This window comes from Macaca mulatta, chromosome 16 (genome assembly GCF_049350105.2).
Source record: "Macaca mulatta isolate MMU2019108-1 chromosome 16, T2T-MMU8v2.0, whole genome shotgun sequence".
Classification (NCBI taxonomy): Eukaryota; Metazoa; Chordata; class Mammalia; order Primates; family Cercopithecidae; genus Macaca; species Macaca mulatta.
In genome coordinates, this window is record NC_133421.1 from 22,180,609 (window position 1) to 22,250,681 (window position 70,073).

The 70,073-nt window shown below is 54.6% G+C and overlaps 1 protein-coding gene and 1 long non-coding RNA gene across 2 annotated transcripts; both read left to right on the forward strand.

The window, feature by feature from the left end:
- Positions 1–588: 588 nt before the first annotated feature.
- On the forward strand, positions 589–31,610 carry MAP2K3 (mitogen-activated protein kinase kinase 3; the record flags this gene model as incomplete). Its single annotated transcript, NM_001265947.1, is given in 12 exon segments — positions 589–758; positions 14,870–14,936; positions 15,334–15,382; positions 17,011–17,124; positions 17,340–17,459; positions 18,642–18,758; positions 19,682–19,733; positions 20,934–21,061; positions 21,559–21,636; positions 29,203–29,342; positions 30,567–30,612; positions 31,222–31,610. Coding segments are annotated over 12 exon segments (1,044 nt in total). The 3' UTR covers positions 31,306–31,610.
- Positions 11,385–12,658, forward strand: LOC144335367 (uncharacterized). Its single transcript, XR_013406183.1, has 3 exons — positions 11,385–11,519; positions 12,115–12,209; positions 12,534–12,658. It is a non-coding gene; the product is annotated as an uncharacterized LOC144335367 (long non-coding RNA).
- Positions 31,611–70,073: the final 38,463 nt, after the last annotated feature.

Below are 70,073 nucleotides of genomic sequence, written 5' to 3' on the forward strand. Positions count from 1 at the left end.
GACACCAGGGAGCTTGCTGGGGTGAGGCAGCTGCAGGTTCAGAGAGCCAGGAGGCAGCCCAGCAGCGCACTTTTAACCCCCGCCCGCCTCGCCAGGCCCAGCCGTGCCACCTTTAGGGATCTCGGGTTTTTTCCAGACGACGCACCCGGGAGAACGCGCCCACTCATCGCACCCGCCGGGGCTGCGCGTCTGGGGGTGCTGGGCGGAGCCTGGCGCTTGCAAGGAGCAGCGGGCTCAGTGGGTCCCGGGAGTGGGTGGGGCTTGCGTGTTGACGGGCAGCGCGAGGGGCGCGGCTTTAGTCCAGGTGGGCGGAGCCTGACCGGACTTGGGTTTTTCGGGCGGCTGGCAGACTTGACAGAGAGCGGGAGGGGCCCGGATCCTGGGCCCACGGAGGGTGGGGCGTGTAATTGACAGGCAGGGACAGACCGGCGTCTGATAGGCAGGGGACGGGCCTTGGAAACGAAAGGGCCAATCGGACACGCAGGGGCGGGGCCTGAGTCAGCGCCGTTCGGCCGGGGTCCCCCCGGCGCTGCCCAGTCTGGCTCCGGCGCCGCCCGTCGCGGACTCGTCCTTGCAGTAGTCGCCGCCGCCGCCTCTGCTCCTCCGCCTGGCCCGGGCCGTCTGCCCGCAGCCATGAGCGTGCTCGGCCCCGGTGGAGCCCGCAGTCCTCTAGATTAGTCCCCACCGCCGTCCAGGACCCGCTTGCAGCATGGAGTCGCCCGCCTCAAGCCAGCCCGCCAGCATGCCCCAGTCCAAAGGTAGGCGATCCCGGCCGGAACCTCGGCCTGACCCCGCGCCCAATCTGGGGCCGGGCTGCAAACCCCGACCGAATTTCTTTGGTCCCACCCCATCCTGTTCTCGACCTGGCAGCGGCGTCCGGTCCCGGAACCCCTTCCTGTTCGGGGCCCCGGGACCGGCCGCAGCCTGGGTCCTCACCTGGACCCCCAGGTTAGGCCTTGGGACTGCATTCAGGCCCGAGATCACCCAGGCTGGACCCAGACTAGGACTTTGTTCTGCTCACCCCATCCAAGTCAGGAGCCTCACTCTGACCTCATTTGGGCCTTATGGCTGTAGCCTGGACAGGAACTCTCTCAGTCTTCTCCCTCAGAGGGACCCAGGTGAGATTCACACTGGCCTCCATCTGCGTCCTTGGGCAGCACCCACTCCCATTTCCAACTTGGGGTCCCAGGGCTGTATCCAGGCTGGGATTTAACTTAAGTCTCCATCTGGGCCCCAGAGTGCTTCTGTTGTTTCGGACCTCACTGTACCCGCTATGCGGGTGCTCTGGCTACACCCCAGCTCGGAACTCCCCGTCCTTCTCTCCTCCAGCTCTTCTTATCCTTATAGGCCCTATGTTGCCCCTTCCCTGGCTGGCCTGCACCCTGTCCTGCAGCCCTGTGCTCCCAGGAACCTCCCTTGTCCTCCCACCCCTCCCTAAGGTACAGCCCCCTCTCTACTGGCTTCTCTCTGTCTTGAGTTGCAAGCTTCTCCCTGCACTTGGGGTTCTCACCCCATCTTATTCCTCTCCTGGCTGCCTGGGATCTGGGCCAACCGCCAGGCCAGGGTGCTGGCTGTGCAAGGGATTTGCTCTTCTCCAAGTAGCTGGCCTTCCTGGAAATTTTTGTGAGGTGGCAGCAGCAGCAGGATTTGTCATGCGGAGGGGGAAGGATGAGACTCGGAGGGCAAAAGGGGAATTTTTTTTTCAGGAAGAGGAAAGGATGTTTTTGGTGCGTCGGAGTTTCAGTAGGCTGGGTTGTGTGAGAGATTTCCAAACCGGACGTAGCCGTAATGAATGGGCTGCCTCCTGCCTAGCTGAACCTGCAGCTGCTTCACCCCAGCAAGCTCCCTGGTGTCTCTGGGCCTCAGTTTCCTTTTCTGTAAATTGGAAGTAATCACACCTGCTTCTGTGGACGCGGGAGTGTGGCGTGGGGTGGTGAATACAAAAGAGCTCTGAGGTGTTCACTCAGCATAGCGCCTGGCGGAGAGCCGGCGCTCACCAGGGGACACTGGCTGCACACATCTCGCTATTGTTTCCATTCTTCTTGCTGGAAAGGCCTCCACTGCTGGAACTGCAGCCGCAGAGTGAGCAGGAGGAAGCATCTAGCAGCGGGCACCTAGTGGGCCCCTCATCGGGGATCAGCCGCTCTTCTGCTCTGGAGGGCGCAGGCCAGTGGGAGCCCTGTGGGGGCTTGGGGAGGGCACGGGCTCTTCCTGGCCCCTGCTGCTGGCTGCTGTGGTGGCTGGAGCCGGGTGGGCAGGATAATTATGCCTTACATAAGTGGGAGGCCGGATCCCTGACCATTGCCCAACCACTGTGAGTAACTCAGGAGGCACTTGAGGGGGGAGGTGTCTGGGGAGGGACTTGCACTGCCCAGACCTCGTGGAGCTTGGGAACCAGGAAATCAGACACTTCTCCACTCTGGAGAGCCTGGGGAAGGGTAGGAAGCCCTGTTTGTTTTGGAGGCTTTTTAGCTCTCCAGGCAGAGAATGCCTGATCAAAATAAAAGTTCCAGTTGCAGAGTTGTGAAGGGAGAGGGGTCATAGATGTGGTAAGAACGCTGTGAGAGGGCCAAGATGAACTTCTAGATAGGGACCCAGGTCGCAGATGAAATTGAGGGAGCTGGATGGAGGGTCAGGGACCTCCCTCAGGCCCAGCGACCCTGTAGTCTCTTTGGGATCTGGGGAAGGATGTGGTGACAGAGCCGCAATGCCCTTCACCAAAAACCCTATGAGCTTCTTCTTTTTTTCCATGTGCCATGCATTTTCTCATTTATTCCTCATAGCCTCATTTATAGATAAGGAAACTGAGGCGTTAAGTGCCTTGCCTGAGGCCACGCAGCTGTGACAGGCGGAGCTAGGGTTCCCCCTAGGACTGCATCCCCACAGTGGCCTTCCCCGTGCTCCCTTATGTGCCCCTCCCATGCTGGATGCCTGAGCTGAGCTGGTGGGGTGCCCCCACCCCTGGCCTTGCTCAGAGCATGTGCAGTGGGCCTGTCCTCATGGCCATGTCAGACCTAGAGGACAGACTGAGGCAGAGGTGCTGCTGCTCTTGTGCACAGTGCTTTACACTGGGCCTGTTGCATACTTGCTGCAAAATCCCACTCATTTGACAGATGCAGAACTGAGCTTGGATGGAGTAGCCGGACTGCTCCCACAGGTGGAGATCCTCACCCCGTGCCTGCCCCATCCTGGGCACTGGGCCTCCCAGCACTGAGCCCTTCTCCACCTTCTCAAAGGAATTTGAACAAAGCAGGGAGTGGCTGGCGCTTGACCTTACTGGAGCTTTACCTTTGAGCTTCCTGCCTTGCAGCAGGTACCCTGCCCTATCCTTCCTGCCATGGGCCTGGGGAGTTTTCCGTGAGCGTGTGAGGCCCTCAGGCCCACAGCTCTGTTGGTTTTCCCCTGGCCTTCTTGCCCACATGGCCATCTCTGGCTGGGATCAGAGGCCAAGTGGCCGGCGCTGGGGCCAGTGGGTGGGGGCATGTGTGCAAGCCACATTTGTCCTTGGAGGGTACCATGTGTGTCCTGTTGTCATTCAGAACGTGGGTTCTGCCCCTTCTGCCCTAAGAGTGCCACCTGTGGGGGCACTTCATGGCTAATCTTCACACAGCTTGGACTGTGGCTGTAGGACTCCTGACTGCCCAGTGGGGTCACTGAGGTTTCATGGAGCACTGTCGTATCCTAGCCCTGCCTATTGTGGCCATCCCCCATCCCCCGGCTGTCGGAAAGACTGGAGGTGGCACCTCGGGGACTTCCCCCACCCCTCTTGTGACGCACAGGAAACTCTCTGTCAGCCAACCCATGGCCCAGGGCCCAAAGGGAGCAAAGTTCTCAGTTGGCCTGTGTGAGGAGAAGGCCGGGGCAGCGGAGGCTTCCGGCGGTGAGTCAGCGGGCACTGAGTGCTGACTCACCTGCTGGGCATGCCAGCCGGCTGCCTACAGCTTAAAGGGGCGATGCCTGCTGGCCTGGTGGGTGGGGAGGGGGTTACGTGTCCTGCAGGTGGCACCTAGCCCTGAGCTGGAGCACTGGAGGTGGCCCCTTCCTGCGCCTCGGACTAGGCTGGGAACCCCTGGGCAGGCCCTCTGTGCCCCACCCAGGAACTTCCTCTGTTAGGCAAGGGGCTCTGCTTCCTCTTGCTCACAGAGCAGGAGCAGGTGGCGGTGACTGTTTACTACCCTTGGTCCAGGGGACACCTCAGGTTCAGCTGTGCATCTGGGACTCAGGGAGGGCGAGGAGCAGAGGTTGTGCAGGGTCGGCTGGGGTGGGACCCGACCTGAGCTCCTGGAAGATGGTGATGTGGAGAGGCTGAGACCTCAGTTTCCAGAGCCTGACTGCCTGGGTTCATACCCCAGCTCTGTCCCTTTTGCGATGTGACGTGGCACAAGTTGCATCCGGTCCACTCTCTGCACTCCGTAAAAGATTTCTGTCCCCTGGGCATGGCCCAGCTCTCAGAGGAGAAGCCTCCATTTCATCATCTGCAGACTGGGAACGGGGACCCTGCCTGTCTGGATGTAGACAGTTCCATTCCACACTTGCTAAGTGTCAGGCACGAGTCATAGTGAGACTGCCCTCTGCCCACAGAGAACCCAGCCGAGGCACGCTTCTGCCAGGCAGGAAGCCTGGGGGCCTGGGCTCTGCTGGGAGGGGCCTGGGTTCGAATCCTGGCTCCACTACTTCCTTACCTGGGTAAGTCTTGTGCCCTCTCTAGCCCTCAGTCTCCTCTTCTGTAAAGTGGGAGTAAACACCCTTCCTTGCAGGGTAGTGGTCGAGCTTGAAGATAGCATTTGGCAAGTGAATGGCATCTGTTATTATTTTATTATTGTTACTTTTGTGAGCGTAGTTCGTTGGTAGGTGGATAAACAGTAACAGGGCTTCGTGGCGATGGGCTCGTAGGTGCTGTGACGCGAGGCCTCTTGGCAGCAGGGTCCTTTCATGCAGGCCAGAGTTTACCAGGCTTTAGGGCCTTTTAACCCACTGGTCCCCAAGGTGGGGGCTGGGGATTGCCACTGGCCTCCTGGGCCTTCCTGGGGAGGGCAAGTGGGGAACAGAGAGCTGCCCTGCCCCAGGCTTTGGCATGCAGCATGAACAGGATGGATGCAGGGAAGGTGGGGTGGGGCCTGGAATCAGGACGCAGGCCCCTGGGCCAGCCTGGGAAGCAGGAGGGCCTGGGATTGTGGTTCTGGGGGCTCGGTCCTGAGTCAGGGGTGTTGGTGGCTTAGGAGGGGTCCCAGAGGAGGGCTGCCGGGCCGTAGCGTGGAGGACACCGCATCGTGGCAGGGCCCCACGACTGATGCCCACATGCCGCCCATGCCTGCCCTTGGCCGTGCCTCCTGGCGCTGCCCACCTCCGTCAGGCCTGTCTGCCCAGTGGCTTCTGCAGATGCCTCCCCAAAGCAGTGGCCCTGGAAACCTCAAACAGCCTCATGTCAAGGGCATGAAGGCCATATAGGGCCGGGGGAGGCCGAAGCAGCTTGCTGGGCCCCTTGCAGCTTCCAGATACCAAATCTGACTGCAGCAGCTCCAGAGAGGGCCCCAGGCGTTCTTCCCCTGACCCCAGTCCTGGGCGCATGTCCCTGTCACCTCCCTGCCCTGCATTCCAGGACCACCCTCCCTGGTTTCTCTGGGGAGGCCATGTCCAGCTGACCCTCTCCCAGCTGGTCCCCTGCCCAGGGTGGCCGGCACCACCTTCTGCCATGCGGCCCATGGCCGGGATTGCACCTGGCTCTGCTGACGCCTCCTGGTGGCTGTATGGAGTGCCCTGACTGTCCTCTCCTGCATCACTGTGCTGATGCCCCCAGGGGCTTCCAAGGCCTGTCCCAAGGTTTGCATGTGCCAGTGTGTGCGGTGATGCGATGACAGGCCGGGGGCCTGCCTCACTGGGGCAGGGCTGCGAAGGGCTGTGGATGCCAGCGGTGCATTCAGACCTAATCAGGAGGTGTGTGGGGGGTGGGGAGCACTGCTGCCTGGGAGGGTTGCTTTGGTGGTGTCAATTGGCAGCTGAGGCACACATGGGAGGCCTGCCCAGGACGGCTCTGGGTATGGGGATGGAGACAGCTCCCATCCTCTTGCCATTCTGCTCTCACCTGGCTTAGCCTTCTGGTCAACCCCACAGCCTCCTGCCGTTGGCATGGCACACTGCATCCCGGATGGCTGGGGCAGTCCCCAGGGTGGTGTGGGCAGACACTCGTTGGGCAAGTCTGCAGGGACTTCCAGGTGGCAGGGCTGGTTCTAGGCCAGCTCCGCCCTGACCCCTGTTGTGACCTTCCCCAGCCTTAGTGTCTGCTGAAGACACGAGTGAATCACACCTACCTCTCAGGGCTGCTGTCGAGGGTGAGTGAGACCCGGCAAGTCCCGGGAGCCCCTAGGTGCTAATCAGCGCTGAATTTGAAGCTGATGTCTGTGCTAGCATTTCCATCACCAAGATCCCCGTTTTTGATATCTCTCATCATCAACCCCATGCTTTGTAAGATTTTGTTAGAAATGATAAATCCCAGCCTTTGGGAGGCCAAGGCAGGAGGATCATTTGAGGGCAGGAGTTCACAACCAGCCTGGGCAACACAGGGAGAGCTCATCTCTACAAAAAACATAAAAAATTGGCTGGGCATGGTGGCACATGTCTGTAGTCCCAGCTACTCAGGAGGCAGAGGTGGGAGGATCGTTTGTGCCTGGGAGGTTAAGGCTGCAGTGAGCGCCACTGCACTCCAGCCTGGGTGACAGAGTGAGACCCGGTCTCTTTAAAAAAAAAAAGGCCGGGCGCAGTGGCTCAAGCCTGTAATCCCAGCACTTTGGGAGGCCGAGATGGGCGGATCACGAGGTCAGGAGATCAAGACCATCCTGGCTAACACAGTGAAACCCCATCTCTACTAAAAAATACAAAATATTAGCCGGGCGTGGTGGCGGGCGCCTGTAGTCCCAGCTACTCGGGAGGCTGAGGGAGGAGAATGGCGTGAACCCAGGAGTTGGAGCTTGCAGTGAGCTGAGATCTGGCCACTGCACTCCAGCCTGGGCAACAGAGCAAGACTCTGTCTCAAAAAAAAACACAACCAAAACTAAAAAAAAAAAAAATAGAAGTAGGCCGGGCGTGGTGGCTCACGCCTGTAATCCCAGCACTTTGGGAGGCCGAGGTGGGCAGATCACAAGGTCAGGAGATTGAGAACATCCTGGCTAACATGGTAAAACCCCGTCTCTACTAAAAACACACAAAAAACTAGCTGGACATGGTGGCCGGTGCCTGTAGTCCCATCTACTCGGGAGGCTGAGGCAGGAGAATGGCGTGAAACGGGAGATGGAACTTGCAGTAAGCTGAGATCACCCCACTACACTCCAGCCTGGGCGACAGAGGGAGACTCCGTCTGAAAAAAAAAAAAAAAAAAAAATAGAAGTAGTGATAACAATGAAGCGCAGATGGTGTTTGTTCAGAAGGTTTGTTTTCCGTTCTGCAGTAGCAGCAGCACTGGCCTGTCGACAGTGCAGGTGGCCGGGATGGCCTTGCTGACCTTGTGCTGGGACCACGTGGGGACCTTTGGAGCACAGCCCACAATCCTAGTGCAAGGAATGTCCCATTCTTCTGATGCCCTGGGAGGGCTGAGCATCTCTTGTGGGTCCCCCTCCCCTGTCATGGCCTCTTAAAGCCTGAGCATGGGGTCTACTCCACAGTGTGGGAGCCTGGGGCCAGAGTCCCACCCATCTGACCCATTTTGTGCCAGGGATTTTGTGTGCGTGGACTTGTTGTTGTTTTTTTTTTTGAGACGGAGTCTTGCTCTGTCGCCCAGGCTGGAGTGCAGTGGCGCGATCTCGGCTCACTGCAAGCTCCGCCTCCCGGGTTCACGCCATTCTCCCGTCTCAGCCTCCTGAGTACTTGGGACTACAGGCGCCCGCCACTACGCCCAGCTAATTTTTTTGTATTTTTAGTAGAGACGGGGTTTCACTATGTTAACCAGGACGGTCTCGATCTCCTGACCTTGTAATCTGCCTGTCTTGGCCTCCCAAAGTGCTGGGATTACAGGCGTAAGCCACCGTGCCCGTTCCATGGACTTGTTTAGTCTTCGTGGCTACCCAGCAACCTGGGTGTGTTATCATCACCCCATCTTAGGAGTGAGTAAACCGAGGCCTGGTGGGACAGTCACCTGCTCAAGGTCATGAAGGACTGTCCTGGGAGCATGGCTTTGTCTTTACAACTCCTGACCCTTGCTCATCCTTTCCCAGAGGTCATGGCCCCTTCACTGGTTCGTGGAACATCAAGGGAGGAAACTGAGGTGTGCACAGAGAGGGAGAGCGGCTCGCTCCGAGGCCGGCACGGGCCGGCACTGTGATGGTTGCTTAGCTGAGGTGTGGGGAAGGCAGGAGCTGGGGCCCAGGCTGGGGACCTCTCTGCTGCTGCACTGGTGCTTCACCTCAGGCGTGTCCCGGGGCCCCTGGAGTCAGCGTCTGCACTGGACAGTCTCTGAGGCACCGTCCGGCCCGAGCAGCCTGCTGCTGGGGCTCTACTGTGCTCAGTGAGCCTGGCTGCCCCTTCAGACGGAGCAGGGCACTGGAGTTGGCTTAAAGCAGGTCTCTTTGTTTCTTCTTTTCTTTAAATTGCCTGCACTTGAGTAACCTTTATCGCACAGGGCAGGAATCTCAAAGGGGCAAAAAGACAGTCTCTTGTTTCTCCTCGGAATACTCTGTGCAGAGACCAGCATTTTCTTTCCTTTTTTTTTTTGAGACAGGGTCTCACTCTGTTGCCCAGTGGCACAGTCATGGCTCACTGCAACTCAGACGATCCTCTCACCTCAGCCTCCCAGGTAACTGGGACTGCAGGCACGCACCGCCACACCCACTACATTTTTGTTTTGTTTTATTTTTTGTAGAGATGGGATTTTTGTCATGTTGCCCAAGCTAGTATTGAACTCCTGAGCTCAAGTAATCCACCTACTCCGGCCTCCCAAAGTGCTGGGATTACAGGCATGTGCTGCGCTATCACGCCTGGCTAATTTTTGTATTTTTAGTCGAGACAGGGTTTCACCATGTTGGCCAGGCTGGTCTCAAACTCCTGACCTCAAGTGATCCTCCTGCCTTGGCCTCCCAAAGTGCTGGGATTACAGGCGTGAGCCACCTCGCCTGGTCTGACCAGCATTTTCTTTCTCACACTGCTGTCCTCCTGCTGCTCTTGGCTCTTCCTGTCCCTGGGAGGCCGCTCCTCACATCCTGCTGAGGACCTGCAGGATCCTCACCAATTGCATGTGCCAGCCTTTTGATTCTATAAACCCTGGGCCTCAGTTTCCCCATCTGCAGCATGGAGATCACATTAGTCCCTGCCTCAAGGGGTTGCTGAGAGGATCAAATGAGATGTAATGAAAGTAATTTGCATAGGCCAGGAGCATAGTAGGTGCTCACTAAATATTAGTGGGTGTTATAGTGTGGGGGTGAGCCGCTCAGTGTGGAATTTCTGGGTGCAGAAGAATGGACATTTTGATGGTCATGGGGCATGGAGGACCCAGACCGGTGAGGTCTGGCCATGGGAGGCCAGGCCGTACCATGATGCCCGTAGCCACCTGCTGTGGGCCCCCTGTCTTTCACACGCCTTGTGCCCAGGCCACTCTGCCCAGGGTCCTCCCGTGTTGCCGCCTTCTCTCCTCAGCGAAGCCCACGCCTCTGGCCCTTCCCTATGTCCTTCCCTCCAAATCACAAGTGGTTCCATGTTGCAGGCGGGCCATGGTTGTCTCTGCTGGGCTGTGGGCATCGGGCGGGAGGACCCTCTGGCAGCCATGGGTGCCCCTGTGCAGCTTAGCACCTGGCCTCCCACTGGACGTTAGGGGTGCTCCCGAGCCATACCGGTCCGGAGCATCACTGGGGAGGGGGCACTGCCAGGTAGGTAGGCTGGGGGTCTCCAGTGCTCTGCAGGTGAAGAAGTCCCTGTAGGGTGGAGAGGTGGGGAGGGTGTGAGGCCCTAGAGGCCAGGCCCTGACCAGGTGGCCTCGCACAGCCGGGCAGAGGCAGGGCAGGGCTTTGGAAGGCAGAGCCTTGGTCACTCCTCCTCACCCTAGCCTGCTGCACTCCTACGAGGTGAGGATAGAGAAGGTAGGGCCTGCAGTGGCCATATGTGAGGCCGGATGGGACAGCCTGGGCCTGGCATGGAGCAGGCGCTTGGGTAGATGGGAGGACCTTCTCCTTGTCCTGCATCCTCTCCAGAGCCTGAGACAGGGGCCCCAGGACCTCAGGGCAAGGGGCCCTGCCTGAAGGTGCATGGCCACCCCCTACTGCCTGCAGGTGCTTGGCAGTGGCGCATGCAGCGCCTCAGGACCTCTGATGGCACCTGTCCTGGGGACAGGGGCCAGCGTCTGGCAGATCGCAGCCAAACGCATTCACTGTCGAGGTACATCTGCCCACGCAAAAGCCTGCGCCCACTTCTCAGGGCCTCAGTTTCCCCGTGCCGTGGAGTGGGCTGGCTTCGTTGCTGTCCCTCTGAGGGACCCTGCGGAATAGAGGTGGCCTGGGGCAGGGCGGCGCCTCTTGCTGTTCACATCTCCCAGCCCCTGTGGCTCCTTCTCTGGCGGGCCCAGCACTTCTACAGTGGAACAGGGACCTCCTGGAACATCCAGAAGTCAGGCGAGGGCAGTGAACTAGGAGCAGGGGTTACTTCTGTCGTCGGAAACCTGGTGATGCTCCTTCACGTGGCGCGGTGTGGTGCGGCGTGGTGTGGCGTGGTGTGGCGTGGTGTGGCGTGGCGCGGCGTGGCGTGGCGTGGCGCGGCGTGGCGCGGCGTGGCGCGGCGTGGCGCGGCGTGGCGCGGCGTGGCGTGGCGTGGCGTGGCGTGGCGTGGTGTGGCGTGGTGTGGCACGGCGTGGGGGCTGTCTTTATGAGTGGAGGCAGAGCAGAGGCTGTGAGGAGGGGTTGTCACCTTGCCCCTGTGGGTGACCGTTAGAGGGCCACACAGCTCAGTCTCCCCAGGCCCAGGATGGAAGGAGCAGCCGAAGTGGGGTCCCTGCCCTCAGGCTGTTGCTGTTTGGATGTTGGAGCCGGGCAGACCTGCCTTTACGGCCAGTCCTCACCAGATGCCCACCGTGTGGCCTCTCTGAGTCGCCTCTTCTCCCGCATGCTTGGTACAACAGATACGTGAACCTCCCCTGCTCCCTCGTGGAGTCACTGAGAAGGTGGACAGGGATGGTCTGGGGCTGAGGGTGGTGTTATCTCCGGAGCTGTGCACTCCCAGATGGCCCCATCTAATCTCCACGCACCAGGCATTGCTACGGCATGGCGCTGATAACCCCGAGAGGTTGGTCTGTAGTCTCCGCTTCACATATGTCCAGAGAGGTGAAGCTACTTGCCTGAGGGCACACAGCAGGGAAGGGGCAGGGTTGCAGTTGAGCCCAGGCCTTGGCTCCAGAGCGTTTGTTCGCAGGTGATCTGCAGACTGGCTGGCTGAGATGGTAACACAGAACGGCCACCTACGGGACTCCACAGCAGAGAAACCAGCAGGCCACAGGGAGAGCCGGTCACTGGGGCCTGAGCGGTCAGGCAGCCTCTCCGAACTGGTGAAAGGCAAGACCATGTGGCAGCTGGGACGGTCGCAGGGAAGAGCATTTCAGGCAGAGGGAAGGGCATGCGCGAAGGCCCTGCGATGGGAAAGCAGGTGTCTCATTCAGAGAAGGGCTCACTCAAGGGTCGGGTCTCTAGTGGGGGGTGAGTGGGAGGAGATAGGGCAGAGCTGCCGCGGCCAGTGAGAGTTGTGTCCTAGTCTGGGGGCACCTCTCTTTACCTGTGGTGTAGCCTCAGGTCAGTGGCTGAATTCTGGTCAGTTTCTGTTTCCTCATCCCTGCCTGGGGGCTGCTTTGAGGCTAGAGTATGTGGAGGACACCCCAGGACACCCCGTGCTGGGAACCGGGACAGGCGGGCTTGTCATGGGTTGCCAGTGGCCGCCGAGAGCCTCTGTTTGTTGTGGTGACGGTCGCCACAATGGCTGCACCTGGGCAGCCCTGGGCTGCCTGGCCATCTGGGCCCAGCTCTGACGTCTGTGGCAGCCTGAGGCCTGTTTCTGGGCTGTCTCCATGACGGCCTCACCCACTCCGTCTGACAGCTGGGTGGCTTCCCTGTGGAGCCTGCGGCCCTCCTGATGCAAGTCCGGTGTCCCCAACAGGCAGGTGGATGCAGAGGCCAGGCCATATACCCCCCAGGCCTGTGAGGAGCGTGGTCCCCACCCATCCAGCCCATATGTGCAAGTGCCCTTGACAGGTGGGGAAACTGAGGCTTGGTGAAAGGGGGGCACATGATACAACATCCCCAAATCCCAGGGCGTGAGGTGGGTGGCAGGCTGGGCCAGAGGGACCAAGAGCAGAGAAAGTGCAGGGAGGGTGTGGCGTGGACCCCACAGGAAAAGGATGGGACTGCAAGGGGCTGGGGCAAGGTCAAGGCCCAGGGTCTCTGTGCAGAGCTTTCATTTTTAACAGAAAATATTTTATATTCTGATCACAAAAAACCTGACATCAGGAATAAAAGCTATCTGTAATTCTCATTACCTAGGGCAGTTTTTTTTTTTTTTTTTTTTCACCTCTGCAGAGAGGCTGGTCATATCCATGGTGACCATTTATGGGCCACAACAGGTCCCCATCTGCGCAGTGAACCCTGTGCTGAGCACCTTGCAGACGTGGTTTTGCTTCGTCCTGCAGCACCGTGTGGGGCAGGTGGGTGGCATTTCTGCCTCGAGCTGTTTTGTACATGAGGAACCCAAGGTGCAGAGGAGGGCACCACGCCAGGATCGCAGAGCTGGGGTTTACTATGGCTGCCCTATGCCAAGCCCAGAGCCCCCTGAAGTTCAGAGCCTTTGGCCCAGAGGCAGGATAGAAGTGGTCTCGGGAGCTGCTGGCCCTGTGTGCCATGGTTTCTCCTGTGAGAGTGTGCTGAGCCTCTGCGTCTCCAGACTCTGTTGCCGTTTCTTGTTGAGCATGAGACTTGGACCTGTCCTTCAGCCTCAGGGAGGGCTCCCTGGGGCAGGGGTGCTGTGAGCCGTGGCCTGGCCTGTGGGGGTCTCCAAGTCAACAAACTCAGGAGGGACTGTAGCCAGAACCCTGACTTGCTGCACAGCCTGGGGCAAGTGGCTTCACCTCTCTGAGCCTGTTCGCCAGGTAAAGTGAGGTTGAGAGCCCCTCCCTGTGGGGCTGTGGGAGCATCTGGAGTCACAGATGAGAAGGGCCCTGCCTGTGGCCAGTGCTGTGGCTCTGACAGACTCGCCGTGAGACCCGTGCAGTCCCGGACAGCCAGGGTGTTGCTGCATCTTAAAATGAGTTAAAAAGCCTCACACAGGAGTAGTGACTAGGCAATTGATTCACCGGGTGAGCGGTTAGCAGGCAGGCACCCAGTGCATGTGGCGGCAGCTGCCGCTGCTGCCTCTGTCTGTGGATGCCTTTGTTTCCTGAAGCCTCTGGGGCCTGGCAGCAGGGTCCCCGGGGCGGCTTTGGTGGAAAGGCTGCAGGTATCTGCTTGCCTGGCCCCTGCACTCTGCCCACCTGCCCCAGGATGGACCCTGGGACCCCTGTCCCCGCCGAGGCTATTCTGTTTCCTGTTGATCTGGCCTTGTCTTCCTAGTGGCGGTAACCACCCTTTGCCCTCCGTCCGGGCCGGGTTGGCTACTGGGCCCCAGTGCGTGGCTCTCAGATGGGGCCACAAGTCTGCGTTGCACTGTGGCCAAGGCTGGATCTGGACCTGACTTGGAGGCGGCTTCAGAGACTGGGGTCTTCTTGGCAGGTGGCAGCAGGGCCATGGGCAGTTTCCAGGCCCCAGGGCCAGCAGCCAGGCTGAGCCAGCAGCAGTGAGTGGGAGGTGGTGGGTGAGGGCCAAGGTGTGGCAGGACCATGCTTGGGAAATGGGGCAGAAGCTCCCGCAAGGGCAGGAATGTGGCCAGCATGTCTGTACTGGGTGGTCTCAGGGAGCTGTGTCACTCCCAGCCCTGCTGCCTGATGGTGCCAGAGCGCCCGGTGACCCTGCCGTCTCTGATCCTTGCTTCTCCTGCCTGTGGAATGGCGGCTATGCCTTCTTCAAAGGGCAGCCCTGACTACAGGGAGCTCCCTCTGCATGCCAGCCCCACTGTGCCTGGAGCCCCAGAAATGCTGACCCTCCGTTAGTACCAGCTGAGTGCTGTGCACCTGGCCATGCTCCTGCAGCCAGCCTGAGAGGTGTGGACACTGGGGCCTCTCACCTGCCCCCAGGGGTGGAGTGAGGAAGGTACTGCCCCAGGACTGTGGCCTGCCCAGTGCAGGGGAGGGGAGAGAGCCAGCACTTTTCAGGGGAGGGAGAGAAACGGGCATCAGGTGTTGGCCTCCAGGGTGAGCAGGGCCCGGCAGAGCTAGCCTGCAGGGCAGCCTGGGCTGGAGTCCCCGCTTGCTCCACCGCCTGTTGCCCTCTCTGGGGGCCTGGCCTTCCTCATCTTGGAGGTAGTGTGAGCCTCATCCTGCTACCTGCGGCCACGAGGCCCCTGCACAGTGGCTGCTGCGGGTGCTGGCTGGACCCCTGCTGGGCCCCTCTCACCCCACGTCCCGTTGGCTAGTCAGGCAGGGCAGTGAGGACACCTCACAGATGGGGAAACTGAGGCCCAGGGAGGTACTCAAGATGTGCCCAGTGGGCAGGGCTGAGATAAGGCCCTGGGCTCCAGCCTCTAGGCCTGGGTCTGTCCTGCTCTTTTCCCCTGCAGGGCTGGTGGGCCTCCTTCCTCCCTTTGAACGCCTCACGGTCTGGCTTGGAGAGAGGGGGCTCCCGGCAAGGGTGATCGCAGAGGCTGGCATCCTTGTGGGCCAGGGCCTGAGTCATCCCTGTCTCCATGTTTGGCCAGCCCAAGGGGAGTGCAGGGGACATTGATGACTGAGGGATAGGCCAGAAGCCTCACCTTCTCTCCATTCTAGGAAAATCCAAGAGGAAGAAGGATCTACGGATATCCTGCATGTCCAAGCCACCCGCGCCTAACCCCACGTGAGTCTGCCTCAGTTTCTCCCTGGCTCACCCTGGAGAGGCTTCCCGAACAGGGCTCAGTGGAAGGAGTGAGAGGCAGGTGGGGCCAGCTCTGCTTTGCCTCGTCCTGTTCTGGGCAGCACCTGCTGTGGGTCCAGCTAGGTGACGGCTGCTGGGGTTCATGCAGCACCATCTGCTCTGCTCTGCTCACTTCTCACCCCGTCTTGGAGGCTCGATGAGGCCGTGCCCAGCTCATGTAGATGCTCAGCAGCCAATGAGAGGAGGTGGTCCGAGGCGGTGCCTCCGGGGCAGGATATACCTGGTTCCCACGCCAGGCCCCACACTGGCCCATCTGCTGCTGCTCTTGGAGGAAGGGTGTGGTTCTCTCTGAAGCTCATGGAGCCTTCTTTCTCCACAGACCCCCCCGGAACCTGGACTCCCGGACCTTCATCACCATTGGAGACAGAGTAGGTGCCAGCCGCCACCCCTGCAGGGCCTCTCACTTCACCTGACGAGTGGGTAGAGCTGACCCTGCAGGGTCACTATGAGGGGAGGTGACTGAGGGGTCAGAGAGGGTCAGGCTGTGGAGAAGAGTGTTGTCCTGCGCTGCTGGCTGTGTGGCCCTGGGCCACCCACTCTTTGACCCTGCTGGAGGGAATGAGGACCATTGGCTGCCTGTCTGGAGCTTGGCGAGCTCAGAGCTGGTAGGAAGGTTTCTGAGCTGAGAGCACAGCCCTGCACCTCATCCTAGCCCTAGCGGAGAGTACTGAACGTGCAGGCTCCTAGGCCTCCCTGGACCTGCTGGATCATTCCCTCAGGCCAGCACCTAGGAAACCTGCACTTTCTGCTTCCAGAAGCCTCGGAAGGGCACTAGCCATTGAGAATCCTGTCTCAGGGACCGTGTTATGCCCAGGTCCTCCCAACAGAAACCCTACTCCCAGGCCAGGTGCAGTGACTGACACCTATAATCCCAGCACTTTGGGAGGCTGAGGCAGGAGGAGGATCACTTGAGCTCAGGAACTCGGGACCAGGCCTGGGCAACATGGCGAAACCCTGTCTGTACAAAAATACAAAAAACTGGTCAGTGTGGTGGTGCATGCCTGTGGTCCTGGCTACTTGAGAGGCTGAGGTGGGAGGATCGCTTGAGCCCAGGAGGTGGAGGTTGCAGTGAGCCATGATCATGCCACTACCCTTCAGCCTGGGTGACAGAGTGAGACCCTGTTTCAAAAAAAAAAAAAAAAAGAGCTGGGCGCGGTGGCTCACACCTGTAATCCAAGCACTTTGGGAGGCCGAGGCGGGCAGATCACCTGAGGTCAGGAGTTCAAGACCAGCCTAGCTAACATGGTGAAACCCTGTCTCTACTAAAATACAAAAATTACCCCAGTGTGGTGGCAGGCGCCTGTAATCCCAGCTATTCAGGAGGCTGAGACAGAATCGCTTGAACCCAGGAGGTGGAGGTTGCAATGAGCCGAGATCACCCCATTGTACTCCAGCCTGGGTGACAAGAGTGACACTCTGTCTAAAACAAATAAAAGAAACCCCACTTCCTAGGCCTGTCCTTGACGATGCCCCCTCCAGGCTGTCGCACCCCCGACACTCACCACCTGCTGTCCTGTTCATCTACTTGCTTGTTCCTTTTTGTGTCCCTCCCAAGAGAGGGACACATCTGTGAAGGCAAGACTTGTTTTGTTGTCACTGTGTCCCCAGTGCCTAAAACACATTGTGGGTGCTTGGTAAACAGTTTTTGAATGACTGACTCATTCCAATCAGCTGAGTGGGGTTGGGGAAAGAGGGACAGGGCCCCTCTTTCTCAGAGCTCTGCCTGCTGGCGGGGCATTTCATGGTGTCTTAGTCACACTCCAGAGCCGCCTTGGGGTGTTGGCACTGTGCCTATTTTATAGAGGGCAACGTGAGGCTCAGAGAGGTTAAGTGACTTGCTGAGGGTCACACAGCAGGGAGTGGTGGGTATGAGGTTTGAGCCCAGATCTAACCAGCTGGTCCTCTTCATGCTGCCTAGCTATCTCCACTGGGTGAGAGGTGAGGACTGGCTTCCAGCTTGGTGGCCACTGACTCTCTCTCTTTTCCATCCCTCAAGAACTTTGAGGTGGAGGCTGATGACTTGGTGACCATCTCGGAACTGGGCCGTGGAGCCTATGGGGTGGTGGAGAAGGTGCGGCACGCCCAGAGCGGCACCATCATGGCCGTGAAGGTGAGCAGGGCCTGGAGGCACCTGGGAGGGCTCCCTGGAGGAGGCGAGCTGAGCCCTGCCATGGGGCCCTGCCTGTCCCTCTCAGTGACCAGTACCGAGCCCAGGCTTTTTGGGGCACACTAGGCAGTGGCCCTCTGAGCTCCTGGCCCTCCTGTCATGAGTGGGGGTGTTGGCCTCTGCCACAGCAACCTCTGAACGGCAGTCCTTCCCTGCAGCGGATCCGGGCCACTGTGAACTCACAGGAGCAGAAGCGGCTGCTCATGGACCTGGACATCAACATGCGCACGGTCGACTGCTTCTACACTGTCACCTTCTACGGGGCACTGTTCAGAGAGGTGTGTCCTCGCGTGGTACAGCTGGGGAGCTCCACCTCCCACCCATCAGTCGCCTGCAACCCACTGTCACTCAGTCCCTCCAGTGTGCCAGGTGCTGGGGACACGGGGAGCCACCCGGGGCCAGCACGGCTCCCAGAGGCACCAGCCCTGCCAGACCACCGGGCTCCCCCACCTCCTGGCTGTTACTGTCCTGCTTGGTGCCTCGGTTTCCTTATCTGTCAAATGAGGCTAGTGGTTGTGGGTGCCTCCTAAAGTTGACACGGAAGTTAAATGACATGGCCTGGGGCCTGGCATTCGGCTGCACTCAGTTCTGCCTGTGTGACCATTCGCATCCCCATGGCATACGGGGCGTGGGGTGCCTGAGCAGGCAGTGGCCATGGAGATATGAGATCTGGGTTCTAGGTTTGTGGGCAGCATGGGGTGTGTGCTGAGGGAGTGGCTGAGGCTGGAAGGGTGGAGCTGCCTTCCGCCAAGCCGGGTGGGTGTGGGTGAGCAGGGAGGCTGGGAGCCTGGGCGATGCTGGGCTCATACTGGTCGCTTGCCCCTCAAGGAGCTGTGGCAAGGTCAGGGCATCTGAGTCCAGCAGTCGGGCAAGGTCAGGGCTGCCTCACCTGGCCTCACTCTTCACTCATGAAGAGCTCAGCATCCCCTGTGCCAGCTCCTAGCCAATGGGGCCCCTACAGCCTGTGGGTGCCCCGTGCGCATCTCCTAACTTTCCTGTCAGGAGGGTCCTCAGGAGTTCACTGGGGAAGAGGGAGCTGGTCCTTGCAGGCAGGGAGCCATCTGCCAGGGTCAGCGGGCATGAAGGTGTCTGTCGGTCCACAGGGCCGGCTGTTGCCGTGGAGCTGGTGCGGGTGCATCCTGAGGCTCTGGTGGAGGGACCCAGTGAGGCTCTGTGCTAATCCCCCTCCTCCCTGGAGACACCTGGAATTAGGGATTAGATGGAGGAGGCTGGCACCCGAACCTGGCAGTGCAGGCAGAGCTGGAGGGTGGGGAGACGTGGGCAAGTGGAGGGTGGGGAGAAGCGGGCAAGTGGGGGGTGGGTGGGAGCCCGGTGAACTGTGGCTGAGTGGGTGGGCACACATTGAGGAGGGGGCTGGGGCTGGTGCTGGGGCAGGCAGTGTAGGTGGTGCCGACACAGGCAGCCCGGCAGCCTGGCTGAGCTCTGGGTGTCACCCACAGGGAGACGTGTGGATCTGCATGGAGCTCATGGACACATCCCTGGACAAGTTCTACCGGAAGGTGCTGGATAAAAACATGACAATTCCAGAGGACATCCTCGGGGAGATTGCTGTGTCTGTGAGTGGCCTGGGTGCGCTGGGGGTCCCAGGTGCATAGGCAGAGGCCCAGCCCTTCCAGCAGGCATGGAGCCTGCCAGATACTGGTGTCTTGGGCAGAGCTGGGCATCAGTGTGCCCCCTGAGCCTGGGCAGCTGCCCTGCATAGGCCCTTCTCCTCCACCCCACACCAGAGCCTTCACGCTTAGGAGACCTCAGCTCCTGGGGCTCCTGGAGCCCCACAGATTTGGCAGATCCAGGTGTCTGAGCCATTGATTCCAACTCTTGAGTTCCAGACCATTTTTTTTAAAAAAAGGAATTTAGTATTTACAACAGCATCATACTGAAAATGCCCCGGGGCAGCTCACAGAGGTACAAGCTAAGTTGAGGGAAAGGTTAGCATCCAAAATGTGTGCTTTTTGAGTCTCAAAAGTCCTTGAGGGAGGGCAGCAACACTGGGCTTGAGCATCCCAGTAGCCAAAGGAAAAAGGAAAATAGAACTAGTGACACTGGTTCAATCCTCACTGCATCTGGAAACATTTACAATATATGCTTGCCTCAGGCTCCCCACCCAGCCTTCCCAAGGGAAATGGCTCCAAGCTGCTAGAATACTGGCTCTGCCACGGGAGGGAAGATGGGACAGGAAGGCTGCCAAGAGCTGGCTTTTACCCAAGAAGAGCCTGGCAGGCAGTGATGATGATGGCTCCCTGGGAGGTGAGCCTGGGAGGGTGAGAGGAGGCAGGAGGCTGAGTGTGTCCACACAGGGATTGTTAGGATGCTGAGGCAAATGCCAGGACAGGGCAGGAGGCTGGGGTGAGGAGGTGCCTAGCCTGTGCAGCGGGAGCAGGAGACAGGTGGACATGGATGGGGTCTTACAGCTGTCGTTGTTGACATGACCAGCAATAACAGAGTCCTGTCTCTTCCCTCCTCCCCACCCCACCGCCAGATTGTGCGGGCTCTGGAGCATCTGCACAGCAAGCTGTCGGTGATCCACAGAGGTCAGTACCCGGCAGCCACCCAGGCACGGTGCAGCCAGTGGGAGGGATCCCAGGCCAAGGTGGGTAGACGTCTCCCTATGAGCAACTGAGGCTCAGAGAGGTGATAAGTTGTGACGTGCCCAGTGGGGTCCCAGCCGCTTTCCACCTGCAGCCCTGCAGCTGCCTCCCCTCATGTTTGCTGGTGTTCGAAGCAAGGACTAGTTTTACCTTTGTCCTGAGAAAGGTGGACCGGGTTCTGTTCTAACGTATAGTTTACAAATCGTGAAATTCCAGCACAGAGTACGTATAATCACGTTCACACCCATGCAACCACCTCCCTGCAAGATGCAGGATAATTCCCTTACCCCAGCCCAAAATGTTCTCTTGGGCCCCTTCTCTGCCATCCCTCATGTGCCTAAGGCAGCCACAAGTCTGGTTTTCCCATGGTGGGTTGGTTTCGCCCTTTCTGGAACATCAGCCTCACTAGCTTGATGTTTCTGGACCCACCCGGGTCTGGTGTGGTGTCGGTTTGTTCCTTTTTGCTGCTGAGCACAAGTCTATTTTTCCAGATTTACGGCTTTTCAAAAAATGAATTAGGCTTAGTTCCCATTGACCACTGGGTGCCCATCCCAGCCTCCACCTCCAGGTCACTGTGGTTGGCGTTTGGCACGGAACCTTCTGGTCCTTTTTATGTGCATTTCCATCTTTACACACATCCCCATGGAGGGCACGCGGATGCGAGTGTCCTGTGCGCATTTGCATGGAGAATCCCTGCTAGGCTGGTCTCCCATGCTTGTCTGTGGGGACTCCATGTCCAAACACACAGATCCTGCCTCCCAGGCTTTAATTGATCCTGCTGCCCTCTGGGAGCACCCACACAAGCCAGGCTCTCACTGCACCTCACGTCTGGAGGGCGGATGCAGGCGCGGCGCCCCCAGCAAAGCACCTGGAGTCCTGCCTTCTTTGCAGTGGCTTGGCTGGGCTGGGCACGTCCTGGCTATTCCCTGAGGACCAAGTATGACCGTCAGCTAGCCCGACACCTCTTGCAGCCTCAGTTCCCTGGTCCGACCCTTGGGACCCTGGTGGAACCTGCCCACTGGGGCATGGGAGGGGGCACAGGAGGGGTCTGGGGTGAGGGAGGGGGACACAGCTATGCAGAGCATGGCACCTGCCTCCAGTCATGCTCCACAGACGTGGCTGAGGCATGTCCTTTCCTGGCAGATGTGAAGCCCTCCAATGTCCTTATCAACAAGGAGGGCCATGTGAAGATGTGTGACTTCGGCATCAGTGGTTACTTGGTGGACTCTGTGGCCAAGACGATGGATGCTGGCTGCAAGCCCTACATGGCCGTGAGTGGTCCCCAAGCCCCCCAGGCTCAGGAGAGGATGGGGCGGGGAGAGATCTGCCCAAATCAGCCACCCTGGCCATGCCCTCTACCCGTCGGGCAGAGCCTCCCCACACTGCGTTTCCTACCATAGTGGGGCCACCTGTGTCTGGCTGCCCAGGGGCAGCCCTTCTGTACCCTGTTGTTAACTGACCCCCACAGCGCCCCAGTTGGGTGATAAGCTGCATGAACAACCTCCCTGGAGGACCGTGGTGGGCTGTGCCGGTCCTGCCCCGCCCTCATTGTCAGGAGGGCCTTAGGGGTCTGCTCCCAGGTAGGGGCAGCCCGAGGCAAGGTTTGGGCCTTCTAAGCATGACCCAGGCCCTCCTAGCCTCAGTTTCCTCCCCGGTCACATGGGCAGGTGGGCTAAGCTGAGCGCTCAGTTTGGGGATTGGGAGGCAAGGCCTAGCCATCGGAGCTTACCTGGGGCGGGTGTTCACGCCTCACTGTTCCCTCCTGCAGCCTGAGAGGATCAACCCGGAGCTGAACCAGAAGGGCTACAATGTTAAGTCCGACGTCTGGAGCCTGGGCATTACCATGGTACTGTGTGGGGCCAGGGCCTGCCCTTGGTGGTCAGGTGGGGTGGGTGGAGCCGTGCCTGGGGCCCTGAGCTTTTGGGGGACTCCTCAAATAGTTTAGGCTCTGGAAAGAAGTATTCGCTTCAAAATCTGAGAAGAAAACATGCCATCAGGGCCGGGCGCGGTGGCTCAAACCTGTAATCCCAGCACTTTGGGAGGCCGAGGCGGGCGGATCACGAGGTCAGGAGATCGAGACCATCCTGGCTAACACGGTGAAACCCCGTCTCTACTAAAAAAAATACAAAAAGAAATTAGCCGGGCGTGGTCGCGGGCGCCTGTAGTCCCAGCTACTCCGGAGGCTGAGGCAGGAGAATGGCGTGAACCGGGGAGGCGGAGCTTGCAGTGAGCCGAGATCGCGCCACTGCACTCCAGTCTGGGCGACAGAGCGAGACTCCGTCTCAAAAAAAAAAAAAAAAAAAAAGAAAACATGCCATCAGAAATTACCATCGATTTAGGGGAACGTCCTAGGGTCAGGGTCACTCATCATGAAGTCCTGGGCGCTTTGTGATGTGGTGGCCACAGGGCTTTCTCTGGAGTTCTTGGTGCTTGCTGAGAAATCACAGCCAATCCCAAATTATGTGAGTTCCTGGTATGTAAATCGTGCAAAAGCAAGATGGTGAAGATCTTTTCAGAAATATTTCATAGCAGAAGGTTTGTTGCCAGTGGCGTGCTGGTACCTTGCTGTGGAGTGGTAGGAAGGGTGGGTGGACTCTCAATCCTGGGCCTGTGGAGGCCAAAGGCATCCCTGGCTTGGGTAGGGTGAGAGCAGATGCGGCAGAAGTCCAGGTGTAGGGATGGGCCCAGAGCCATTGCTTCTGGAATTGCCTGGCAAAACCCCATGCCTTCTGTGTCGGGGCTCAGGTCAAGGTGTGGGTGAGCCTGCTCTGACTCCCATGTAGATAGTGGATTGGAAGGATGGGAAGACCACCAGGGTGTGTCCCCCAGCCAGGGCTAGGAAGTTGTGCAGGAGATGCGTGGAAGGACGATGCCATCAGCAGGTAGGGCTCAGGCCGGTGGCCTTTGCCAGCTGCGTGGCTTGGGACCAATGGAGTTTTCTGGGCATCAGCTCCTTCCCTGCCCAGGGAAGCCTGGCCCAGGACATTCCTGCTTGTCCCCAGTCCCTTTGACTATTTGGTGTTGGGGATGAGGCCATCAGAGGAAATCAGTAAGATGTGGTGAGAAGCAGTAGCGGGGTGTTTTCCAACACTACAACCCATTCTCAGATTCTCCAGACACCCGCCCAGTGTCCTGCAGTTCTGTTCCGTTCTCATGCTACCTGGAGTTCGCACAGACCTCACATGTTAAGGGCTCTCTCCCACCAGACTGCCCCTAACATCACACACCACTTGGAAGTAGCGGGTCTCCCATACTACTGGACTGACCCGCTACAAATTGGGGTTTCCCACGACCCTCTCCTAAGGTTTGATAATGGCTCACAAAACTCACGAAAACACTTTACTTGTGTTTACTGGTTTATCAGAAAGGATATAACTCAGGACCAGCCAGGTGGAAGAGACTCATGGGGGGAGGGGTGTGAGTGTGGGGTACAGAGCTGCCATGCCCTCTCAGGGCCTGGCACCCTCCTGGTACCTCCCTGTGCTTGCCCAACCTACAGGCTCCTCAAGCTCATGGAGTTTTATTGTTGTTTTTGACACAGAGTCTCACTCTGTCGCCCAGGCTGGAGTGCAGTGGCACAGTCCCAGCTCACTGTAACCTCTGCCTCCTGGGTTCAAGCAATTCTTGTGCCTCAACCTCCCGAGTCGCTGGGATTACAGGCACCACCATGCCCAGCTAATTTTTAGTGAAGGTGGGGTTTTGCCATGTTGGCCAGGCTGGTCTCGAACTCCTGACCTCAAGTGATCTGCCTTCCTCAGCCTCCCAAAGTGCCGGGATTACAGGCATGAGCCACCGCGCCCGGCCTCACATGGAGAAGTTATTTTTGAGAGAGGGTCTCACTCTGTTGCTCAGGCTGGAGTGCAGTGGTGCGATCGCAGCTCACTGCAGCCTTGAACTCCCAGGCTCAAGCCATCCCCCCACCTCAGTCTCCCAGGTAGCTGGAACTACAGGTGTGTGCCCCCACGCCCAGCTAATTTTTTAAATGTTTTGTAGAGGAGTCTCACTATGTTGCCCAGGCTGGTCTTGAAATCCTGGGCTCAAGCAATCTGCCCACCTTGGCCTCCCAAAGTGCTGGGATTATAGGCACAAGCTACCGCACCCACTGAAAGTTTTTATAGAGCACAGTCTGCAGCCCCCTCCTCTCAGTGTCAGTTGGCGGGTGATGCTGAGAGTTCCCACCCTGTATAATCAGCTGGGTTTTCTGGGCAGCAGCCCGGTCCTGAGACTGTCTAGGGGCCTCACCCTGAGTCACCTCATTAGCATAAACTCAAGCTTCTTGTGGATAACAAAGCCGCTCCTGTCACTCAGGAAATTCCAAGGGTTTTAGGAGCTCTGTGCCAGGAACAAAGACCAAATAAATTTCTGTTGATGCCACAGGGGTGGAGAAGAGTGGGGCAGGTGGGTGTGGCCCTGGGGACAGGTGGAAGGCCACTGTTGCAGATGTGGAGGCCTCTGCAAAGAGGGCACCCTGCTGACCTGAGGGCAGGGTAGACCAGGGGGTACAGGTGCAAAGGCCCTGAGGTGGGGCTGTGCCTGCTGTGTGCCTGGGTGGCCCAGGTCAGAGGAGAGGGAGGGAGGGTTGGGAGCGAGGGAAGAGAAGTGTCTGGTGGGTAGAGAGTTGACGCGGGTGTTGCGGGTTTTATTGGTGTTGCTGCTACCATCGTTATTATCATCATGTGGTTGGAACTTTATTTATTTTTTATTTTTATTTGTTTGAGATGGAGTCTCATTTTGTTGCCCAGGCTGGAGTGCAATGGGACAATCTCGGCTCACTGCAACCTCTGCCTCCTAGGTTCAAGTGATTCTCCTGTCTCAGCCTCCCAAGTAACTGGGATTACAGGCTTGTGTCACCATGCCCTGCTTTTTTTTTTTTTTTTTTTTTGAGACAGAGTCTCACTCTGTCGCCCAGCCTGGAGTGCAATGGCACGATCTCAGCTCATTGCAACCTCCACCTCTCAAGTTCAGGCAATTCTCCTGTCTCAGCCTCCCCAGTAGCTGGGATTATAGGCATGAGCCACCACACCTGGCAAATTTTTGTATTTCTAGAAGAGATGGGGTTTCGCCATGTGGGCCAGGCTGGTCTCAAACTCCTGACCTCAGGTGATCTGCTTGCCTCTGCCTCCCAAAGTGTTAGGATTACAGGCATGAGCCACTACGCCTGGCCTTTTTTTTATTATTTTTTTATTTTTTGAGGGAGTCTCACTCTGTTGACCAGGCTAGAGTGCAATGGCGCAATCTCAGCTCACTGCAACCTCCGCCTCCCAGGTTCAAGCAATTCTCTTGCCTCAGCCTCTCGAATAGCTGGGATTACAGGTGCCTGCCACCACGCCCAGCTAATTTTTGTATTTTTAGTAGAGACAGGGTTTCACCATGTTGGCCAGGCTGGTCTCCAACTCCTGACCTCAGGTGATCCACCCACTTCGGCCTCCCGAAGTGTTGGGATTACAGGCATGAGTCACCATGCCCAGCCTTGAGCCACTGCGCCTGGCCTGTGGCTGTAACTTTATAAACAGTGTATCTGTAGACAGTGACTGGAAAAGACTCAAAGTCAAAATAATTTTGTCAGAGAGGTGGGACTGGGCCATACCTTCAATTTTCGTTAATTGGTGACATGTAATTTTTCAATTAAACTTTTTTTTTTTTTGAGGTGGAGAGGAATATTCAGCCTGAAGGCAGGTGCTGTATCTGCAATAATAGTTTTCCAAGTCCTAGGTTAGATGCAAAGGACAAGTTCTTGCTGTATTTAGACTGCACAGAACTGGTTGGATATTAGAGACCCCGCTCATGACCACCTCACACATACACACACCCTTATGTCCCTTCCCCACCTCTCTGTCTCCCTTCCATCTGTCCATCATCATTATTGGGCCCACCATGGCTAGTGGCCTTCTGATGTAGCTGATGGAACTTGGACAAGTGTGTGCTAAGTGTACATTTCAGTTATCAAATATTGCATAGCAAACCACCCCAGAACCTACTGACCCAAACCAATGGCAGTTTCTTATTTCTCATGTTTCCACCATTGTGGCTGGGCTCAGCTGGATGGCTCTTCTGCTGTACCTGGCACTGGCTGGGGTCATGGCTGGGCTGGGCTGGGCTGGGCTGAAAGTCCCAACACGACCTCACAAACATGGGCCTCCTCCGCCTGGCCTCTCCATGTGACTTACTCACCTTGGCCTGCTCCCTGGGCTTCAGAGCATGGCAGTGTCAGCAGAGTTGGAGTTCTTTCATGATGGCTGGCATCCAAAAGGAAGTCCTCTGAAGTGCTAGGCCTAGAACTGGCACAGCATCACTTCTGCCTCCTTGTTTGGTCAGCAAGTCACAGGCCAGCTCAGGTTCAAGGACAGGGAATGCTCCTGGCTTGATGGAGGATCGGCAGGCACACACAGGGAGGTGGAGGTGAAGGTGGCCTCTTTGGGCATGGGTTAGGTTTTTCTCCCACAAGTTACAAAAGTGGTGGAAACCTAACATAAAAATACAGAGGCAAAGTAAGGGGAAAATGACTGTAGTTAGCTACCTAGAGACACCTCTTACCCCATTTCAGTGCCAATATTGTGCATTATAATACATTTTATTATAATTTAGAGAAATATGAACAATATGTAATGCTTCTTTTTGTTGTTGTTGTTGAAACAGTGTCTCGCTCTGTCGCCCACACTGGAGTGCAGTGGTGTGATCTTGGCTTACTGCAACCTCCGCCTCCCGGGTTATTCTCCTGCCTCAGGCTCCTGAGTAGCTGGGACTACAGGCGTGTGCCACCATGCCCGGCTCATTTTTGTATATTTAGTAGAGATGGGGTTTCACCATGTTGGCCAGGCGGGTCTCAAACTCCTGACTCTGATCCACCCACCTTAGCCTCCTGAAGTGCTGGGATTACAGGTGTGAGCCACTGCGCCCAGCCTTGTAATGCTTCTTTTTAAAAACCTTTTTAATTTTTATTTTATAGCATTATATATTGTTCATATTTTTCTCTCTCTCTGTTTTTTTTTTTTTTTTTTTTTTTTCTCAGACGTAGTTTTGCTCTTGTTGCCCAGGCTGGGGTGCAATGGTGCAATCTCAGCTCACCACAACCTCTGCCTCCCAGGTTCAAGTGATTCTCCTGCCTCACTCAGCCTCCCAAGTAGCTGGGATTACAGGCGTGCGCCACCACATCTGGCTAATTTTGTATTTTTAGTAGAGACGGGGTTTCTCCATGTTGGTCAGGCTGGTCTCGAACCCCCAACCTCATGTGATCTGCCTGCCTCGGCCTCCCAAAGTGCTTGGATTACAGGTGTGAGCCACCGCACCTGGCCAATTTCTCTAAATTGTAATAGACTCCTGTATGTATCTCTTCCAAAGACTCCATAAGCATCTGCCACCATTCACTCACCCTGTCTGCTGATGTGGGATGTTTCCCTTGTTCCTGATGTTTTCCTTCCATTTGAAATTCTTGGCCATCCTGGGGAAGTGACTGGTGAAACAGAGTCGGGAGAGTCACCCTGGGTGGGACCCTGGTCTCAGCCTCACCCCATCCTGCAAGGGCCCCAGCGCTCTCTTGGCATTGGCTTTTTCCCACTCACTGCACAAGCCTCAGGATGCCAGTGGGAATCACCCAGAACAGACAGGGGTCATGCCAGGGATGGCCCTTGGCCAGGAGCGAGTGCTGACTGGGTGCTGGCCTGTTAGTGTTGTCGCTGGGGAGTCACAGGGGTGTGACTGCGGTCCTGGCTGGGTCTCCGCCCCCACAGTGGGGCCGGTCCCTGGTGCTGGACATTCAGGCTGCTTCTAAACATTTCCTGGCAGATAACACCATATGGCACATCTTTGTGCCCAGAGGCTATTTTGGTTGTTTTTCATTTTTTGAGCTTTTTTTGAGACAGAGTCTTGTTCTGTCGCCCAGGCTGGAGTGCAGTGGAGTAATCTCGGCTCACTGCAACCTCCACATCCCAGGTTCAAGCTATTCTCCTGCCTCAGCCTCCAGAGTGGCTGAGATTACAGGTGCCCTCCACTATGCCCGGCTAATTTTTTGTATTTTTAGTAGAGACGGGGTTTCACCATGTTGGCCAGGCTGGTCTCGAACTCCTGACCTTGTGATTTGCCTGCCTCAGCCTCCCAAAGTGCTGGGATTACAGTCGTGAGCCACCGCGCCCAGGTATTTTTGAGCTCTTTAGAAAAAATAAAGGAGTACGAGGTTGAGGATTTGGACACTTCTGGTTTTCTAATTATAACTCTCATGGCCACTGGCCCTTCTCCTGCAGCTCATGTGGGGTCCTTGCTTTACATATTGCAGTCAGTGAAAATTCTAAGAGAAAAGCCCCCCAAATCGGTACGGTTTTGTCCTGTGAACACACGTGTACACACGCACACACACACAGTGGGCCCTGCCTGTGTGGGTATGTTTGTGTCCGAGCTGGAAAGGGCCTCTAGCTTGATGGGAGGCACGTTCTCAGCACAGTCCTTAGGGTCCTGTCCAGGCTTCAGTTGCCAGTGCCAAGCGTTTGTGCTGAGGTCTCTTCCATTCATCATGGTGAGGACGGCCATCAGCGAGGGCCCTTGTGCTGGAGCCTCGGAATTCTCTGTCCTTCCAGGCTGGAACCAGGGCTGACATGACTTGTTTTTTCCATCCAGTCGTCATGACTGGAGCCCAGACTAGTCCTAGCTAGTCCGTCCCTTCCATGATGACTTCTTGCCAACCACAGGGAGGACACAGGGCTGGGAGCTTGCAGCGAGTACAGAGACCCACCGGCCCGATGTCACCCACAGGAAATCCGGATCCAGCAGGGCACATGTGGCCACACAGGCCACTTGTCTAGGAGGGAAACTGCCGGGGCCCTGCAGAAGATGAGGCTGCAGGCTCACGGGTGCAGAGGCGAAGCAACCTTATGGTCTCACAGTCTGTCTGTGGCCTTGGGGACAGCTGTGTATGTGTGTGTGTGTGTGTGTGTGTGTGTGTAGCATTTCCCGTGTGCCTCCTCTGTGAAAACAGCAGCCCAAATAAATGACAGCAGATGCTGAAGTCTGAGATGGTCAGATGTTAGGGCGGGGAATGGCTGTGACCACCTGGGACCTGCCCACCTGGCTCACGAGGCTGCGGCCCGAGGTTGCCACCTCCTCAGATTTCTCCAGAGCAGCTGGAACCTGCATTGTTTTGTAAAATCTTCAGAATTCAGGTTGTCTGAAAACCCAGTGATGGTCCCACCAGTCCCGGCGTCGGCCTGATCTGCTTCCTGAGCTGGGTCCTGCTGGCTGGGTGGGAGGAGCTAAGAGCTTTCTTGCCTTTGTCCTGCTGGGCTGTGATAGGGAGATGAGCTGTGCAGCTTTGAGGCCTGGCTCCGGGACCAGGATGGGTGGGAGCCCCCAACCCTGGCTCCTGGGTGCAGAGCGTGGGTGTATCTGGGTCCAGGGCCTCTGACCCCCCATGTCACCACTGCAGATTGAGATGGCCATCCTGCGGTTCCCTTACGAGTCCTGGGGGACCCCGTTCCAGCAGCTGAAGCAGGTGGTGGAGGAGCCGTCCCCCCAGCTCCCAGCCGACCGTTTCTCCCCCGAGTTTGTGGACTTCACTGCTCAGTGGTGAGTCTTGGGTGCTGCTGAGCACCTGTCACTGCCCCTCCCTGGCCAGATCCCTGCACCTTCCTGGGCCCTGTTCCTTTTTGTTTTTGCAAATACCCCCCCAGATGACATGGCATCGAAATATGTAAGGCAGAAACAGCTGGAGCATGAGGCGCATTTGACAAAACGATGGTCCTGGTGGGAGATTTTAATATAGTTCTTCCAGAAGTGGACAAATCAGACAGACTGAAAAGAGAACAAAGTGTATGGAAGATTTGAACACAAAAAACAAGTTTGCTTTTACTGATATCTAGAACTTTGTACCAAATTAAAGAATGCCCCACAGGAGCCTTATAAAAATCATGTTTGAGAGGCTGGGTGCGGTGGCTCATGCCTGTAATCCCAGCACTTTGAGAGGCTGAGGCGGGCGGATTACAAGGTCAGGAGTTGGAGACCAGCCTGATCAACATGGGGAAACGCTGTCTCTACTAAAAATAGAAAAATTAGCCAGGCATGGTGGTGTACGCCTGTAATCCCAGCTACTCAGGAGGCTGAAGCACGAGAATCGCTTGAACCCAGGAGCCAGAGGTTGCAGTGAGCCTGAGCCGAGATCATGCGACTGCACTCCAGCATGGGCGACAGAGCGAGATTCTCTCTTAAAAAAAAAAATCATGTTTGAGGTTACAGAGGGACTAAGGAAGAAGGCAAAGTCATACAGACCAACTTCTCTGACCATAATTAAACAGAGCAAGAAATGGGTAAGGAAGAAGCGGCCGGGTGCCGTGGCTCACACCCATGGTCCCAGCACTTTTGTTGTTGACCATAATCAGCAACAGAGGAGCCCAGCAGTGTCCCTGGGCAGTCTGACCCCTTTAACTGGGGACTAACCTCTCCCAGAACCCATGATAAGGAGTTTTCTCTCCTGACTGAGGATACCGAGTATATGCTTGTTAGGCAGAACATTGCAGTCCCATTTTGGTGTTGATATGGAAATTCCTAGGTCACTATGGAGACAAGAAAACCAGGACCCCAAGAGCCAGAAACTTGCTGCGAGTCTCTAGTTTGCCCCTATGAATGCCCCTCCACCCTGGGAGAAGCCCTGGACACTCCTGTCCCTTCTTCCCTGGGTGCATGTGTCCCCTGCTGCCAGGCCTGGGGCAATCCCAGAGTGGCTTGGCTGGCCCTCGGGGGCTGGGCTTCCTTCCTCCCTGCCCGCCTGGCCACAGCTGCACTCTTCTCTCCTAGCCTGAGGAAGAACCCCGCAGAGCGTATGAGCTACCTGGAGCTGATGGTGAGTACGGGCGGGAGGTGCCTGCCTTGCTCTTCGGGGCTGGCTGGGGCTGAGTGGGGCTCTGGGCAGAGGGCTACGTCCTGCACACAGATGGGTAGCTCCTCCGGCTGGCCCTGTGTTCACTCCTTTAGGTGCTCGGTCATTTGTTTGCTCCTGCATGCCTGGCTCCCTCCTCCCTCCTTCCTGCATGCCAGGCCCTGGGAAGGATACACAGGCAGTGTGTGACAGAATGGGGCAGAGGGGCCAAGGGTGGCATCAGGGAAGGCTTCATGGAGGAGGGACCATTTGAACTGAGCCTGGAAGGATGAATAAGGGTTATCTGCTGACGGAGAGGCGTCCCAAGCAGAAGGTCCAGCATGGGCAGAGGCCTGACGTGTCGGGGAAAAGGGAGGTCAGTGTGGCTGGAGAGTGACCACAAGAGAGCTGAGGAGGAGCCACAAATGCCATCGTGACTGTCATGGAGGGCCTCCTGGGGGTGGAGGTCCTAGAAGGATGAGTAGGATTTTGCCAGTCAGGAGGAACACTTGGGCTGGAGCTGGTTGGGGAGGAGTGGCCACCTCCCCCTCCCGCTACCCCCTCCATGGTGACTGTGCCTTCTGTCACCCCCAGGAGCACCCCTTCTTCACCTTGCACAAAACCAAGAAGACAGACATCGCTGCCTTCGTGAAGGAGATCCTGGGCGAAGACTCATAGGGGCTGGGCCTCGGACCCCACTCCGGCCCTCCAGAGCCCCACAGCCCCATCTGCGGGGGCAGTGCTCACCCACACCATAAGCTACTGCCATCCTGGCCCAGGGCACCTGGGAGGAACCAAGGGGCCTGTTCCCACCTGACTCTGCAGCGAGCCATTTGTCCCAAGTGCCAAAGAAGCAGACCATCAGGGCTGCCAGCCAGGCCCTTGTCGGCCCCACCAGTGCCTCTCCCTGCTGCTCCAAGGACCCGTCTCCAGCTGCTGAGATCCTGGACTGAGGGGGCCTGGATGCCCCCTGTGGATGCTGCTGCCCCTTGCACAGCAGGCCGCTGGTGCCTGGGTGAATGGGCCACTGCCTTGCCCAGCCTGGATGCCAGCCAAGTTGTATATTTTTTTAATCTCTTGACTGAATGGACTTTGCACACTTTGGCCCAGGGTGGCCACACCTCTATCCCGGCTTTGGTGCGGGGTACACAAGAGGGGATGAGCTGTGTGAATCCCCCAAGACTCCCATGAGGGAGATGCCATGAGCCGCCCAAGGCCTTCCGCTGGCACTGGCAAACGGGGCCTCTGCGGGGCACACTGGGTCACCCAGTCCTGCCTGCCACCCTAATCGGTGTCATTCACCTTTTCGTTTTTTTTTTAATTTATCTTCTGTTGATTTTTTCTTTTGCTTTATGGGTTTGGCTTGTTTTTCTTGCATGGTTTGGATCTGATCGCTTCTCCCCCACCCCCTAGGGTATCAGCCTCGCCCTCTGCTCAGGCTGGGGTCCAGTGGGAGGGGCCCAAGATCTCTGCTCAGAGAAGTGCAGGGGGAGCCTTGCCGCCCACTCTTCCTGAGGACTGGCTCAGCGGGGGCTATGGGTTTGCTTTGGTGTTGTTTTTAAAAAAAGAAAATATATTTTTTTGAAAAAACGACTGCCCATCCCGGGTCCTTTCCCTGATGGGTTGGGGCAGTTACCTGGTTGCTGTTTTAATTAAAAAAAAAAAAAAGAAAAGGATTAAAGGTTGTGTGAGACTCCGTATGACACCTGCGAGCCCCCCTCTTACTTGGGGAAGGTTGTGGCCCCTCGAGGGACCCTTGCCTCTGGGCCAGGGCCAGGGTGTCGTGCTTAGGGGAGGGAGGGTTGCTGACCCATCAGGCCCTTCTATATCTGAGGACACAGAGGCCCCCAGAGGGCTGTGACGAGGTAACATGCTGTGATCATCCAGGCACCAGGCCCTGTACTGATGCTGGACAGAGCAGCGAACACACAGGCCCAGCCCGCTGGTGGCGGCCACCCATCCCACTGTCCTGGAGTAGTGATGACAGCCAGGTGCACAGAGCGGCGAGCACCCCGGACACTGTGCCTGGGCTGGACACGGTGACCTCATGGAGGTTACGTGACCTCCAGTTTACAGATGGGAAAACAGACCCAGAGAGCTGACATCACTTGCCCAAAGCCACACAGCTTATAAGAGAAAAACAGACTTGGGGACAGGTGGTGGGCTCCGCAGAAGGCTCCGAGGGGAGTGGGGGCAGCCTGATGAAGGTGCCCTTGCAGTCTGGCCCTGTGACACTGGCAGCATGGCCGGGGCAGCAGCGAATTTGCTCACATAAGCAGGTACCGTTGGGGTCAAAGTTCAGCTGATGCCCTGAAGGATTTGCGTCCACCTTGGCTGTTCATCAGTCTCAGGTTCACCCCCTCATGGGGACCAGTCAGGACCCAGGGACTCCAAGAGCTCAGCACACCGTGCCCAGGGTACCCCAAAGTCCCAGGACTGGCTCTTACCAGCTGGGAAGGAGTCGGATTCATCCCCACGCCAGGAGGGTGGGTGTGACGGCTCAGGTCAGGGCAGGCATGAGGGACTCAGCGCACTATGGCTCAAGGTCTGGGAGCAGGGCCTCTGTGGTCCTCTGAGGAAGCTTAGGGTGTGTTCCCAGGAGGAGGGTCCCCATGGGGTCTGTCTCACCCTTGTCCTGCCGCACTCCTCCTGTCCTCCAGTCCCAGTCTGGGTCAGGTCTCTGCCCTCTAACCCTTCCCTGGCACAGGGGCTAATAATTCCTGGGAGCTGTTGTCTCCCTCCATCCTTCAATCGTGAACACTTGTTCTCACCCCAGGACCTTTGCACTGACTGTCCACTCTGCGTAGAACACCCCCTCCCCCGTCTTCCTGTGACTGGCTCCCCACAATCCCATCCGGGTCTCCCATGTCACCTCCTCAGCGACGTCTTCCAGGACCACCCTGGCTCAAATAGCCTCCACCCACCAGGCCCAGCCAGTCTGGCTCATTATCCTGGGTTATCCAGGCCGAGACCTGATTTGTCACTGTTGTGTCGTCAGCACTGAGAATGCTGCCGACACCGAGGGAGCGCTCGGCTTCTGCTGAATGAACACATGAAAGAATGAATGAGGGAGGGAGGGAAGCGGGGAGGAAGGGAATGAATCCCTTGGTGGGGCGCGGCCCCAGGTTCCGTCTCCTGTAGCCGCCAGGGGGCGATAGAGCTCGGCTTCAACAGCGTGCCCTGGAGCCCCGCCCGGCCCCGAGCGCCGGTCCGCGTCCTCGTGTGTCCTCGGCGCGGCTGGAGGCCGCGGGCTTGCCACGCGTCAGCCCAGTTCTCGGCCTCCGTGGCTGTCCTACCCGTGTGCACCCCCAGGCCCGGCCCTCGGGGCTTCTGGGGACTCTGCAGCCTGCAGAGAGAAGCAGACCCAAAGCCTAGCGATTTACCGTGCGCGCCCCTGAGGTTACCCAGCGCCCAGCAGCTCACCGCGCAGCTCGCGGCTCGCAGGCCTGGCTGGACGCCTCAGCCCTTCATAGAGAGCAGGAGCCTCCACGCACGACTGCAGCCCCAGTCGTTTCCAGTTCCCTTGCCATTTATGGGACACTTTGGCTTTTACAGAGCGTGTCCAGCCATCAGAGTGGGGAAGCCAGTGTACAGTTCACTAACATTTACGAAGCCCAGGCCCTTGACAGTTTATACTACCCAGGGCCTCCGTGGAGGTCTCAAGCGGCAGGGCCCCTCTCCCCTGTTCCCTGGCCCTGAAGTAGGGGAATGGGGATGGGGAGCGGCCGGGCCCCCCCTCCCCCGAGGCCGGACGCCCGCATTTCCTGTCAGGCAGCAGGGTCCGGGCAGGCGCCTCTTCCAGGCCCGGGATTAATGAGTCTCTGGACCCGGAGATGGCAGAGGCGTGTGGACTTTCTGTTCAATTACAGCCGTGAGAGCCTCCTCATCAGGCAGCATTAAAAATGCAGCAGACAGGCCGGGCGTGTTGGCTCACGCCTGTAATCCAGCACTTTGGGAGGCCAAGGTAGGTGGATCACCTGAGGTCGGGAGTTCGAGACCAGCCTGGCCAAGATGGTGAAACTGCGTCTCTACTTAAAAAAAAAATACAAAAATTAGACGGGCGTGGCGGCGCACGTCTGTAATCCAAGCTATTTGGGAGGCTGAGGCAGGAGAATCGCTTGAACCTGGGAGGCAGAGGTTGCAGTGAGCTGAGATCGCACTGCTACACTCCAGCCTGGGTGGCAGAGTGACACTCCTCAAAAAAAAAAACAAAAAAAAAAACAAAAAAAGAAAAAGAAAACGCAGCAGACAGGCCTGCTCCGGAGCAGCGAGGCTGTGGAGGGAGGATTTGGCGAATTCCCTTCTAGAGGCCAGGGTGAGAAGCCTCTCCTCCAGATCCCTGCTGCAGCTCCCGTCTTCGGTGGGGGCCTCCTCATGGTCCACAGTGCCCCACCCTGGGCGCCTGCCCCCGCCTCCCCGGTACCCTGAGCCTGGCTCCCTGCGCTTCACCCCGAGCCTGGCGGCGCAGGGCCTCTGCACGGGCCGTCTTGTTCTCCGCCCGCAACGCTCTTCCCCGGATGTGCTCCCGCTCAGGGGTCTGCTCAGATGCCTCCCTGACCACCCTTGTCCTGCCGCACTTTCTTCACATTTATTTATTTTCATTCTTGCTCCGCTGACCTCCTCCCCCGCAAGACCAGGAGGAGCCGGCCTTGCTCACAGCAGACAGGGCAGGTGCAGGAAGGCTGCCCCAAGGCTCAGCGCAGACAGCAGGCAGCAGGGCTGGGCGGGAGGTGGTCTGGGGGCAGTGTTGCCGTTCTGTTTCTTCCAGGGGTCCGCCCTGGGAAGGCTGTCTAGAAGCGAGCCGATTCACGCCTTGTGCTGGCTGAGGACTCTGCACCTCACAGAAGGGAAGGCAGGAGCTTCAGGCCAGACAGCAGGCAGCACTCATGCCGGGGATTAGCGTCGTCCGGGCTTCCCTCCCGCTCCCATGCCCTCCCTCGGAGCCCAAGGAGGCCCGTGCTGCCCACCTGGCGGCTCAGGCTCCAGCAGCCCCGAAACAGTGGTCAAGTCCCTCTTCCCCCAGGGAATGGTCAGGGGCCAGCAGGATGGAATGTGTCCCCCAAGCTGCTGTGTTAGGAGATGGGGCTTCACAGCGGGATTAGGTCCTGGGGGGCCGCCCTCCTGAATGGATGAAAGCCGCCAGCCATCTCCCAGTGGGTTAGTTACCCAGGCGGTTGGTTGTAATAAAAGGGCGTTTTGCCCTCCCCCGCTCCTTCCCGCACTCTCTTGCCTTTCCGCCTTCCTTCTGCCATGGGAGGACACAGCAGGAAGTCCTTGTTAGATGCCGGCCTGGATCTTGACTTCCCAGCCTCCAGAACCCTGAGAAATTTCTGTTGTTTAGAAAGTACCCAGTCTGGGCTGGGCACATGGCTCACACTTGTAATCCCAGCACTTTGGGAGGCCAAGGCGGGAGGATCGCTTGAGGCCAGGAGCTCAAGATCAGCTGGGGCAACATAGCAACACCCCATCCTTACAAAAAAGCCAGGTATGGTGGTGGCTGTCTGCAGTCCCAGCTACTGCAGGAGCTGAAGTGGAAGGATTGCTTGAGCCCAGGAGATCGAGGCTGCATTGAGCGGTGATTGCCACTGCACACCAGCCTGGCTGACAGATTGAGACCCTGTCTCCATTTAAAAAAAGAAAAAAGAAGAAATCATCCAGTTTGTGGTATTTTGTTATAGCAACAATGAAACAGATGAATACAGGCCCCCAACACCAGCATTATCTCATCCTGGTTTCCTTGTGGGCAGGGGCCATGGTGGGCAGGCAGGACCAGTCACCTCATCTTCCAACAGGGGCTTGACATCTGACTGCACCTCTACCTGATGCACCAATCCCCTCGACCACACCCCCACCAAGGCCTGCCGGCCTCTGCTTTGCATACCCGCCCTGATGGGGAGCTCACTCACATACAGACACGATTCCTGGAGGGATCTGGACTCCATCTTCTTGTCCCTGTTCTAGTTCCCCAGGCCTGTGACGTGAGGGGCCCATGTGTAAACCCTGGCTCACTCTCAATGCTCATTTCTTCGCCTTTTGTGAAAGCTGTTGCAAATCCTTTTGGAAACCAGGTGGGAGGGTCTATATATACATTGGCTGTACTATGTTTATCAGAGCTTGTGTGTCTTCACACCCAGGGCAGCCAGCTTCTCCTGGAGGTTACAGAGGCTCAGTGAGGCTCTGACCCCTCCTGAGGCCACCAGAGAGTGAGGCAGAGCCAGGGAAGCCCAGAAACCCAAGTGTCCTGCCCCTAGTCCCTACCCCAAGCTGAGGTTCTGCCCCGCCCCAGGGAGCCACCTGCCAAGTCAGGTTTAGCTGCAGCCACCCACTCTGTCCTCACAGAAGCCGTGGGCTGCTCTATTCCTGTTCTGGGCCAGCCTTACTGGGGACTTGGGGAGGCCTGGGGAGGCAGCGGCAGCTGCAAGCTCTGGTTGGGGATGGGGGAGTTGCTCTGGGCACTAGCCTAGGAAATTCTTTCTTTGTCTGCCTCCCAAACCCTCCATGGCTCCCTATTCCCATGACATCCAAGGAAAAGGAGGCACAGCATGAACCTGACAGCAGGGCCTTATCTGGGTTATTGTCCACAGGGCTTGGCCCATGGCACGCATTATCTGAGCACCTCCTATGTGCCACGTTGTGTTCTAGAACCGTAGCTGTAGCAGGGCTCAGACAGACCTGGGCCTGCTCAGCCAGGGCGTCAGGCAGGGAGGAGGCACTCACCCTCGCGGAAAGCCGTGCTCCCCCCATTCTTCCAGCATCACCCCATGATCACTCCCTAAGGAGAAGCAGTGAACTCTATCTAAGTTAATTAGGAAAGTCATTTAAACTAGTTAAGCTTAATTACCATTAAATGATTACATTTAAGCAATTAAAGTTTTTATATTTGAATTTAAAAGTCCCTGGGGCAGCCAGGGATTGCGTGCCACCCAAGAGACCAAGGGGTTGAAGGACAGATGGCATGGGCCCTGCAGGGCGTGGCAGAGAGACTGAACTTCATATTGAGGGTAAAAGTCACTGGAGGGCTGCGAGCCGGGGAGAGATGTCATCTAATTGTATTAAGAACAACAGCGGCAGCAAGATCACGCCTGTTAGCCCTCAAAGCCCTACTCCGTGCCTCTTCAGCCCCCACTGTCCCCAGCCCTTGGGTCAGATAACCTTGAATTTGACACTCTCACCCCAGGTTGTATGACCTTGAAGATGTCACTGCACCTCTCAGAGACTCAGTTTCCTCATCTGCAGATTGGGGCAGGATCTTTGCAGGATTGTGGGTGGTTTCTTTTTTTTTTTTTTTTTTTTTTTTTCTTGAGACGGAGTCTCGCTCTGTCGCCCAGGCTGGAGTGCAGTGGCCGGATCTCAGCTCACTGCAAGCTCCGCCTCCTGGGTTTATGCCATTCTCCTTCCTCAGCCTCCCGAGTAGCTGGGACTACAGGCGCCCGCCACCTCGCCTGGCTAGTTTTTGTATTTTTTTTAGTAGAGACGGGGTTTCACCGTGTTAGCCAGGATGGTCTCGATCTCCTGACCTCGTGATCCACCCATCTCGGCCTCCCAAAGTGCTGGGATTACAGGCTTGAGCCACGGCACCCGGCCAGATTGTGGGTGGTTTCAACAGAACCCTGCAGCATGGAACAGGCTGGCGCACAGTAGGCACTCCATGAATAGTGCTGTCCCTCTGGTCCCTGCCTCCACTGCCTCCTCTTGGGCCAAACCCAAGTTTATTCTGCTTCCTACAGTCGCCTTCAACTACGATCTGTCCCCGTGGGGTCCCTCAGGACACACATCCATGGCAGAGCTGGGCTTGCCCTTAGACCTTGGGCTAGGAGGCTGGAGGCATCTGTCCTGGGACTGTGACATTTCACAGGCTGTGCTTGCAGGCAGGCACAGACCTGCCATCTTGGGGTCCTGGAGCCCTGATTGGAGCTAGGGCAGAGCCTGGCCAGGTGCCCAGACCCCCTCTTGGGGCCCACTTGGTCCCTTCTGTCTGTGGATGACTTTCAGTGAGTCAGCACATCCCTCACGGTTTGGTTGCTGTGAAGTGGAGCTGAGGGGTCAAAGCTGCTTGAGTGAGTGCAAAGCCAGCCAGCTGAGGCTGGTGTTCCTCACGAGCATCCGTCCAGCCGAGAGAGGAGACCTGGAAGTGTATCTCCTGCGCCATCTCCAGGGGATGGAGCTCCAGTTGCACCCAGCAATAGCTCTGTAGATGACAACAGCCTTAGTTGGCTCTTCCCTGTCTCACTTCTCCACTTCCCTATGGTATTTCCTAGGATTTACTTGAATCCAAAGCTTCTCAGTGTCTGAGAGTGTACTGGGCGAAGCCAAGGAGACAGCGCCTCTGAGAATCATGGTGGGGAGTACAGGAGCTGACCACAAAGTGCTCAGCAAATGACGCCTGATGTTGCAGGGACCCTTGCTGCCCCACTGGACCATGCCCTCCACATCACCGCTGGTGCTTCCCCACAGAGTCTGAGGTCTACCTCCCCCAGCTTCTCTCGCACCTTTAGACTTCTCTGTGGCACTGCTTTCTCCTTTCCTCATCATCTCAGCTCCTCCCTCCTGTTAGCTGTGTGGCCCTGGGCAAGTCACTGCACCTCTCTGATTCTCCACGTTCTCAGCCCCGTGTGCTGGGACCTGACACCCTCTCTGGGCAAATGCCAGCATACTTTGCTAAGCAGTCCTATCCCAGGTCTTGTGGTGTCTGCCAGAAATCTCCAGAAGGCAGAGGATGAAGGCCCGGGTGTTAGTGTGCTGGCTGGAGGTCCTGGGGACAAAGGCTGGTGGGGTGGGGGTATTGCACTCCCAGTTGAAGGTCCTGGGGAAGTGTTTGTGGGGCTGTCAGTCATTCATTTTGTTGGGTCAAGGTGTGAGGAGGTGGGCCGAGGTGGGTGGGGGAGGTTGACAGGTGTGGAAATCACAGAGGGCCTGGAAGGCTACTTCGAAGAGTCTGGGACTCCTGGGCATAGAGTAATGTTGGTGCCTCGACCGGAGCCTGCAGACCTCCTTACTGGGAGAAGCCAGCTCCCTGCCTGCTCTGTGCTGTGTTGCTAACCCTTGCATCTCAAACCTGCTTCAGAGAAGTATGCAGCAGGGAAGCCCAGCCCCTTGCCTTAAGGCAGGACAAACTCAGAGGCATAATTTGTGCCGCAGAGCTCCCTTGGGCTCGGGCCATGGCAAGGATGGAAAATGAAGAAACCCTTGCTTGTCTTCTTCTTTTCCCCTGGCTCCCTCGCAGGTTTCTGCTGGGAGAAACTCCCTAGGGAAACATTTGCACCTGAATCCTCCACTCAGACTCAGCTTCTGGGGGAACCTGACACGAGACAACCTGCTGCCCCTGGGCACTATAGGCAGGTTTTAATAGAATGAGTTTATTGGCTAGAATGCAGGTTTGGTTACTTATTAAAAAACGAAACCAGCCGAGCGCAGTGTTTCACGCCTGTAATCCTAGCACTTTGGGAGGCCGAGGCACGCGGATCGCCTGAGGTCAGGAGTTCGAGACCAGCCTGGCTAACATTACGAAACCCCGTCTCTACTAAAAATTATAAAAATTAGCCAGGCGTGGTGGCAGGCGCCTGTAATTCCAGCTACTCGGGAGGCTGAGGCAGGAAGAACTGCTTGAACCCGGAGGGGGAGGTTGCAGTAAGCCAAGATCGCGCCACTGCACTCCAGCCTGGGCGACACAGCGAGACTCCATCTCGAAGACGATTATTCGCTCCTGTAACAGTCAGTGGTTCACGGAGGGACTGCGGGCTGGGTTCCATCGCTCTTCTGCCCTTCGGGGTATGAGTTCGTCCAGTTCCTCCAGCGCACCTACAGGAGAGGCGCCCCGCGCCGCTCTGACCCCGTTGGCAGTATTGGGTCACATGGCCAACCGTGGCCGCAAAGGAGTCTGGGAAATGTAGTCTCTCTCTCTCTCTTTTTTTTTTTTTTTTTTTTTTTTTTTTTTTTTTTTTTTTAAGGGAGCCAGCCTTCCCCGGAACAGTTGGGTCCACCGCTGCGGGAGGGGAATAGAGGTGCGGGTTGTCATTCCGTCCGCAGGGAGGGAGCACAGACTTTAAAGCGGGGACAAGATTCTTTTAGGAAGAATGGTCTTCATGTAAGAAAATATGCAGAGGATTCTGTGGGTGTCGAAAGGCAGCTCTTGCCGGGGATGCAGGAAGATGTTTCTGGAGGTGGCCGGCCCAGGGCGTCCTGGGGCAAGGAGTGGCCAGGCAGGTCCTATGAGGACCCTCCCAGGGAAACCCGACCTTCTTCCATCTTCAGGGAAAGTGGACACAGGCAGCAGCCTGGGAGGGGCGTCAGAGGTGGGGAAAAGGAGCGAGTGTAGACGGAACCCTCCAGGTGATCAGGGACAAGTTGCAAACGACAAAGCTAGGTCGCGAGTGTAACGACACGGAACATGGCAGCAGTGGGGTGAGGGACCCTAGGCCTCCTGGGAACTTCCGGGGCCGTTTGAGAAAGCCAGGTTCCCTCAGGAGGGGTTAGGGGCGTTTCCATTTTAAATACTAGCGAGGTGTCCCGGGAGGCTGATAACTGGCTTCCGTCCATTTTCCACACGTGTTTGCAAAACCAATGTGTCATATGTGCAGATGCGCATCCCTGGCGCCCCAGCGTCGTCTGCGGCCTTCTGCCCCGTGGTTACCGTTTTCCGTGGCTTCCCCGAGACACTCCCTGCCCTGGACGCGGCCTCTGACTCCAGCATCCACTCCAGTAAATAGCCCCGACCTGGACAGCTTGCGCAGGCAGCTTTGTTGGCATTTCAGATTTGAGATGATTTCCTCGGGCATGATTCCCAGAAGCGAAATCGGGTAGGAGAAGTGCATTTGCCTGTAAGGGCCGTGGTTGGCACAGCCAAACGTCTGCCTGGTCCAGTGGTGCCAATGTATCCGACCACCCGCAGTGCACAGGCAAAACCTTGCTTGCAGAAGGGTGGGATAGTTTGGTTTCATCTCTTTCCCAGATTTTTAAAGTACTGTTGAAGATATTAAGCAATTTAAAAAGTAATTTTACCTATAATCCTGTCTGCTAGCATTTTGATTTGTATCCTTCTAGCCTTTTTCCTAAATATAAATTTTTTATTGTGTGAAAATTTACATACACAAGCCTTTTATTATGAAAGGTTCAAACATACACAGAAACAAAGAGTCACATAAGGAACCTTCAGGAAGCCACCACCAGCTGCAGCAGTGATGCCCGCACACAGTCCTGTCTCATCTCTACCCTCAGCTACTTCCCCTCCCAAATTATCTGAACATTCGTTCCATTCATCCCAGACACAGTATAATTTAATTCACAAATATTTCAGAGCATAGCTCTGGATGATTAGGATCCTAAAAAATGGCAATAACAGTCTTTCATATTTGCACAAGTAACAACCATCCCTTAATATCAGCAACCATCCAGTCTCGGTTCAAATTTCCAATTGTCTCATAAATAATAGAATTAGCAAAAGAATGGTTTCATTTGGTATCTGAATAAGACCCCGCCTCTCGACTGGCTGGCTGATGGTTTGCCTCCGTGTCTTTCATTTAGTGGTTGCCCCTCCCTGTTTTCCTATAATTTATTTGTTGAAGAAACTGGGTTGTTAGATTGTAGAGTTTCCCATAGTCTGCATTTCCGGTAAATCCATAGCTGGTCTAGTGACTTGACCAGATCAGGTTGGACTTTTTTTTTTTTTTTTTTTTTTGGCAAGAGCACTTGGTGCAGAGTTCTGTGCTCTTCTGTTGGGAGGCAGTGTTCTATCCTCTCTTTGTGGTACTAGCAGCTGCTGATGCTCAGTGCCTGGACTCATTAATTTATTAGTGGTTGCAAATAAATTTAAAACTAATTAGTGGTTGCGTAATGGTGATAGTCTATCATTCCTTCATATATTTGCTGAAATGTTTCTATAGAGAGAAACTTCCCATCTACCAAACTTCTGCTATTTGGCTACCTGGTGGTACAGTTTACAAACTGATATATGCTTGATCTGGTTCCTCTAACAGTTTTCTAAATTAAATTGTTCTTCCAGTGGTGATCAAGTAGGGATAAAAAAATAAGTACAAACTGGTGAGTTCAAAGACATTTTATGTGTTTTAATTGATTGCATTAATTGCCCTTATTGAAGTTCAAATTGTCCCATCTTTCAAGCTGGCTCTTGAGTACTTTGGACATGACCCCAGTGGTCTTTGAGAATGTACTTGCTCTCTGGTTTAGCAGGAAGCTGCAAGTCTATTGTGTGCATTCACTGCTCTAGACCTGGAGTCAGCCATTTCTCCTAGGAGCCCTAGTTCCTTTTAGTGAGAAATGGTGTTTAGAAACCACAACCTTTGTCAAAATAGCATGTAAAACAAAACATAAAAAAAGGAAAATAAAATTTTAAAACCCCACAACTTGGGTACCAGGAGTGCACAGTGCTGCCCTGGTCAATACTTCCTCCTCCTCCTCCTCTTCCTCTTCTTCCTCTTCTTCCTCTTCCTCTTCTTTTTTTGAGACAGTCTCCCACTGTTGTCCAGGCTGGAGTGCAGTGGCGCTATCTCCACTTACCGCGACCTCCGCCTCCTGGGTTCCAATGATTCTCTTGCCTCAACCTCCTGAGTAGCTGGGATTACGGGTGTGTGCTACTACACCTGGCTAATTTTTGTTTTGTTAGTAGAGACGGAGTTTTACCATGTTGGCCTGGCTGGTCTTGAATTCCTGACCTCATGTGATCTGCCCACCTCGGCCTCTCAAAGTGTTGGGATTACAGGCTTAAGCCACTGTGCCCAGCCTGTGGTCAGTATTTCTACACCATTAATTCATAATGATTCATAATTCAAATGTAGGCCCTCAGGGCTTTCACTTAACTTCTATCATTTATTTATATTCATTTTCTCTAGGAAAGAATCTGGTTCTCAATGACACACATTAATAGAGTAAGAAAACCATTTGCATGAAGCCACTATACACACACAATGATATCAGAATAATACCAGCACCATCATCAGCATAATGCAATGATTGAAACAGTTTAAAATGATTTTTTCTTTTTGTTTTCAGGGCATATTGCACTAGAAATGTATAGTCAATTTATGGTATTTTGAAGTTCCTTGGAATACTTCTTCTCAATGTGGTAGTAAAACATGTATACACAGGCTGGGCACAGTGGCTTATGCCTGTAATCCCAGCACTTTGGGAGACCAAGGCAGATGGATCACGAGGTCAAGAGTTCGAGACCAGCTTGGCCAATATGGTGACACCCCGTCTCTCCCAAAAATACAAAAATTAGCCCGGTGTGGTGGCTCGCACCTGTAGTCCCAGCTACTCGGGAGACAAGCAGAAGGATTGCTTGAACCCAGGAGGTGGAGGTTGCAGTGAGCCAAGATGGTGCTGCTGCACGCCAGCCTGGGTGAGAGAGCAAGACTCCATCTGAAAACAAACGAACAAAGAAACAGAACAAAAAACATGTATACAGAGGTTCATTTGTTTCCTTTTGCTTTCAATGTTTAGGGAATTTGTAAAAGTTTTATAATTATATAACATACTTACGTGTTTCTAAAATCAAATCTACGGAATGAATTATATTCAGAGAAGCCTAACTTCTATCCCTGTCTGTCCCACCCTGTCTCCACTCTTCCCCATATGTAAGCATTATACACAATATACAGTTTATCCTTCATGGCATTTGTAAAACATGGCCACAAATCCTTGGATATTCATCCCGTTAAGAGATGTGTTCCAGCCGGGCGCGGTGGCTCAAGCCTGTAATCCCAGCACTTTGAGAGGCCTAGACGGGTGGATCACGAGGTCAGGAGATCGAGACTATCCTGGCTAACACGGTGAAACCCCGTCTTTACTAAAAAAAAAAAAATACAAAAAACTAGCCGGGCGAGGTGGCGGGTGCCGGTAGTCCCAGCTACTCGGGAGGCTGAGGCAGGAGAATGGCGGGAACCCGGGAGGCGGAGCTTGCAGTGAGCTGAGATTCGGCCACTGCACTCCAGCCTGGGCAACAGAGCCAGACTCCGTCTCAAAAAAAAAAGAAAAAAAAAAGAGATGTGTTCCACGTCCCTCTGCTTGTATCTGAAGGACTTGTGACTGCTTTAGCTAACAGTGTGGCGGAAGTGATGCTCAGAGACTTCTGAGGTGGGTTGTAAATGCTTTAGTGCCTCCACCCAGCTTACCTGGGGCATTCATGCTTGGAGCTGCCTGAGCCACCGCGTGAGGTCCAGTCACTCCAAGACCCCTTTTTGGAGAGGCCACGTGTAGGCACTGGGTCCACCTGCTGAGCCCAGCCTTTCAGAGGTCCTACCAAACACTGCTGTGTGAGTGAAGCCGTCATGGAGCCTCCAGATCAGCCCATTCTCCAACTGGATGTCAATGAGTGATCTCTATCGATGCCGCGCGGGAAAGAAAAACCACCCAGCCAGCCCTGCCTGAATTCCAGATCCAAATAATCATTTACGTAATAAAATGATTGTTCAGACCTACCAAAAAGGTAGTTTGTTATGCTGCTTCAGGTGATCAGAACACCCTTCCTTTTCCATTTTCAGTATAAGATGGTTCATGTAAGTGTGTATCCTGCCTCTGTATTAGATAAATGGTAGCATATTAGAGTTACTTCCCTACGTCACACTTTTCACTAGACAATATGTTCTGGCCATCACTCCAGAGAGATTTTATTTTATCTTATTTTACTTATTTTTTATTTGAGACAAGGTCTTGCTCTGTCACCCAGGCTGGAGTATAGTGGTGTGATCATAGCTTACTGCAGCCTCAACTGCCTGGATTCAAGCAATCCCTCCTGTGCCTTCTGAGTAGCTGGGACCACAGGTGTGCACCACTGAACTGAGCTAATTTTTTTTTTTTTTTTTTTTTTTTGAGATAGGGTTTTCTTATGTTGCCCAGGCTGGTCTCAAACTCCTGAGTTCAATCAATCCTCCTGTCTTGGTCCCCCAAAGTGTTGGGATTACAGGTGTGAGGGTCTATCTCAGCCTCCAGAGAAATTTTAAGGCACAGGTTTGAATTTTGTTTTGTTGGCCAATATAGAAATCTGATTTCCTCCTAATAGGTGAATTAAGACCATATAATCAGTATGTTTAACCTCAGTTCTGTCATATTGTTTTATGTTACATTTATACTGATGTAAGTCTTTTCAACAAATTGTTTTTCAGTGTGGCTTTTATTTTTATCTATCTCTTATTGGTTTTTTTTTTTGGTACTTAGGAAGGGTTATATTTTTGCGGAAATGATTACCTTTATACTAATATCTGTGCATAATGCTTTCAGGCCCCTTTTTTTTGTCTGTTGGTTTCCTATTAAGAATAATATTGAAATTTGCTAGTGTCCTCTTCCCTTTCCTTTCTCTCCCACAGCACCTGATTTGAATTAATATCCTTTTACTTCTAGTTATTAACTATAAGGCAGTCAACAAGCTTATTCTACTTTTCATATGCTCTTCCCATTTTCACTCAAATATCTCATAATCATACTGTAACAGCTGTACTTTTTTCCTTACCACCATTGTTTGCTCCTAATTGTATAAGTAAGTATATGCTATATATGTTGAATACTCACCACCGGCCCTTATGTTTATGTTTCTCTAGTCACTTTGGGTGCCTGATGCTAGTTTTCTGATAGGGTCCTCAGGAGGTGCTCCCAGGAATAATATTCTTGGAGTTTTTGCATGTTGATAATTGTTTATGGCTCTTATACTTGAACATCAGTTTGGCTGGAGACATATCTTTCTTGGATCATACTTTACCCCTTTAATAATGTGACCATACAGTCCCTTGTCTTCTGGCATGAAGTATTGTTGTAGGTAAGTCTGATGACAATCTGATTTTCCTGATAAGTGACTTAATCTTTTTCTTTCTCTGTTTTCTTTCTGTCATGCCATCTTGTCTAAGAGTGACTTGATCTTTTCCCAGATTCTTCATGGCATCCATAGAACATGTCATAGAATATGATTCTCTGTTGGATGTGCCGGCTCACTTTTTTAAGGTACACAATGTTGTTTCAAGTTTGTATTTATCTAAGGAAAGTGTTTTTAAATTGTAGTGTTTAGTCTTTCTTTGATTCTTTAGCTTCGGTTTGCTTTTTCAGCAGCTACTATTATACATATGTTAGATTGTTTGCCTGTCATCTACATAGTCACTTTCTCTCAATCCTAGTTCTTTGTCTTCCATTTTTTTGTTTTAGAAATGTTCACCATTTTATCTTCTTTGCGTTCATCTGTTCTTGTGTTCCTTCTAGTTTAGTCGTCATTCTGAAATAGAGTTTTTCTTTTATTTCTAATTATTTATTCAGTTCTAGCACATCTTTCCTGAAGTCTTCCAACTTTTGTTATTCTTTTATAACTTTGGTTACTTTCTTAATTACTGTTGGCTCATTTTTAAATGAGTTTCTACACTTTGGGTCATGTACTTTGGGGCATGCGTTTCTGGAATGCCTTCCTTATCTGTAGGGACATTGTTCATCATTCTCATTTTTCTTACAATAATTTGTATGGGGTTTAACCACAGTCATTTTGTGTTGCTCATTTTTTTTTTTTTTTTTTTTTGAGCCGGAGTCTCGCTCTGTAGCCCAGGCTGGAGTGCAGTGGCCGGATCTCAGCTCACTGCAAGCTCCGCCTCCCGGGTTCACGCCATTCTCCGGCCTCAGCCTCCCGAGTAGCTGGGACTACAGGCGCCCGCCACCTCGCCCGGCTAGTTTTTTGTATTTCTTAGTAGAGACGGGGTTTCACAGTGTTAGCCAGGATGGTCTCGATCTCCTGACCTCGTGATCCACCCGTCTCGGCCTCCCAAAGTGCTGGGATTACAGGCTTGAGCCACCGCGCCCGGCCTGTGTTGCTCATTTTTTAATGAAATGAGTTTTCTAAACTCTGAAGAAGAGGGTGGGTCAGACTCACTTTTCTAACTTTACGGCTCTATAGTTTCCTCTTCTGTTGTTTTTGTGAAGTGATAAAAAATAGGATCTTGTATTTTATACCCCTTTTCCTTTCTACCTAGACCTTTTCTCCCTTCCTCCCTCCCGCCCTCTCTTGCTCTTTCTTTCTTTCATTTCTAGTTTGTGGTTCTTGTTGTCTCTGTTCTGTCCATTTTGGATTCTACTCTCACCCAGTTCTTTTTTTTTTTTTTTTTTTTTTTGACAGTGTCTCACTCTGTTGCCCAGGCTTAAATGCAGTGGCATGATCACAGCTCACTGCAGCCTTGACCTCCTGGGCTCAAGTGATCCTCCTGCGTCAGCCTCCCAAATAGCTGGGATTACAGGTGTGTGCCACCATGCCCAGTTAATTTTTGTGTTTTCTGTAGAGACAAGGTTTTGTTTTGCCATACTGGTCTCGAACTCCTGAGCTCAAGCAATCTGGCCACCTTGGCCTCCCAAAGTTCTGGGATTACAGGCGTGAGCCACCATACCCCACCTACTCTCAGTCAGATCTCAGTGTGGGCCCTGCCCTGGAAGGGAGTTTTAATTTATTAGCACGGAGAGTTCATGGGGCCTGCACTCTTCCAGCCCCTCTGACCTTTCTATGAACCCCTTGTAATCACCCATGAGTGGGGCGTGTAGCAAGTCCCCCCAGTCTCAGCGATGACTGTTACTTCCAGTTGGAAGCAATTAAGACCTGGTGTGCCTCCTCTCTGTTTTTCTTCTACTGCTGTGGTAATCTCCAAAGACACAGTGGCATCTAAGGTAGAGGGAGCCTTGATCCCCCATCATCCCTATAAGGCACACAGAACAGGCTGGAGGAAACTAGATCAGAGTCCTATGAGATGTTTAAAGGGAATGTGAGTCCAGGGAAATCCCATGCTTGGCTTACAAAAGCCTTTGATGACTTGAAACTTAAAAAGGGATTAAATGACATTAGGACCTTTGCCCTTCTAGGAGACAGGAAGTGAACTGAGAACGTGGGAAATCTCACCCCAGATAGGGACAAGAAGAAAAAGGAAACAGGCAGAAAGAGAACACCCCAAAAGGCAGAATGAGGGGCCCTGGAGGACACTGGACAGGGAGTTTCTCCCCTGAGAAGCATCAGGGCCTGATATAAGGCCCATCCTCATCCTCAAGGTAGGGGCTCCCCACAGTGTGCCCGGCGGGCTCTCAAACTCACTATGAATCTTGACATGTCTGCACAGGCTGTAGGTGGGAAGGATGCCCGTGGTATCCACCAGAGTGTACTGGGGAGTATGGAGAAGGGTAGGTAACCAGTCATTTTAGTTCAGAAGGCCCTGGACAAGAGGACCCTCACAGACATAGACCTGCACATCACCCTCAGCTGGAGGCAATGCTGGGTGGCACAGGCTTTTGCCCCTTAGGGAAGAGGGGTGTGTTCTCTGTATAGGAAAAAGGGAGCAAGAGGTATCTGGTGACTGTAAGGAAATTTTACAGCAGAGACAACCAGCACTCGCTACATATCCATGGTCTCCTTCCTTTCCCAGCCTCCCTGCCTGTTGAGTTGAGGTCACATGACTCATCCTGGCAGATGACAGATGCAGCGGGGACCTGTGCCAACCACAGTAGAGACAGTTAAGAGTTGGGCCTTCTCACATCGTCCTCTTTTGTTGGCAGTAACCATGGAAGTCACATGTTGAGAGGGTAGAACTGCAGGATGGATGCTGCTTGGATGCCAGCGTCACCGTGTGGAGTAGAGCCGCCTTAGACATTACCCAGTTTATCTTAGACTGGGACATGATGAGGAAATGAACGTTAGTTTGCTTAAGCCATCAAAATTGAGGGGTTTTGTTACCACAGCTTGTCTTAATCTGTCCTGACTAACACAGGTGTATACTTCTTTTTTACACAAAATTGAGACCCTACCAATCATGTTATTTTATTTTATTTTATTAATTAATTTTTTTTGAGATGAAGTCTCGCTCCTGTCCCCCATGCTGGAGTGCAATGGTGTGATCTCGGCTCACTGAAACCTCTGCCTCCCGGGTTCAAGCGACTCTCCTGCCTCAGCCTCCCGAGTAGCTGGGATTACAGGCGCCCACAACCATACCCAGCTAATTTTTGTATTTTTAGTAGAGATGGGGTTTCACCATTTTGGCCAGGCTGGTCTTGAACTCCTGACCTCAGGTGATCCACCTGCCTCGGCCTCCCAAAGTGCTGGGATTACAGACGTGAGCCACCATGCCTGGCTCAACCATGTTATTTTATAACATGCTTTAAAAAACTGTTAAAGAATCAGCTTAATTGAGGCATAATTTATAGACTTTAAAATTCACCAACTTGAAGTGTCAGTTTGATAAATGGAGACAGTTGTGTAACCCCTGCCATGCTAAACATTTAGGACCCTTCCTTCACACCCCAGAGACCTCACCTGCATATTTGCGGTTGACTTCCATTTCCACCCCACCCCTCCCACGCCCTCACCAAACGTGGATTTTTTTTTTTTTTTTTTGAGACGGAGTCTCACTCTGTTGCCCAGGCTGGGGTGCAGTGGCGCAATCTCGGCTCACTGCAAGCTCTGCCGCCTCCCGGGTTAACGCCATTCTCCTGCCTCAGCCTCCCTAGAAGCTGGGACTAGAGGCGTCCGCCACCACACCCAGCTAACTTTTTTGTATTTTCAGTAGAGACGGGGTTTCACCATGTTCGCCAAGATGGTCTCGATCTCCTGACCTCGTGATCTGCCCGCCTCGGCCTCCCAAAGTGCTGGGATTACAGGCGTGAGCCACCGGGCCCGGCCTAAACGTGGATTTGTTTACTGTCACTAGAGTTTCACCTTTTCCAGAATGCCATATAAATGGAACATAATGCTTTTGAGCTTGAGCCAAAAGTCCATTCCTTTTTATTGCTGAGTCGTATTTCACGGTATGGATGTACCACGGTTTGTTTATTACCCATTCAACAGTTGAGGGACACTTGGGTTGTTTCCAGTTTGGGGCTATTGTGAATTAAGACGCTCTGAACATTTGTGTACAAGTTTTGTGTGATCACATGTTTTCACTTCTCTTGGGTAAAGAGCTGAGAATAGAATTTCTGGGTTCTGTGATAAAGGGAGATTCGACTTTAGAAAAGGCTGCCAAAATGTTTTCCAGAGTGACTGTACCGTTCTAATCAGCGATCTATCAGAGTACCACCTTCTTCTTCATGAAGCTACGACAACATCATTATTTCTCAACTTAAGGAAAGACTTTTTCTGGAACATGATTTCAATAGTTTTGATAGTTTAAACCATCCCATATTGTTTAACATTTAGGTCACTTCCATTTTTTCCCCTGATTTTAGGTAGGATTGTGAAGGGCATTTTGTAAAGGAATTTTAGTGCACATCTCGGGCTATTTCCTTAAGCAAAATTCCTAAAAATAGGGTTACTAGGTTAAAGGGTGAGCTTTTCTTTCACCTTTGGATATACGTTGCCCTCTTAAACTGTTGAACCAACTTCCATTAGAACCAGAGTGAGGGGCTCGTCACCCTTTTCCTGTCTGATTTGGAAAGGGCCTCATCACGTAGTAAAGATATTCATCTTTCCAGTGCCTTATTTTCACAGTTTTTGTTTTGCCCGTCCTACTCTGCTTCAGGTGTTTTTTAATCCACAGGCTTTTTAAGCTGTTTTGTCATGAAACGTGTCAGTCTATTCTTTTGTGGCTTGTCTTTGGTGATATGCTTGGACAGGGCTTCCTCATCTGAAGACCATGAAAACAGTCACTTAAACTGCTTTATTTTTTTTAAGACTTTGAACTTTATATTTAGCACTGTGTGTATCTATTTGTAACTGTTAAGTGTATGAGACATGCCAAGAGAACATGGCATGCATGCAAGTTTAACAGATAATAATAAAAATGCTCACCCCAAGATACCCAGGGAGAAGAGGGAGCCGCAGAAGCGATCTAGTGTTTTCTTTGTTCCATTTATGTAGAGGTGAAAACCAAGCAAAATTGAACTGTATATTGTTTAAGAATCCACCTTCAGAACTGTAAAAAGCAAGGGAGTTTGCTCTGAGGGGAGAGGGCTTGAAGCTGGGTGGGGACACTCAGGGCCTCCATGGGACTGGAACGCTCTGTTTCTTCAGGCGGATGATGGGCCTATTGGAGTCATTCTGGTCTAAACTGTATCCAGTCATTGAACAAACTCTTTGAATATGTATCTTTCTCTGTGGGTATAGAAAAACCGAAACCAAAGTGCTTTCTCTATCCTATCACTCAACAATCAACACAGAACACTCGGACCAAATGTTGGGGGGATTTCTCCACACCAGCAAGCAAGCACTTCTGCAGCAGACACCAGCTGGGTTCTGACACCATCGATCTGAAGACAGCATCAGACCACAGGCTGAGGAGACAGAGGAGAGATCCCTCTTAGGGGCACGTCAGCACTGCCACCCTACCCCACACAAGGAGATAAAGGAAAATCTTGAGTCCTTTCAGAGGAATTTCCAGGTACCCAGCTAGGCTTGAGAAGTAAATAAGCAACTCGATAAGCAAGAAGGTAATAGTAACATAAAACTATAGCCAAGGAAGTTAGAGTCAGGTGTTTCGTTCCCTATAGAAACCGAAGATAAGATCTTCACGTATGTCCCTGAGTTGTTTTTCAGCACCACACTCTAACCAACTGAGCTAACCGGTCACCGACCCTGAGCTTTTCAAAAACCTGGACCCCCACCACGTGGAATCTGCTGGCATGGAGACTCCAGATAATGGGGAGCTGAGCACTGAACTCTGACCACTGCTGTTCTTTGATCTACATTTCTTCCTGAGGGGCCTGGAAGAAGCCACACCCACAGGCCATTCCTTTCTGCTGACCCCAAGTTTTCAGACAAAGCCTAGATTCCTTAATCAATGGCAAATCAGAGAGTCTGAATCTGCCTATGACCCGGAAGTGCACCCGCTTCGAGACATCCCACGTTTTTAGGCCAAACCAATGTGTAGCCCCCGTATATTGATTTATGATTGTACTTGTAACTTCTGCTTTCCTGAAATGTACCTCTGTGTTTAAGAGGCCTTGTTTGTAATTGACTGGGGAGGTTGGGTCTCAAGTGTGAGCTGTCCCATTCTCCTTGCTTGGTGCCCTGCAAATAAATGCCCTCTCTTCTCCTGCTGCGAAACCTCAGTGTGGATGTTTGGCTTTACTGCACTTGGCAAGCAGACCCCAGTCCAGTGTGGTAGCAAGGGTTCAATCCCCAAGACTGCCCCCCAACTTCCAACGTCAATCAAAAGCCCCAGGTTGTTTCACCTGTGCTTCTGGTCAACTAACGAGAAATTGGCGTTCCCATGACCACATCCTTGGGTTTAACTTGCTAGAGTGGATCACGGAACTTAGGGAGATGCTTATGTATATTGACTGGTTTATTACAAGAGATATGACAAAGGTGACAGCTGAAGGGATGTGTAGGGTAAGTTATGGGGAAGGGGTATGGAACGTCCATGCCTTCCCTGGGGAGCACTGCCCTCTAGGAACCTTCATATGTTCAGCTCCCTGAATCTGTCCTTTTATGTTTTTATGGAGGTTTCATTACGGAGATACAATTGATTGTAATATGATATGATTGCAATGTCACTGGTGATCAACTTAACCGTCAGTCTCTCTCCTCTTCCCAGGACTGATCCTGCCTTGGTCTTTCCTCTGACCAGCCCCATCCTGAAGCTACGTAGGGGCTACCAGCCCTCAGTGAATCATTCACATGCAAGAAGACATCACTTTGGAGAGTCCAAGGATTTCAGGAGTTGTATGCCAGGAAAAGGGAAGAAGATCAAACGTATATTTAACAATATCACAGTTCCACATAGCATTTAAGCAAATTTTTTTTTTTTTTTTTTTTTTCCGAGAGTCTCGCTCTGTCCCCCTGGCTGGAGTGCAGTGGCTGGATCTCGGCTCACCGCAAGCTCCGCCCCCCGGGTTCATGCCATTCTCCTGCCTCAGCCTCCCGAGTAGCTGGGACTACAGGCGCCCGCCACCGCGCCCGGCTAATTTTTTGTATTTTTAGTAGAGATGGGGTTTCACTGTGTTAGCCAAGATGGTCTCGATCTTCTGACCTCGTGATCCGCCCGCCTTGGCCTCCCAAAGTGCTGGGATTACAGGCGTGAGCCACCGCGCCCGGCCTGCAAATTTTTAATTGTGGTAAGAAACACATAATATAAAATCTGCCATCTGAACCATTTTTTTTTTTTTTTTTTTGAGACGGAGTCTCGCCCTGTCGCCCAGGCTGGAGTGCAGTGGCACGATCTCGGCTCACTGCAAGCTCTGCCTCCCGGGTTCACGCCATTCTCCTGACTCAGCCTCTCGAGTAACTGGGACTACAGGCGCCCGCCACCATGCCCCGATAATTTTTTTTTCTGTATTTTTAGAAGAGAGGGGTTTCACCATGTTAGCCAGGATGGTCTCGATCTCCTGACCTCATGATCCACCCACCTCGGCCTCCCAAAGTGCTGGGATTACAGGAGTGAGCCAACACTCCTGGCAACCATTTTTAAGTGCACAGTTCAATGGCATTAAGTGCGTTTATATTGTTGTGCAGTCATCACCACCATCCATCTCCAGAATTCTTTTCATCTTGCAAAACTGAAACTCTGTCATCATTAAACAACTTCTCATCTCTTCCCCATCCCCGGGCAACCACCATTCTACTCTCTGTCTCTGTGAATTTGACAAGTTGAGGACCTCATGTAAGTGAAGTCACGTTTGTCCTTTCACGCCTTAGCATGATGTCCTCAAGGTTCGCATGTGGCAGCACGTATCAGAGTGTTCTTCCTTTTTAAGGCTGAATCATATTCCACTGTGGGTATCAACCACATCTTATCCATTCATCTGTCAATTTTGCACAGAATTAAAATAAAATTTTCCTCCTGCATCTCCATTTGACTCCTCAATTGTCCAGGAAGGTACATGGGTGTGTGGTGTGAGGTCTGGGCAGGTCGTCTGCTTTGATTTCCCCACTTCTGAGAGCCATGAGAAACTTGCTCCATTTTGCAAGCTTTTGTTTAAACCATGTTGTATAGGGCATGATGAGGAGGCTGAAATAAAGCATCTATTCTTTTATTCACCAAATGTCAGTTGAGCTCCTGTTACTTGGTGGACATGTTTCTAAGGGCCTGGGGCGCAGCTCCGTGAAGACAGGTGTAGGCCCTGCCCTCACTGGTGCTGAGGGTTGGAAGACAGGGACCAATTCTAAGGCCGAGGAGGGAGTGGTTGCTTCCAGATTTGTGGGGGAGGTTCAGGGAAGTCTTCTTGGGGGAGGCAGGCTTTGATCTGGGCCCTAACACATGGATAGATTGAACAGAGATGAGAAGGGGAACATTTCTGTAAGAGGTAAAAGTTTACCTAAAGGCCTAAGAGCAAAATGTGGGTATTGGTTTGTAGTCTTATCAGTTAGAGAGTATTCAGCTGTAGGTGACAGAATTCGTCAACTACAGTGGCTTAGTAATAAAGAAATTGGATTCATTGAACAAAAACTGCAGAGGCAGTTAGTTCCATAGCTTGGTGGAGCCCCAGGCTCCTTCCATCCTGTGCGTGTTGGTTTTTGTTCTTAGGCTTTTTGCCTCATAGTTGCAAGATGGCTGCCTCAGCTCCAGTCATTGCATCCTCTCACGGCCTTCGAAGGCTGGAGGCAAGGGGGCCAGCCAATGTGTTAAGAGTCTGCTTCTCTCACGTCTGTCTCCTCATACCAGGAGGTCCATCTCTCCCAGCCTTCCCTTATGTTTCATCATTGTTCAGAAGTACATCAGGAGGCAGCCACAGACCCCCTACTTGCGTTGGGGAGTGGGATTCCCTGACTGGTTTCGCCCAGGCAGGAGTCATCCTCCAGAGTTGAGCTGTGCAACAGAACTCTCTGTGTTGATGGGAATATTCCAGATCTGTGCTGTCCAAATGACAGCCACCAGCCACAGGTGGCCATTGAGCACCCAGAATGTGGCTCATTTGATGGAGGAGTGGAATTCTTATTATAGGTCATTTTCATTTGTTTAAGTGTGAATGCGTGGTGAGACGCTGCCGCAGTGGACAGCCCAGCTCTGGAGGTTGCGCCATTGGCCCCTGGCTGGATGAGGCCTTGGCTTCTGTTAATGGGGAGAAGGGAGATGTCAGTTGAGGAGGTGACAAAGGCGCCTGTCCAGGGCAGCACCTGCAAGTAGATGAGGAACCAGTGTGTGTGTGTGTGTGTGTGTGTTTGTGTGTGTGTGTGGAGGGGGAGAGGCATTAGAGGAGGCCTGGGTGACCGCAGCGCCTCCGCTTTCTTCACCAGGAATGGAATGGGAGAGAACTCACCCCATGCACCCACCAGCACGCCGGGTCTTCAGCCCCACCCTGAGGGCTGCAGAAAGCTCAGCCCCCTCTCCAGGGTCTCCAAGGCCCTTCTGGCTTTGATTTTGACTCAGCATCCAGGCCCCTCTTTAGGTCTTCCCAGCTGAGGAGGAGGAACTGACACGACAGCAAATTCCAAAGGCCCTTCTTCCTCTCCTGAATCACACTAGGCCTGGCCGGCTCCCCGCTGGCCACAGGGTCAGGCCTGGAGGAGCCTCTTGCAGGCCTGGTGTCTGGGAAACGCTCCCATGAGCCTGCAGGGAGGGGCGGGTCAGCTCCTTTCGTAGGCGAGGAAGGTGAGCTGGTCCCTCTGGTGGGGAGGTGGCCAGCCCGGCACGCCCTGCCTCCAGAGTCTGAGCTGGAGGCAGCCACAGGCCCCAGGCCGTAACTCAGGGCCAAGTCAATAGAAACATGGTTTGGGTGTATTTTTAACCTCGTTGGCTGTGAGCTAAGAGGCTGGCTCTGGCATCTGTGTGGTCAGTGAAGATGAATGGCCAGGTTGCTGGGCAGCAGCGTTCAGCATCCCGATTGAGCAGGCCTCCCGCCCGCCATCCCCTTTGTCACCCATGGTCCTGTATGGGAGGGGGAGAGGGGCAGTGATCTGGAAGCCAGTACCCCCTCCTGCCAACGCCCCTCCTGTCTCTCCCTCCAGCACCTGGGCTGTGGAGTGAGCGCTCAGTTCGAATCCTGGCTCTGCCTCTTACCAGCTGCGTAACCTTGGGCCAGTTCCTTTACTTCTCTGTGCCTCAGTTTCCTCATCTACAAAATGGGCATCCTAGCACTGTCTCCTGGGGCGGGTGTGAGCCCATCATCTGCCCATGGCAAATACTCAAAAACAATGACCAACATTGGCACAGCCAGCTCCCGTCCAACTTTCTATACCAACCCACAATGAGCTCCACAAATATTGCCCAAGCAGCTACCATCACCTTCACCTTGTGGCTGGGAAACCAAGGCACAGAGAGGCAAGTAACCAGTGAAAGGCTCACACGTGGGGCTGGTAGGCAGCACAGATCTGAGCCCAGGAGCCCTCTTCTGGCAAGGCTGGCCTCTGGTGCCATGGCTGGGTCATTGGCTTCCATGTTCCTGGGATGCTGGGTCTGACTGCCTGCAGGGGCTCCAGGCCCCTCGTCCCTTATCCACTGATCTCTGCCTCCACTCCTGCTTGTGAACCTCAGGAGGGTGAGTGAGTGAGTTTGCTTGTTCGGCTGTTTTTTCATTTACTTACACACTCATCCCACCCGTGTCCACAGAGCCCCTTGGCGGGCAGACTCTGCTCCGTGGATGCCACCGTGCCCACAGCCCGCCCTCTCCAAACTCAGTCTGGCGGAGCCAACAGCCATTAAAGAAACAAGCAGCCACAATGACAGTCAAGGGGCGCTCGTGGAGAGAAATGGGGCGCTTTCAGTCTTGGGCTGAGTGGCCTGGGAGGCCTCGCAGAGGAGGTGGATTTTTTCTAGAACTGGGGGACAGACAGTGGGGGCAACAAAGAAATTAACTTGGAGGGGCCTTGAGGGCTGCGTATGAGTTGGACGTGGTCTTGCAAGGAAGGAGGGAACGGTGCACCAGGCAGAAAGAATAGCAGTTGCAGAGGCATGGCATGAGCGGAAAATGCTGAGCCTGGTGTGGCTGTGGCTGCAGGGTGCACAGGGGAAGTCAAGCCGGCTCCGACCTCCCTTCTGCTCCCTCCCTTCTGCCACCATCCAGGGCACAGCTGGCTTCCTGGGCAAAGGAGAAGACTCCCTCCCTGTGGCTCCATTTCGGGGAGGAGGCTGATGCTGGCTGGCCCTTTTACACTTTCTGGTGGGGGCCAGGCTGCCAGCTGGATCAATGAACAGCCAGCGCAAAAATGTCAGGAGCAATTAGAAGGTACCCGTGGTCTGAGCTTTATCTGCAACAATACGTCTTTATTAATGATGCTTTTAATGATGCAACCGAAAGTGCTGGCAGAAACAGTCACAGCTACCCATCCTCTGGGCATGCACTGTTTTCCTTTTTTTGAGACAGAGTCTCCTTCTGTTGCCCAGGCTGGAGTGCAGTGGTGCAATCTCGGCTTACTGCAACCCCCGCCTCCCACGTTCAAGTGATTCTCCTGCCTCAGCCTCCTGAGTAGCTGGGATTACAGGCATGCACCACCACACCAAGCCAATATTTGTGTATTTTTAGTAGAGATGGGTTTTCACCATGTTGGCCAGGATGGTCTCAAACTCTTGACCTCAGGTGATCCACCCACCTTGGCCTCCCAAAGTGCTGGGGTTATAGGCATGAGCCACTGTGCCCAGCCTGGGTGTGTACTTTTTTTTTTTTTTTTTGAGACAGTCTTGCTCTGTTACCAAGCTAGAGTGCAGTGGCACGATCTCAGCTCACTGCAACCTCCGCCTCCCGGATTCAAGCCATTCTCCTGCCTCAGGAGCTGGGATTACAGGCACCCACTACCACGTCCAGCTAATTTTTGTATTTTTAGTAGAGACAGGGTTTCACCATGTTGGCCAAGATGGTCTCGAACTCCTGACCTCGTGATCTGCCTGCCTCAGCTTCCCAAAGTGCTAGGATTACAGGTGTGAGCCACCGAGCCCAGCTGGGCGTGTACTTTTAATTCACTGCTGCAGCCCCCAATGGAGATGAGGACTTGAGTTCTGCCCCCTTGAAAGCTCAATCTCCTCCCTGTGAAATGGGGTTATGGTGTGTATCAGTTAGGTACTGTGCCATAACAAACATCTCCTAAACTCAGGGCTACAAAACAACAACAATTTTAATTAGCTCACAGTTCTTTGTTGGGCTCAACTGCTCTCAGCCACTTGCTCACTGTCTGTGGCCTCAGCTGGGACAGGTGGCCCTGGTGCTTTAGGGGGCCTCTCACTCCCCAGTGGGCTTGCCCTGGCTGGGTCACTGGTGGCAGAGGAGTTCCCAGCACAAGAGTGGAAGGGGCAAGGCCCCTTGACACCTAGTCTCAGAACTGGCACAGCATTGCTCTGCCTTCTACTGGCATGGCAATCACATGACTTGAGGGAGAGGACATAGATTCCTTTCTTCCTGCAAGTTGCTGCAAATAACTTGCAGCCATATTTGCAATTTAGATGTAGTGAAAGCAATCTTGAGTTCCATCAATAAACGTGTTCTGAGCACTGCCCCCTCCCCTGGCCCCGATATGCAGGCCTTATGCTGGGTAGTGCTGGGACCACAGGGAGAAATCTGACTTGGTGTCTCCTTCCCAGGAGCCTCTAGTCTGAGGGAGGAGGCAGACACAGTCAGACAGGAGCACATCCAAGGTGCTAGAAGCCAATGGAAGGTTTGGCTTAACAGACAAAAGAGGTCAACTGGGCACAGTGGCTCATGCCTGTAATCCCAGCACTTTGGGAGGCCACAATGGGCAGATAACCTGAGGTCAGGAGTTCGGGACCAGCCTGGCTAACGTGGTGAAACGCTGTCTCTACTAAAAATACAAAAATTAGCTGGGTGTGGTGGCGGCTGCCTGTAATCCCAGCTACTTGAGAGGCTGAGGCAGGAGAATCGCTGAACCTGGAAGGCAGAGATTGCAGTGAGATGAGATCACGCCACTGCACTCCTGCCTGGGCGACAAGAGTGAGACTCCATCTCAAAAAAAAAAAAAAAAAAAAAAAAAAGGGCATGGGGTCATGGGGTGGTATGTGCTTGGGGAATAAACTCTAAAGGGTTGTGAAGTGTCCTGTGGCTGTAGGGGACAGGCACTACCTTTGAGTCTGCACTGATTCTTTCCCAGTGGTGTTCATGATGGTCTTGTCAGCTCTGTGTTGTTTGCTGAGGCTCAGTGGGTGAGGTTACGCAGCCTGAGGAAGGTCTGAGGTTGGGATCCAAGTATGCCTGGCCTTTGGCATCTGTCTTGAGCCAACTGGCTTTGACTCTGACAGAGTCAGTAAGTGAGACACTCCCAGGTGAGCCAATGAGGCTCAGGCCCCAACGCGGAGGTGTGTGTGCAGGTGAGCTTGCGTAGGCAGGTGGCTGAGGCTTGGGCACGGAGGCTGGACCAAACGCAAGCGCCAGAAGGGTTTCCGGGGGATTTATTCTGGGACCCAGAGGCAGGACCTACTTTGTGGGAACCACTTGTTCCCCAGCCCCTGCTCTGCCCTGGCTTTGGCTCCCAAGGCTCACGACCTTCCTTTCCCTTCTGACGTGTTTGTCGCATGCCAGTCTTGCTGGGAAGAAAACAAAGGAGACGCATCCTTCAGCTTTTCCTTGTCACCTGGAGAGGAAGCCTCCAGTGTCCTCCAGAGTGGGGCCTGCCCCAGAGGAAGCCACAGACGCTGTGGGTGTCTTCCGGATGGCAGGGGTGACAACGGCAGCAGCAGCAGTCGCAGGGACAGCACAGTTCCTCAGGCACTCTCCTGGGCTTACCTCTTTGAATCCTCACCATGTCCCCAAATGGGTGTTATTAAGCCTGTTTTGCAGATGAGGAAACTGAGGCACAGAAAGGTGAAGTGGATTGCACAAATTCACACAATGAGTAAAGATGTGGCCCTGGGAATGTCCGATGCCAGCAGCCCTGCTGTCTTCAGCAAGCTGGCAGCCTCAGGAGCCAGGACATCAAGCCCAGTGGGTACCAGGCTAACAGCTTCGTCTATGTCATGGTCCTGAATCTCCACAACCACCCCACCTACGGCTGCTATCATCTACTGTCTTGGAGGTGGGGAAACTGGGGCACAGAGAGGCAGAGCAACCTGCCCAAGGTCACACAGCAGGTAGGCAGCAAAGCCAGGAACGGGGCACAGCAGTTGGGACTCTGAAGAGCCCTGACTCTTAGCTGCCATGCTGGGAACCCTCTGGGCTCCAGGCCCTGCCAGAAGAGAAGGGCTGCAAGAGGCCACTGTGGGCATCTTTAGGATGGTCCCTGAGGGAAAGTTCACTCTCTGAATCTTTGCTTCCTTGGGGTCCCTTCTGGCGTGGCCAGAGGGAAGAGCAGAGACGCCATGGAGGTAGGCCTGGCAGGTGGAAGGCTGTGGGGAAGAACACAGGGAGACTGACCCGGATACAGTTCTCTCCACTCCGGGAGGCCATGAGCTCCTGCAACTGTCTTGGGCTCTGGGCACAGGCCACCTCCTGGGCCTCTCTGGGAACCTGGATGTTTGGACACCCCCATCCTCTCTGGTCAGGGGTCTTAGGGAGTACTCACTTTGCAGCAGCAGCAGCAATAGCAATAATAATAGCAATAATAATAGCGTGGCTGCCACTTCCTGAGCACTTACTAAGTGCCAGGCACTGCCCTAGGAGCTTACTCCTAGGAGGCGGGGGCCGTTCCCGTTTTACAGGGGAGAAAACAGAAGCACAGAGAGGGTGCAAGTCTCACTTTCTAGGCCAGCAGGTAGAAGGACCAGGGATGAGACTCCGTGCACCTGGACCCTTCACCGCTACGAAACCAAGGCCAGGGAGAGGAAGGGGCCCGCCCTGATGCCCCAGCCCTGGAACAGAAGAGCCAGGATCAGAAATGCCAGGTGCCACCGAGGACGGAGGAATGAAGGTGGGGTTCCACATCCTGTGCGTGTTCCCCTAGCTCCCTGGACCTCTGTTTCTCTGTCTGTAAAGTAGAGATGCTAACGGCACCTGCCCCAGATAATGGGTGGGTTTGAAGATTAATTGAGTTAATGCACGCAAAGCACTTAAGAGACAGCGTGCATGCAGTAGGTGCCTGGTGCAGCTGCTGTCACCACTATGCTGAAGCCTTGGGGCTGTGGTGCCGGCACTGGGTCTCCCGCGAGGCAATGGGCAGCTGGGACATCCCCACAGTTTACATGAGATAGCCTTGAGGCGAGACCCACTCACCCAAGCCCGGCCAGAGAGGACAGCTGGGCTTACATGACTGACTGCCCAGCGTCTACCCACACACCCACCTGGTGTCCCCTCGCTGAGCTCCCTGGCCTAGTCGCCCATTGCGTGGGCCTCAGCCAGGGCTGGCCGGATTGGCAGGATGAAGCATGTGGCTGGAACCCTTGGGGATGCCTCCTTGATGGCAGGTGGGGGCTGCCCAGAAGGGACTCTCTGTTTCTGGGTGTCACTTTCTAAGAAGCTGGCAGTGCTGACAAGTCTCATGTGGCCCTCGTGCTGTGCAGGGCTCATTCTCAATGCTTTATGCCTAATCGACAGGGCAGGGAACTGCAGCAGCCCATTCTGCAGATGGGAAAACTGAGGTGGGAGGCAAAGTTCCACAGCTGGTGAGCAGCAGGGACCCAGAGGCTGCACGTTGACCATCACCTGGTAAGTGGGGTACTTTCATTATTATGATTTAATTACTGGGGAAACAGACACAGAGAGGTGAAGTGTCTTGCCCAGGGCCGCCCAGACAGGAGGCGGAGCTGGGGTTGGAAGCCGGGTTCCCCAGCCAGAGGCTGCAGACGTTTCCTTGCCACCCTCAGCTTAGCTGTGCCCCTGGAGCCCCTCTGCGGCCCTGCCTGTCAGCTCACCCAGGCCCAGGCTGCTGTGTGCAGTCTCTGATGGGACAACGATCTTCCCAGGCCTCAGTGTATCCATCTAAGAAATGCCCTTGAAGCCCCAGTCTTGGGGAATGGGGGTCTGCAGGTGGCTCACGTGCTGCGCGGGCTCCCTGATGCCCTCCCGTCCCAGCTGCATCCTTCTGGGCCTGATGGAAGCACAGTGGGGCTGCCAGGGTCCTGCGGGAGGTCCCTTGCAGCCTCACCTGCCGCCTCTGGAAACGCACGCGGCCCTGTGGGAGTGGGAGGCCCTGCCCACCTTCTGCATCCTCGCCTCGGCCCGCTCTCCTGACGAGCTGAGTTAGGGATTTGGGGTGCATTCCGCCCTTTCTCTCCCTCCTCGGGCCCTTTTCCTTCCTTTGAACTGTCTGTCTCTCTGCAGAGGAAGCTATTCATAGCCAAGGTGATGCAAAATTCATCAAGTGTGGCTGCCGGGGCCAAGGCTGCCCCTGCGCGTGGCCAGCGCACCCCGCCCACTCAGCACTCTTCCCCTGCAGGTGCGAGTGAGTGTGTGACTCTTTGTGAGAGTGTGTGTGTGAGTGAATGTGTAACTGTGATTGTGTAACTATGAGTATGTGTGACTGTGTGTGTGATTCTGTGTCTCTGTGTGTATGACTCTGAGTGTGTGTGAGTGAGTTTGTGAGTGTGCGAGTGAGCGTGGGGGCACCTCCTCGGTCCTCTCCCGAGCACCCTCGCTCCTGGCCTCTCCTCTGGGTCTTCACTCTGGGGACTGAGCTCAGCACAACGTCTTAGGAGGGAACAGAGCTGGTGGCATCAGCCCATGCACTCTTCACATTCTGGTCAGTGCTGGGCAGGGCTCCTTTCTCTCCTTACCTGGATAAGAGGTTGTTGTTCTAATTCTCAACAGTGAGAATTAGACACAATAAAGGTCCACACCTCTGAAGCCCACTCCATGAGCCAGGCGTCGTTCTCACAGACTCATTCCATCGTCACAATATCCTACGGGGTAGTGGCGATTATTACCTGACTTTTACAGGTGGGTAAACTGAGGCACGGAAGGGCTGGCTAGAGCAGCTGGGGCCTGAGGGTGGGGTGGCTGGGAGGTGGAGGAGCTGGGATTTGAACCCCTGTCTGTCCGCTTAATCACCACGGCTTACCCAATGTACCATCCTGCCTCCCTCTCCACTGGTCCTGTGGGTAGATCCATAGGTTGATTGATTGATTGTCTTCCCCAGAGACTCCAGGTGCAGGAAGGTTCTGGTGCTGGAAGCTTCCTAGAGGACTGGTCTCTATCCCCCTTCCCAGAGGTAGGCGAGGCCCAGGGAGGGGACATGAGCTAGCCAGGGAGGGAAGGCCGACCCCACCTGACTCCCAACTCTGGCTCTGCTCTTGGCCACTGCAGGAGCTGTGGCCACAGGCGTGGCCTGGGTCGTCCCGGGGCCTCCCTTGACAGGGCTGCTAGCCTGAGCTGCATGGGCCGCCCTGCTGGTCTGGGGATGGTAATGAACGCAGCAAATATTTCACTGGTCCTGCTTCTGGGCCCTGTGCTGAGCGCTCCTCCCCCACAGCAGCCCCAGGGGCACGGGTGTCCTTCTCCCTCCCGGTAGGCAGATCCAGAGCCTGGCCTCTCAGTCATGTCTCCGCGTGGGCTGCTGTTTCTGCTTCTCCCTGGTGGGGGATTCACCCCTTTTTATTGAGGTAAAATTCACGTAAGTTAAAACTGCCCTTCTTAAAGCGTACAAATTAAGTGGCATTCTGCTCACGATGTTTTGCAATCATCACAGCTCTCTAGTTCCAAAACACTTCCATCGCTCCAAAAGAAGACCCCGTGAAAATGCGGTGCACTCGCTCCCCATGTGCCCTCCTCCCCCGAGCCCCTGGAAAAACCTCTGAGCTGCTTTCAGTCTGTATGGGTTTGCTAGTGCTGGGCATTTCACATGAATGGAACCCTAAGCATTTGTCCTCCTGTGCCCTCGAAGTCTGTGCATGTTGTGCCAGTGCTGGAATGCCACCCTCTTCATGTCATGGATGAGTGACATTCCATTGTGTGGACACACTTAGTGGGTTCATTCATCCGTGGGTGGACTCTGGGCTGTTCCCACCTCTTGGCTACTGTGAACAGTGTTGTCATCGGCATTCATGTACGAGCTTTGTCTGAACACCTGTTTTGATGCTTTTGGGTAGAGACCCAGCAGCGGAATGGCTGAGTTGCTGTCCCTGGTGTTCAAGGGTTTGTTTTCTTGCTGTCCGAGGCCTTAACAACAGTCCTTGTGGTCTCATCCTGTCTGTGTCTTCCCTCTGGGCTCCTGCCCTGCCCATTGGTCCTATCCAAGGCTGCTTTTTGCTCCTCCCTCCCTAAAAACCAGGAGCTCCAGCCAGGGGCCCAGAATCCCAGTGAACAGGTTCCAGATGGGGAAATCAAGGTCCTCAGGGGAAAAGGGTTTCGCCCCACAAGTTGGAGTGGAGCTGGGATTTAACCTCAGCCCCCCCGCCCCCACGGACCCCTAGGTCCTGGTTCTTTGTGCTGTAGCTGCATGTCCCACACAGCGATATCACTCCCAGAGAGAGCTGGCCACATTCCCAGCATCTCATCTCTTGGGCATTGGCTCTCCTGGAAGATCCAGGGCGGGACGTGGGGCTCTTGTATGAAAACATGTCTCAAGTGGACTCTGCAGCAGAATGCCAGCCTTGCATACACTTCCAGCCTCGGTGAACGGCATCCAAGAAACGTCGTGGCTTGAATGGGCAGGGACCCCCTGGGACTCCCTTGCCCCAGCCCTCGGCCTCGGCCGCTCCATGACTTAGAAGCAGGGAAGCTCTGGGATGGCCTCCTCAGGGTGCGCTGGGGAGGGCTTTGCCGTGTTCAGAACTCGCCCCAGCCTGGGCTCCCCTGGAGCTCCCCTGAGCTTCTCTGGACCCCTAGGTGACAGGGAAAGAAACCCTCAGATGGACGATCACGGCCCTTCCTGCCCACCGGCCCCAGGCATTGATGGGGCTGTGGCATTTGTCTTTCCTTCCTCCAGGAGCCCTGGCTCCGCTCAGCTTCCCACCCCTCCCGCCCTCTCCAGAGCAGCTGCGGCCACGTCCTCAATATGGAGCTGATCAATCTATCTGTCCCTCTGTTTGACTGAGGAAGCTGGCAATGATGGCCACCTTGAATGCCCCCGAGACTGTGGCATGTATCACCCCCTCACTGCACAGGTGGGGAAATGGAGGCCTCCAGGGCAGGGGGTTCAGGTCTTCCCAAAGTTCCCAGCAAGCCTGTGGGGTGGGAAGGGCTGGGAACCCCCTCAGCTGGCTTCTCTTTCAGATATCACATCTGTAACGCATGTGGTCCTGGGTGCCCTGTGTCCCCGTGGCCATGCCTCAGGGGTCCTGAAGTGCTAAACCATGAATTCATCAAATGTTGACTGAGGGTCTGCTCTGGGCTGGGAAGGTCGTGTGAATCCAGGGATGCCTAAGACAAGGACCCTGCCCTGATGACAGAGCTGATGCTATCATCAGGAACTGGACAACACCGAGATGTCAGGTGGAAGCGAGCACTGTAAAGAAAAATAAACCAGCGAAATGGGAAAGAAAAGGTCAGGGAAGACCTCTTGGATGAGACGACATTTGAGCAGATGCCTGAAGACAGTGCAGGAGTGAGCCACGAGATGCCAGCAGGAAGAGCTTTCCAGGCAGGGAGCAGCAGTGCAAAGGCCCTGTGGCTGCCGTGTGCTTGGCATTTGAAAAAGTTGCTTCAGAGCTGGCAGAGCTCACAGGCCCAGCCCCTACTCTAGACACTCAGCCTGGCCTCCGTGGATGCGTTCCATATACTTTAAACATTCCAACTAGGGGCCAGCATTTTCAAATCTAAGATTTGTTTCCATGAAGAGTCCTGATTTCCAGCCTTTCTTAAGAAATTGAAACCTAGATTCAGGAGTGTCCACCCCTTTGGCCTGCAGTTCCCCACTGCTTGATTCTCCTCATCCACCCTCTTGCTTGAGTCCTGCAAGGACTTGGGTTTGTGGCCGCGGCAAGAGGATGGGGATGGGGCACAGATGGCACATGCATTATCACAGGTTTCTGCTTCTTTATATTCTGTCTGGGGAACAACATTGGTGATTGAAGCACGGTTGCCACCCAACAAGGCAGAACTGAAAGGCCACTAAACGGTCTCGACCACATTCTCCTGCTTGTCACCAGTTGCTGGCAGTTTGCAGCAATCTCTCCACCTTTGGAAAGTCGGGGGTGGGTGGGCGTCCACTACCCCTTGCTGTGGCTGTGCTACCCCTAACTGAAATATCGGGCAGGTCACTTTGTCACTCGGTCAAGGTCCTCCACCTCTTTGTGCCTCAGTTTCCTTCTCTGGAGAATGGGGAATATGAACACCAGACTGTCTGGTACAGGACAGAAACAAGAACCGTCAGCGGCTTTGATGCTTTAGGGCTAAACACCTTATTTATTTTCTTTCTTTCTTTATTTTTTTTTTGAGACGGAGTCTCGCTGTGCCGCCCAGGCTGGAGTGCAGTGGCCGGATCTCAGCTCACTGCAAGCTCCGCCTCCCAGGTTTACGCCATTCTCCTGCCTCAGCCTCCGGAGTAGCTGGGACTACAGGTACCCGCCACCTCACCCGGCTAGTTTTTTGTATTTTTTAGAGAGACGGAGTTTCACTGTGTTAGCCAGGATGGTCTCGATCTCCTGACCTCGTGATCCGCCCGTCTCGGCCTCCCAAAGTGCTGGGATTACAGGCTTGAGCCACCGCGCCCGGCCACCTTATTTATTTTCTAGTTATGGTAAGAGAGAGAATGTTTGGGGGACGTGCCAGCCCTCAGATTTTGGCCAAACCCAAGCTGGCATTCATGGCCTCTGAGGTCTCGGCTCGGACGCACCCAGTGTCCATCCTTTTCTTCTCCTTCACATCTGGGGCCCTAGCCGCCTGGCTTTATCTCCCACTCTGTACACATTCACTGTGCAACTCATGCTTTTGAGTACCTGTTGTAGAACAGGCCCCTGCTAGGATGAGCAGCAGACCGTGGCTTGAGCAGGCCCCTGGGGACGGGCCCGCTGTAGGCCTGGCTGTGCTCCCATCCTAGCCTGCCAGGTGGGCTCCATCCCACCCCCACGGGCCCCCTGCTCTGACCCTCAGGTCATTTCCCAGCATCCTTTGCCCGCAGGCTTCTGTGCTTGGTGGTGGTGGGGAAAGGGGACACATCTCTCGTTACGTCTCTCCTTGGATGGCCTCCTAGCAGCAGCCACCTGCGCCCCCCCATGGCTCCAGACACCCCTGCCAAGGCTCCAGCTCCCTTCGCATGAACACAGCCCCTGGGACTAGTGACCGTGCTGCTTTCTTCCCTGCCTCCAGCCTGGGATGGTGGCTTCCTACTGATTTCAATCCTGGATTCCTCCCCATCCCGTTTAGGTCTCGGAGCCTTTATCACAGTGTGACCAGCTCCCTAGACCCAGTTCTCTCTGTTGGAGAGCTTCTGCTTCCTGGCCGGATCCTGCCTGATTCACCTGCGGCCATGTCCTGACTGCACAGGTCAGAGTGGTCTGGCTGTGGGCCTCTTTCCTTGCCTGAATCATGAGCTTCCTGAGGATGAGGACTGATGGGCTTCTTCCACAGTAACAGACTGAGCTTCGAGGAGGCCTCAATGATGTCAGCTGATATCATTTCTGCAGCAGGCACAGCCAGGGCCAGTCAGGCAGCTTCAGGGTGTCATGAAGGGTCAGTCCCTACCCCCAGCCCTGAGCATCACCTAGCGGCTGGGGAGGCCAAGAGGGAGACCCCTGGCCTGCAGTCTCCAGGGCAGAGGATCGGCTCAGCCAACAGGGCCTGCTGTGAGCTCTCTCTTGCCCTCTCAGTACTGGCTGGGGAGGGGCCTGGACCCCAGACCCAGGACTCCTCTTCATTCTTGTTCCCACAGGCTTGGAGCCCTCACAGTCGCTCTGGACTGACTTACTCCCAAGTCCAGCCCATTCCTAGGACCAGGTGTTTGGGGCTCACAGGGTTTGTTTCATGGCCTTGACTCTCATCAGGGCCTGTGGTAGAGCCCAGCCTTCCCCGCTGGGGCCTCTTACACAGCTGGACACAGACCCAGCTACACAAGGGTGCACAGGGACACAAACACAACTACACACAGATATGTACATGTGCGCACAGACACACTTGGGTACACACAACACGGACACACGGGGACACATACAGTCGCACACGGGCACACACAGACGCAGACACACGTGCACACATGGATACACAGGATCACACACAGACATACAGGGACAGACAATCACACATAGCTACACAGAGACGCACACGGACACAGACACACACATACAGAGAGTCAGTCAGGGACATGGCTATCTGTGAGCCAAAGTCACCAGTAGGTCTGGGGACACTCCCCATGCCACTCTGGGGTCTTTGACAACCTGATGGGTGAAAAATGGCACCTCCAGGTAGATTGAATTTGGTTTACACTTTTAAGAGTGAGCAGTGTGGTTTTTGAGGGTAGACAGCCGGGCCCTCAGGCCAGAGGTCAGTTGTTGCAGGGGGTGGGACAGCACTAACCACGCCCAGGGTGGGCGGGGCCCCTTGCCCCCCAGGTTGGTGCTGAGGACAGGCAAAGCTTCCTGAAAGAGCTTCTTCACTGGGCCATGGGGTGAGTGAAGGATTTCCCCAGGGGAGGAAGAGAGAGAGGGTTCCGGGTGATGGAACACCACAGGCCAAGGCAGGGAGATATGAAAGTCAGGGCGGGTTTAGGGAGCAGAGGGTTGCCGGCTCGGTGGGAGGGGACACGGACAGGCCGTCTTGCCCAGAGCCTCCGTTTGTCCTCTGGGCACTGGGGAGCCAAGTCAGGAGAGGGAAGAGGGAGAGCCAAGGGCAGGGTCTTCTTCATCCAGGGGAGGAGGAGACAAGCAGAGGCGAACCTAATAAACGAGGCCTGTCCCCCCAGCAAATAATGAACCCGGATGGAGCAGAGGCCAATGTTTAATTCATGGCCGGCATAGGGCAATCAATTACCCACCCAGTCGCTGCCCGGCACTGCCTCCATCATCCTGCCATCCCGCGCTATTTTGGGCTTGGGCTGGGCCTCGCCTCGCCTGCCATCCAGGCCTTCTCCCTGCCTGGGTGGAGGGCGCTTGTCCTGGCTCAGGGTGACAGGCCAGAGGGACAGAGAAGCCATGGGTCCAATCCTGCTGAGTATTTGGGTACACTGAGGCTCAGCGAGGTGCAATGATGCGACAGGCTCCCACGGTTTCGGGGAACTGGGCTTTCATTTCCCCCATTGCAGCCCCTCGGCAGGTGGTCGGGGGTGGATTCTTGCTCCCATTTCACAGAAGGGGACATGGAGGACCTCAGGTATCAGAGGACGGGCCCCAGATCTTTGTGCCCACAGAGCAGTCTCTGGGAAATGGTGGCAGCCCTCCTGGATGTCCAGCAGGGCGAGCTACCTCGAACCCCAGAGCCTCAGGGGGAGGAAATTCGCCTGAGGCTCACGGCACGGCCCTGGCGGGGAGGGGAGAGGCAGTGGGATGAGCAAGAGTTGATTTATTGTGACTGTGTTGTGATGTTCGGGCTGCTGACTTGCTGGGCCTGGCTCATCCTCACCGAGGACAAGTCCACCAGCTCCACTGCCCAGCATCCGTCTCCCCATTTGTCCTCTGCACGGGGTGAGACAAACCTGAGGGCAGCAGGAGCCCACAGAGCCATCTGTTTCTGGGGCCTGCAGGCTTCTCAAAGCAGGGTTTCTCTGGCTCCCGGGGTGACCGAGCACCCACCATGCTCCAAACTCTGGGGCTTTCCAGCAAGCCATTCCTGGCATCAGACTCCAGCCCCGAGTCTCCCCACTGTGAGAGGATCACGTCCTA